The 72,089-nt window shown below is 33.9% G+C and overlaps 1 protein-coding gene and 1 pseudogene across 1 annotated transcript; both read left to right on the forward strand.

The window, feature by feature from the left end:
• The first annotated feature begins 34,397 nt into the window (after positions 1–34,397).
• On the forward strand, positions 34,398–37,136 carry LOC132618885 (disease resistance protein Roq1-like). Its single transcript, XM_060333882.1, has 2 exons — positions 34,398–34,894; positions 36,355–37,136. The coding sequence occupies exons 1-2, from the start codon at positions 34,464–34,466 to the stop codon at positions 37,130–37,132; spliced, it is 1,209 nt and encodes a 402-aa protein (XP_060189865.1). The 5' UTR covers positions 34,398–34,463; the 3' UTR covers positions 37,133–37,136.
• A 172-nt stretch (positions 37,137–37,308) lies between these two features.
• On the forward strand, positions 37,309–45,180 carry LOC132618884 (disease resistance protein Roq1-like; annotated as a pseudogene).
• Positions 45,181–72,089: the final 26,909 nt, after the last annotated feature.

Genomic DNA, 72,089 nt, shown 5'->3' on the forward strand with positions numbered 1-72,089 from the left:
AATGTCACGACAACCCCAAAATCTAGTCAAAGTGTACAAGAGCGCTAAACATAGTCTGGAATAAAAGTCTGAAAAAATACCCGAAGGCTACATGCTGTCTGTCGAGTAAAAAAACAAAATTAAATAAGAGGGTCCTTCAGGGGCCACAGATGACCAAGTAGCTCACCCTGAATGACCAAAAGATGTCACTCTGATGTATCAGCCACGGGACGTAAAACTGGAGCCTGGATCATACTCTGCACTCAACAAAAAGTGCAGCAAGAGTAGTATCAGTACAACACTAGTACCGGTAAGCATCATAGGCCAACAATGATTAGATGACGCATGAAGAAGTGGAAACTAACAAGTAGCACATAGAGCAAACAGGTATGGTCACGTATCGTATACGAGTAAAGTGTAAAGGAATCATGAAATCAACCAAGACAGATATATAGTTCACCAAATGATCAGTCAAATGTATGAGTGGATAAATGCAATGCAATGCAACAGTCAGCTTTCTCACTCCACTCTCGTACACACATGCTAAGGGCAATGCCTCAAAGTCATGACCCATGGGGACCCGCGAAGTCCATGTACCACTCATGCTCTCCGGTAGAAATCTCGGAGGCTATCAATCACTCTCAATCTCCGGCAAAGACCTCCGAGTCTCTCTATTACTCTCAATCTCCGGCAAAGACCTCGGAGTCTCTCTATCACTCACCTCACCATCAGGACAACATAAGAATAATATGCAAAGCATGTCATGCATGATATCAGTCTCAACAATATTGCCAATATACAATCAACAAGTACAAGTCATGTTACTGTTCACGGTTCAATTATCAATATAACACTTCCCTTCCATGTGATGAGTGAGCTAGTAAATGACAGAGATACAAATAGGTGATAATCACATAAAACAACACATATGACGACAAGTCCACATAACAGCTGACAGAACCAACCTCGTTGGATTTCACCTCCACTTCATGCCCGAAGTCCTATCATGCTATCCCCGTCACTTTCTACAACTACATACGATTCTCTAATCATAGTCTAACTAAAGTAAACCGTAACCTACCTCAATGCCGAACAGGTGCCACGAACTCTCACACCAAAGCTTTTCCCTTCCGAAGTGCTTCCAAATGGACAGTGTCTATCAAATATATAACTTACGTTAATTACGAGTCTGAATCCTAACTTAGGATTTAGTTCTCATTTTCCACAACTCAAATACCATGAATTTGAAGATTTTCACATTATCCAATACACCTAACATTCAATTATAATATCCAATATATTAAAAATTGTAGTCTCAATATGAAACCATATGATAATCTCGAAACCTGAAGGAAATTACGAAACCAGAAGCTTACAACCAACATTTACGTCTGAATCCAGTAACATTACAAAAACCTTATGACTTCATTTGCATTTTATGCTTCCATCATAATTGATTAATTATTAACTCATTATTATCCATCATCATCCGTAATCATTACCCAATGATTAAACCATCATTACATTGGCATTCACCTCAAATAATTTAGTCACCATTACTATGATTGAACCACTAACTTTGTATCCTAGTCTCATACGGTTAAACACCAACAGAAGTGGAAAATAAATTACGAATTAAGTGCATTTCCACCAAATACTAATACAATGGATAATGTCAAGGGACATGTTTCCTAGAAATTAATGAATCACAAAAATTAGCAAGCTCTTACCTGTGTCAAGCTAGTTGCCCCCCTTTTTGCCGAAAACGCACGGTAAACTTTTTCTATTGTTATGATTTAAAAGTGCAAACCCTAGTAACTTTAATCCATTTTATATGGCCATGTAACATGGGGTATTAAATAAATTATGGGCTTGGCCCATTAATCACCAACTAAAATAATTGTCCAAAGTAACCTTTTTACTCGACCAATATGTATAAGGTAAAAATTAACCCATTTAGTAAATTACATTACTCACCAACTTATACCTTATATAAGTGCAAATAAAATTCCTATGAATAAGCTATTCACACACATTAAATAAATATATTCCAAAAATTACCCATCAATTATATAACCGTGCCCCTATCCCCACAAGTTAAGAATACCATTTAAAGTTACGGAAAGGATATTTTAACGAAAAAGAGTCCAAAAGTACTAAACGACCAAACGGGTCGTTACAAAAGCCAAGCGAATCACTGTTTTTTTTTTCCCTTAACAAGCAATTTTTTTCACCCCTTTCTAGGACCTCCCACGTTTTTGCTTCCTTAGTGCCTCGAACCCACAATCTTAGGTTAGGGTGCTTACCACTTGAGCCACCCCCTCTTGTCATCAAGTGAATCACTGGTATTTAGATGGAGAATATAGTAAGAGATAGACATTGAAAAGGACCACCTCTTCTTATGGAACACTTTGATGTAGCGAAGAAAGTTGAAATGTTTGACAAAAGTACATTGCTATGTGAAGGTTCGTGAGAAACCAAAAGAAGTTAAAGCTTATACCATTCCATTTTAAAATTTTAAAACGTTTTGCACAACAACTGCCTACCATAATGAATGGAAGATGAAACAATTGTCTCCACTTACCCGTTTTTCATTGGAGCTTTAATTATTCATTAGTAGAAGGAAACTTTGTGAAGGGTAAAATGGTCCATTAATATTTAATGGGCATTTTCGTAATCCAACTTTGGACTTAAGAATCTTCCCACTATTAATATAACTAGTCTCTATAAACGTGCAGTTGCACGTTATTCCTAGACAATTTAATGGAATATAATTAGTCTCTATAAACGTGCAGTTGCACGTTATTCTCAAACAATCTAATGGAATGCTTGAATATAATTAATCGCCATACATATTTCTCACAAGTTCCTACTCGCTGCCTTCTGTAATCAGTAATTGATTCTAAATTCGTGCATAATTGTAGTAAAAGAAATAGGATTAAAAAAAATAGTAAATAGTTAAGGATAGAAAGGAGATCAATTTACTTAAATTAATATGATAAATTGGTATGTTAATAAACTTAAAAGTTATAAGATTGGGCCTTATTACGTGAGTTAAGTTCTCGATGCAATAGAATTACTAAAGAATATTCCTAACGTTCTAGTTGTAATAGGATTAAGCTTTTTATTTATCAAAATAGAAAATAGAAATAAGATAGAATTAGACTGAAAGGATATAAAATTTGTTCAATATTTGAAGGATATTTTGGTCAACCAACATGTACATTCATCCTTTAAAAATATTATAGATAGATAGATATGATTTAATTATTCATTTGTAGAAGGAAATTTTGTGAAGGGTAAAATGGTCCGTTAATATTTAATGAGCATTTTCGTAATCCAACTTTGGACTTAAGAATCTTCCCACTTTTAATATAACTAGCCTCTATGTACGTGCATTACACGAATATTCCTTGACGATTATCGTGAAAAGAGATGAATTTTATATATATATATATATATATATATCATGCCATTTGTTATCGTTTATAATTCTTACAACCCAAATCTAAAGTAAATAAAAAGAATTTGTTGGTAGACTTCTTCATTGTAGGAAATCAATTCGTGCCCTGTATTGATGTATGAAAGTCATTATGTACAAAGTAGGTATCTAACTGTCAGCATAATACTAGGCTAAATTATAGGACCTAATTACTATACATAAGGAAGAGATCACGCCTAATATACATTTGCTAATTATGAAAAGATTATCCTAATATTTACGTTGACTATTTCATAGTCTATCACACCCCCGCAGTTGAAGCGGGAGGTTGTCGTACGCTTAGACTGTCCCTGAAATCATCAAAGAGTACGCGCGGAAGATCTTTAGTGAAAATGTCTGCAATCTGGTAACGGGACGGGACGTGAATAACACGAACTTCTCCACGGGCAACTTTCTCATGTACGAAATGTATGTCCATCTCAATATGTTTAGTGCGTTGGTGCTGAACTGGGTTACCTGATAGGTATATGGCACTAGCATTATCACAATAAACCAATGTAGCTATCTGGATGGGACAATAAAGCTCCAAAAAAAGGTTGCGAAGCCAACGGGACTCAGAGACGACATTAGCGACGCCACGGTATTCGGCCTCGGCACTTCACTTAGACATAGTAGGTTGCCGTTTGGATGACCATGAGAGTAGATGCGAGTGTCTGGACACCCACCCCAATCTGCATCTGTATAAGAAACAAGAGAGGCAATGGAGGATTTGTACAGATGGAGACCAAACTCAATAGTACCTTGAATGTATCGTACTATGCGTTTAAGAGCATTCATATGTCCAACCTTCGGATCATGCATGTGAAGGCATACTTGTTGAACTGCATATAAGATGTCTGTTCTTGTGAACGTAAGGTACTGCAACGCGCCGGCCAACTTACGATATTTTGTGGGATCATCGCAAGAAGGCCCAGTCGTGGCGCCATGTTTGGCTTTGGTGTCGACCGGTGTCTGACTCGGCTTACAGGTAGTCATGCCCGCACGCTCTATAATATCTGCTGCATAATTTTTCTGAGAGAGAAATATGCCGTGTGAAGTCCGGGTAACAGCAATACCCAGAAAATAGCTTAAAGGGCCCAAATCCTTCATAGCAAATTCGGCACTAAGCAGAGACATGATGGATTTTCTGAGAGCATCTGAGGAAGCTGTGAGAATAATATCATCAACATATAGCATAATGTAAGCAATGTCAGAACCTCGACAATAAATAAAGAGAGAGTGATCAGATCGGCTATGTGAAAAACCAATAGTGGAGACATAATCTGCAAAGCGTTGGAACCATGCACAGGGAGCTTGCTTAAGCCCATATAACGATTTCTTCAAGAGACAGACATGATGGGGATGCTTTGGATCCTTAAACCCAATAGGCTGATGCATATAAACAGTCTCATTAAGATTACCATGTAGAAAAGCATTCTTGACGTCCAACTGATGAATGGGCCAAGAGTGTGCAAGTGCAATGCTCAAGACAGCATGAATAGTAGCCGGTTTGACAACCGGACTGAAAGTCTCGTCGCAATCAACTCCAACCTGTTGAGACCTGCCATCACAGACAAGACGGGTTTTGTGCCTCTCAAAAGAACCATCAGATTTCTTTTTATGACGAAAGATCCACATAGAACGAATAAGATTCACATTAATGGGACGTGGAACTAACTCCCACGTCTTATTTTTAATTAGAGCATTATATTCATCAACCATGGCAGCTTTCCAATTGTGGTCATTTAAAGCACTTACAGGATTTCGCGGGATAGGCGAGATGGAGGTAGTGGTGGAAGTGTTTAAGTTGAACGGTTGTTTGGGCTTATAAATCCCATGTTGGCTTCAAGTGACCATGCGGGTGGGCTGCTGGGCAGTGGTCACGGGTGGAGCAGTGGGGGGGAGGGGCTGCTGGGTAGTGACCATGCGGGTGGGCTGCTGGGCAGTGGTCACGGGGAGAGCAGTGGGGGGGAGGGGCTGCTGGGCAGTGGTCACGGGTGCAGCAGTGGAGGGGAGGGGCTGCTGGGCAGTGGTCACGGGTGCGGCAGTGGGGGGATCGGGCTGGACCGTGGGAACGACGGGTGGAGTGGGCTGCGACAGAAAATGCAAGGTGTATGGAGAAATCCCATAGTCCAAAAAATCATAAGAAGTTGGGGTTGGTGAGTGCAATTTTGAGAAGGGAAATTGAGTTTCCTCAAAGATGACATGCCTTGATATGATGATTTTGTTGGTTGATAAGTCATAACATTTATATCCCCTATGATTCAACGGATAGCCCAAAAATACACACGGGGTGGATCTTGCTTGCAACTTATTAGTAGTTGTAGATGGGAAAAGAGGATAGCATAGGCACCCAAAAATTCGAAGATGAGAATAGGAGGGGGTTCGTTGGTAGAGAACGTGCGTTGGTGATTTATACCCAAGGACCTTGGCGGGAAGTACATTAAGGAGGTATGTGGCCATTTGGAGAGCATGATGCCAAAAAGAGGGGGGCATGAAGGAGTGGACAAGAAGAGTGCGCACTATGTTGTTAATGGATTTAATTTTTCTTTCCGCTTTGCCGTTTTGAGGAGAGGTATAGGGGCAAGAAAATCTGAAATTTAAACCATTGGAGGCGCAAAAAGATTGAAAATGCCCATTGGTGAACTCCCGCCCATTATCACATTGAATGTTTTTTATGTCTCTTTCGAATTGAGTCCGTATTAATGCCTTAAAAGATAGAAAAGTAGAATAAACTTGGGTCTTGTTAGAGATTGGAAAAGTCCAAAGAAAATTACTATAATCATCAAGAAAGAAAACATAATAGCGGTGCCCATTAGAACTCAAAACAGGAGATGTCCACAAATCACTATGAATGATATCAAATGGCATAGTAGTAAATGACAATGAATCATAAAATGGCAATTTAACGTGTTTCCCCAAAGGACAAAAAGTACAAAAAGAAGTTCGGGCCCTATTAGATTTAATTAAGACATTACTACGAAGAGAACTAAGGATAGCATTTCCCGGATGCCCGAATCGGGAATGCCACAAGCTAGGTGATGCGGCAATGAAGGTTGATGGTGGAGTGGTTCGTTTTGTGGCATTGATAGGATACAATTCCCCGGTGCTCTCACATCTCATTAGGCGGCTCCCCATCGGTAAATCCTTCACAGAAAACCCAAGAGGATCAAACTCAACAGAAACATTATTGTCCTTAGTGAATTTACGTACAGAAATAAGGTTTTTGATGAGTTTTGGAGCATGCAAGACATTTTGGAGACGTAATTGGGGATTAGGTGGGGGTAGGGATGTATGACCATAGCCTCGAATTGGAATAGTGCTACCATTACCAACAACGATTCCAGAATTATTGCTCAAATTAAAATAAGACGTGAGAGTACCTGTGTTGGCAGTCATGTGGGAAGTCGCTCCGGTGTCCATGTACCAATTATCATCTGGTTGATGCATGGACAGAGTGTGCATGGCGGCCTCCACGTCTGTTAGAGTGTACCCAGAGTAGGATGGACCATGCATGGAATAGGCCTGCTGAGGTGAGCGTGGACCTGCACCGAGAACGCCACTGCCGGGCCTTGGCGTCGTGGGACGCTACTGCCACGGCCTTGTTAGATACGGGCAGGGGGCAGTGCCCATTGCTATGGCAGCCAGGCAGGCCAGTAGTAGCCCCCTGCTGGTAGCTGGGCCTTCGGCCACTGGCCGTGGCTGGTCTGTCCACCGCCGCCGCGGCCGGATTTCCCGCGGTTGTTGTTGTTGTTGTTATTTCCCTTTCCCTTGTTCCTGTTGGAATTCCTGCCACAATTATTATCACGACGGTTGGTTGAATTATTGGTGCCTCCAGGTGGTGGGGAGGGAGCATCATTATCTACAAGGAGAGCTGCGAGACTAGAATCGCGGGCACGTTCCTTGGCAGCGGCGTCTTCGAGCTTGAGTCTGGAGTACACTTCAGAGAAAGAGGGCAGCACATCCTTCTGCTGGATGGTTGTGACAAAGTGTGCATATGTCTCCGGTAAGCCCGCAAGGAGGCTCAAGACCATACGTTGGTCGGACACCGGCGACCCCACATTGGCAAGCTGATCTGCGAGTGACTTTAGCCTATTATAATAGGCCATAACCGAGCCAAAGTCGGCCATTTTTGTGGTGGTGAATTCAGTTTCAAGGTACGATGCCCTTGAGTGCTTGTTATCTTAAAAAAGCTGAGCAACTCGGTTCCAAGCCTTCTCCGCAATATCATCGCCACGAGAATAGAGGTAAGAATATCATGGGATACGGTGGCGTATATCCATTGGAGGACCACCGCATCAAGCCGTTTCCAGAGCGGAAGATTAGCCGCCTTCGTTGCGTTGTACGCGGTGAGTTCGGTGGTATCAGTTGGTGGTATAATGTGCTCAAGTACGAAGTGGACGCGGGCTAGAACTTTGAAGAGTGTCGCCCATTCGTGATAATGGCCGGTTTCCATGTCAAGGGTGATTGGTATTAAAGATTTCACATTCGTGACAGTTAAAGCAGAATGGAAATTTTTGTCAGCCATTGAAGAGAGAAGAGGGAGGAAGAAGAGGACGGCTAGGGTTAGGAGGGAAGGTGACAGCTAGGTTTAGGAGGTGAGGAAGGAAACCTAATCTGATACCATGTAGGAAATCAATTCGTGCCCTGTATTGATGTATGAAAGTCATTATATACAAAGTAGGTATCTAACTGTCAGCGTAATACTAGGCTAAATTATAGGACCTAATTACTATACATAAGGAAGAGATCACGCCTAATATACATTTGCTAATTATGAAAAGATTATCCTAATATTTACGTTGACTATTTCATAGTCTATCATTCATGTTTAGTCCCATGGTTTCCCGGTTGATTAGTTTTCCCATATATTCTTTAATGAATTGTATCCAATATCAACTTTGTAGGTCGTTGAATGTGTAGTTTAAATCAAAAAAGAATAAATTCTTGGGTGATCTACAATTATATTTTTAAATTATACAAATATCTAAAGATATAAAAGTCTATCAACATTTAGAGGAAATTTCATCTTTAAATATTTAGTATTTTAAGATTTTTGCTTTTACCATAATATAGACATTACTATTATAAAAGATAAGAGTAATGTTACCAAATCGGGAATTGAATTCGAAAACTTATAGATTTGAGACCCTAATAAAAAATGCTTGCAAATTATTCTGGTTTGGTTCCTTTAAACAAAGCAAAAATGCAAACTAACCAATTAATAAATAAAATTAATTTAATTATGCAGGGCCTCATCTTAATCTTATGTGTGTAAGTTCAACTTTATACTGCAAAACAATGGAGCAAAATATATAAGTACCCAATTGCCCTAACAAAAAAATTGATAGTTATATTGAATATATCACAAGGATCATCGTGCCAACAAATTACCTTTGATTCACTCATTGAGATGCCCAAAAGACCATATCATGATAAACCAAATCAATTACATCAATCACTGCAAAATGTTTATTTCCTTTGACATATTGTGTGAAAGTGATTTGCAGCCATTTGTTTTGGCAGACAGCTTCTTTGAAGAATTGGCATGGGGCAATTAATGCCAAGAGAAAAATTGCACACTTCATCCCTATAAATAGGGAGCTCTCTTTCAGTTTAAAGATACATCATTCTCATAGAATTATATCTGAGTATAGAGAGCTTAGTGAGGCATACCATAGACTGTGTAAGAAAATAGTATGTGAAGAAAAATAAAGTGTGAGCGATATTATAGTGAGGTGAAAAAAAATCAAAAGAGTGTTATCTCTTTTGAGTGTGCAGTGGTCTTTGGAGTATTTATACTCATGACTACATAGTGTAAAATTCCTTGCTATAATGATGTCAGTTGCTCCTCTTGGCCGTGATTTTTCCCTTATTCAGAAGGGTTTCCGCGTAAAATCTTGGTGTCATTATTGCTTCATTTTACTCTTGTTGATTTAATCATAACTTAGTGTTCCACGTTTATCACTAATAACGTGAATATTATTTTTGCGGGTTCATTTTATTCTCAACAAATGGTATCAGAGCCAAGGTTCCGTCTAGGTATGCTATGTGGTTGCAGCAGAGTCTAAACTTTCACATCAGAAAAGAATTACTTTGGTCTCCTAATAAATAGTATTTGTATTTATGATAAACGATGGAAGCCAACACTAGTAGAATGGTTCCTTTGAGTGGCGTAAATTATGCCATTTGGAAGGACAAAATGGAAGATTTGCTCTATGTCAAGAATTTTCATCAACCTGTCTTTGCCACTAAAAAGCCTGATAATAAATCAGATGAAGAGTAGAATTTGTTACACATGCAGGTTTGCGGCATTATTAGACAGTGGGTTGACGATAATGTGTTGAACCATATTTCTGGGGAGACACATGCTCGGACCCTATGGAAGCATCTTGAAAGTTTGTATACTCGGAAAACTGGAAACAACAAGATGTTTTTGATAAAGCAGATGTCGGGTTTAAAATACCATGATGGTTCCACAATGACCGATCATCTGAATATTTTTCAGGAGATCATGAACCAGTTATTTTTTATGGGCATTAATTTTGATGAAGAAATTCAAGGCTTGTTTCTACTTGGTTCCCTACCAAATTCTTGGGAATTTATTAGAACTTCATTATCAAATTCTGCTCCGGATGGTGTGATCTCTATGGATCTTGCCAAGAGCAGTCTTTTAAATGAAGAAATGAGAAGAAATCTCAAGGTTCCTCCTCATCAGATGTCTTGGTGACTGACTCTAGGGGGAGAGGCAAAAATCGTTTTCAAAATAAAAAACATAATAGAAGCAAATCCAAAAGCAGACTTAAAGATATTGAGAGCTATCATTGCGGGAAAAAAGGGCACACAAAGAAGTTCTGCCGGATTTTGAAAAAGGAGAATAGAGACAAGGAGGAAAAGAAAGAAGATGGCAAAGTGTGGCCACCATCACTACAGAAGATCTTGTTACTGTCCTTAATGTGAATCTGATAAATATTGCTTGTGATGAGTCAATCTGGGTTGTGAACAGTGGTGCCGCATCTTATGTGACATCAACGAAGGAATTTTTTTCATCCTATACTACGGGTGAATTTGGAACTTTGAGTATGGGTAATAAGACTGTATCTAGAGTGGCTGGTGTTGAAACGATTTGTCTGAAAACTAGTATTGGAACTAAACTAGTTTTAAACAATGTAAAGCATGCACTCGATGTTCGTTTGCACTTGATCTCTGTTGGTCTTTTGGATGATAAGGGATAGGTCAGTACCAATGGTGCTGGAAAGTTGAAGCTTACTAAAGGTTCCATGATTGTGGCTCATGGCGAAAGCGTCGTGGTACATACTGGACTACGGCCTCTACCTGTGTTGATATGGCGAATACAGTTGAGAGCAATAGCTCTTCAACATTATGACATAAGAGGCTTAGCCACATTAGCGAGAAAGGACTAAATGTTCTAGCCAAAAATAAATTGTTGTCGAATTTCAAAAGTGCTAAATTAGAAAAGTGTGAGCACTACTTGGCTGGAAAACAAAATATATTTTCTTTCAAGTTTCATCCTCCTTCAAGAAAGACAGAGTTGTTTGAGTTGGTGCATTCAGATTTGTGTGGTCCAATGAAGACAAGGACTTTGGGTGGTGAACTTTACTTTTCTACTTTTATTGATGATTACTCAAGAAAACTTTGGGTCTACTCTTGAAGACTAAAGACCAAGTGTTGGGTGTTTTTAAGCAGTTTCAGGCTTCAGTTGAAAGAGAAATAGGAAAGAAGTTGAAGTGTATTCGCACAGATAACGGTGGTGAATATTGCGGACCGTTTGTCGAATACTGCAAGCAACAGGGTAATCATACACCAGAAGACTCCTCGTAAGATTCCCCAGCTTAATGGTTTAGCAGAAAGGATGAATAGGACCTTGATGGAAAGAGTCAGATGTTTGCTTTCTGAAGCAAAGTTGCCGAATTCCTTTTGGGGTGAGGCTTTGCTGACCGTCGCACATGTTATTAATCTATCTTCTGCGGTTGCTTTGCAAAGTGATGTCCCAAACAGATTTTGGTATAGCAAGGATGTTTCCTATGACCACTTGAAAATGTTTGGTTGCAAAGCTTTTGTACATGTGCATAAAGATGAGAGGTCAAAATTAGCTACTAAGACGAGGCAGTGCATCTTTATTGGTTATGGCCTTGATGAGTTTGGTTACAAGTTATATGATCCATTTGATAAGAAGCTCGTGAGAAGTCGTGATGTTATCTTGGTGGAGGATCAAACCATTGAAGATATTAACAAAGCACAGAAGCTAAAATCATTATGTTCTAAAGGTTTAATTAATCTTGATCAAGTCCCTCATACAAATGTTGATAATGTTGGTAGGTTCGATGACGATGGTGATGCCCAGAATCATGTTCCAAATCAGCATGTTGATGATGATAACGATGCTGCTATTGATGAGGTGGATGCTCCTACTCATAAAGTTGTGGACGAGTTAGATATTCCACTCAGGAGGTCTACTAGACAACATGTTCCTTCTTTCCGTTATTCACCTAATGAGTATGTATTACTCACTGAAGGGGGAGAACCTGAATGTTATGAGGAGGCCATGGAAGATCAGCACAAGGAATGGATTGAAGCCATGCAAGATGAGATGAAATCTCTACATGAGAATCACACTTATGAGTTGGTGAAATTGCCTAAGGGCATGAGAGCTTTGAAAAACAAGTGGGTGTTCAAAGTTAAAGCAGAAGATCACAGCTTGAAGCCCAAGTACAAAGCTAGATTGGTTGTTAAGGGATTTGGTCAAAGGAAGGGTATTGACTTTGAGGAAATATTTTCTCCCGTTGTGAAAATACCCTCCATTCGTACAGTAATACCCTCCATTCGTACAGTCTTTGGTTTGACTACTAGTCTTGATTGAGAGATTGAGCAGATGGATATGAAGACTGCTTTTCTTCATGGTGACTTAGAAGAAGAGATTTATATGGAGCAACCTGAGGGCTTCAAGGCAAACGGTAAAGAAAATTATGTGTGCAAACTTAAGAAGAGTCTCTATGGATTGAAGCAAGCTTCCAGACAGTGGTACAAAAAGATTGAATCTGTTATGAGGAAGTAAGGCTATAAGAAGACTTTTTCAGATCACTGTGTGTTTGCACAAATATTTTATGATAATGACTTTATCATCCTCTTGCTCTATGTGGATCATATGTTGATTGTGGGCAGGAATGCTTCCAAGGTTGATAAGTTGAAGAAACAGTTGAGTAAGTCTTTTGCAATGAAAGACTTGGGTCATGCTAAGCAGATTTTGGGCATGAGGATTACTCGTTCGAGAGACGAAAGGAAGCTTTACTTTTCACAGGAGAAGTACATTAAACTGGTACTGAAGCGCTTCAATATGAAGAGTGCTAAGTTGGTCAGCACACCTCTTCATGGTCATCTAAAATTGAGCAAGAATATATGCCCTACAAACAATGGAGGAGAAGGAGAGAATGGTCAAAATTCCTTATTCCTCGTCGTCGGAAGCTTGATGTATGCAATGGTATGTGCTAGACTAGATATTGTTCATGCAGTCGGTATTGTTAGAGGATTTCTCGAAAATCCAGGAAAAGAGCATTGGGAAGCTGTAAAGTTGATACTCAGGTAACTAAGATGAAGCTCAGATGAATGCTTGTGTTTTGGAGGATCAAATCCAATCTTGAAGGGCTATACAGATTCTGATATGGCAGGTGACCTTACTAACAGAAAATCCACTATTGGATATTTGTGTACTTTTTCAAGGGGAGCTATATCATGGCAGTCGAAGTTGCAGAAGTGTGTTGCACTGTCTACAACTGAAGCAGAGTATATTGCGACTATTGAAGCTGGCAAAGAGATGATATGGCTCAAGAGATTCCTTCAAGAACTTGGATTGCGGAAAATGAAGTATGTTGTCTATTGTGACAGTCAAAGTGCAATAGACTTAAGCAAGAACTCCATGTAACATGCGAGAACAAAGCACATCGACGTCAAATATCATTGGATTCGTGATCAAGTTGAGAACGAATTGTTCCAGGTCAAAAAGATTCACACGAGTGAAAATCATACAGATATGTTGACCAAGGTGGTACCGAGAGACAAGTTTGAATTGTGCTAATACTTGTCGGCATACATTCAAACTAGAAGCCCGGTGTACCCTCCTTCAGGTGAATGGGTCTAGAGGGAGAGATTTGTGAGGTCTAGCCCCATACCTATAATTTAAGGGAAATGTTTATTTCCTTTGACATATTGTGTGAAAGTGATCTACAACCATTGGTTTTGGCAGACACCTTCTTTGAAGAATTGGCACGGGCCAATTAATGCCAAGAGAAAAACTGCACACTCCATCCCTATAAATAGGGAGCTCTCTTTCAGTTTAAAGATACACCATTCTCAGAGAATTATATCTGAGTATAGAGAGCATAGTGAGGCATACCATAGACTGTGTAAGAAAATAGTTTGTGAAGAAAAATAGAGTGTAAGTGATATTGTAGGGAGGTGAGAAAATCAAAAGAGTGTTATTTATTTTAAGTGTGTAGTGGTCTTTGGAGTATTTATACTCGTGACTACACAGTGTAAAATTCCTTGATATAGTGATATCAGTTAAGCCTGTGCACGAATCGGTTCGGTTCGATTTTGGCCATCATCGAGTTGAAATTTTGAATTTCAAATTTCTAAAATTCTCAACCAAACTCGATCCATTCTAGGTTCAATTCAATTCGTTTTTTATTTATTTCGGTTCGGTTACACAAATCGATTTGTTCGGTTTGTTCGAAATTTAAACAAGCAACTATTCTCATTTCAGTTTTAGAGTAAACATAACCAAAAATAATGAGATCCTAAATTTGCAGCGTAATAACCAAGACATTAACCAAGAAAAATCATAAACTTGCAAGCATAATATCATATAAATAGCAAAACAAGAGCTTAACCTGTGCAAGTATACAAATCCGCCAACACCACATTACATATATCAAATTAATAATCCAGCATCTTGCAACTTGCAAGCAGACAAGCATAATAATTTAGTTTGCATCCTAAAAAAAAAAAAAACACTCTAATTTGTACAGGCTAAGATCAAAGAACAGACAAAGCCATGGGTGGAGGCAATGGCCAAAAGGCAAAGATGGCTCGTCAGAAGAATGCTGAAAAGATGAAAGACCAAAAGGGAAGTCAGCCTAAGGCCAATAAGAAGGCCATGAATATCCAGTGTCAGGTGTGCGTGCACACATTCATTTGCGCCACTTTTGAAGTTAAATAAATATTACTTCACTATTAAGTATTAAGCGTATATATAATTAGACCATTAGAGTATTAGTCATATAGTCATCAGTGGCATATAAATTCGGTTTGTTCGGGTCGGTTCAGTTAATAATTGAAACCAACCGTATCCGAACTGTTAAACCGTAATATTTTACAATTGCATTTGTAAATCGAAATCGAATTGTATTATCCAAATTGAATTATCCAAAATAATCGGTTCAGAAATTCGGGTTGAACCGATTTGTCAATAGGCCTAATAACAATTGCTCCTCTTGACCGTGGTTTTTCTCTTATTCAGAAGGGTTTCCACGTAAAATCTTGGTGTCATTATTGCTTCATTTTACTCTTATTGATTTAATCATAACTTAGTGTTCCACGTTTATCACTAATACCGTGAATATTATTTTTGCGGGTCTATTTTATTCCCAACAATTACCACAAAAGACATCGATTCGCTCACAATCAAATGTACGTTTCTGCTTCATCCGGGAATGAGTTAATAATAGGAGCTTAAGTTCAACCCAACAAATTATTTAATTAAAATAGAAAACCATCGGGCATAGATAATCACAAAAATATTTCGAAATCAAAGCAATATTCAATTTCAAAATAGAAAAATAAAGACTCGTTGCCAACAAAAAGTAGCTTTAGTGACTTTGCCGAGTTTTATATTTTTTTATTTATAGCAATACCATTACTTATGTCTAATACTCCCTAGAAATATATGATAGAGAAACTGAAAAAGTGACCTTCTATACAGTATTTGGCCTATCCTTTTTTTACGTGGATTAATGCAATAAATTTGAACCTCACACAAACTAAAATTCTAAAAGCCGAACGATCTTAGATAGGGGTGTCAAATGGGCTGGTTGAGCTGAAATTAGCCCGATTAAAATGAGCTAAAGTGATAAATGGGTTGAGCCTAATTCATAAAATTTTGGACGGATTGGACAGACAATCACCTTTTGGCCAAATTTGACACCCTTAATCTTAGACAACATCTCTAGGTTTACATGTGGGCACTTTAAATTAGATGGCGTCTTGCAAGTCGGTGGAATCTTTTTACATATTGATACATTAATTGCAAGCCAAGTATTCCGCACACCTTGGAGAGAATTTGATAAAAGGCAAGAAACACATTTTATAATCACTTTTAAGGCCTGTTTGGAAGCCACCTGGTAATTGGAATTGGTGTAATTACTGGGGTAGTAATTACACAACATAGTAATTACTTAGTAGTGTAATTACAACGGTTTGTATGTTTGTCATAACGTAATTACAGTGTAATTATAAGCACGCTGTTTGGTTGTACTAGAGTGATTACACAGTTAGTTTAATTTAAAAATGAAATTTAATTATAAAAAATTTAAAATTAATATTTATAAACTATTTGCCTTTATAAATGATATTAAATTTGTTATTTAATAACACATTGTTTTTTGAAAATATATTAATTAATAATCATATATTTGTAACTAATATTGTAAAAAATAATTGATATATATTTTTCAAATTAATAATATTTTATTTTAATTAATTATAAAACTTAAAAGAAGACTTTTTTTGTGAGAACGTCATGGATTGGATGTTTGATAAAAAAATAATATTTATAAATATAATGCCATAACATTATTCAAATGTCAGACACAAAAAATCCATCAAATGTAAGTGAAAAATAAACAACATGCAATGTGAAAGCAAATGACTTAAAATTGAAAATATAACTTAAATTGAAAATCCAAAAAAAAAAAGTTTAACATAATACTCTTATGTCAAATTCCAACATTACATAAGTAAGTTTCAACGTAACTTAAGTAAATAATTCAAAAGAAAGGAAAAGTAATAGTCTATAACCTCATTCACAACGAAATTCTACTTTAATAAGGTCACTCGTTATATGCCAAGTTTGTTAATGACTCATTCTTTCCAATATTAAGAGGTGTAATTTCAAATATTAGAATAATAACATGGTTAAGCTAAATGAATAAAATAAAATAAAAAGATAAAAAAATCAAAAAGTAAAATGAAAAAGAAATTAAAATATTATAAATAAAAATGAAATTAAAAATCAAAAGAAATTAAAATAATAGAAATAAAAAATTATATAAAATAAAAAGAAATTAAAATAAACAAAACAGAAACAAATTAAAAAGTAGTCATGTAATTACACCCTGTCAGTTACACCCAATTCTCACCTAAATATGTAATTATTTGATCAAATAAATAGGTCAAACTGTGTAATTACATTCAATTTCAATTATTTGGGTGGCTTCCCAAATAGGCCCTCACCGGACCTCATCTTCTTCAATGATTCTTAATCTTTATCCAACTCTAATGCATATCCTTCCAAAACTGTATTTCACGATTGTGATTAGAATTCCGGTCTAGCAAATTAATATTAGTACAATAATTAATCCAGCGTTGTATTATTTTGTTTGAGTTGGTTTCAAACTCCTATATTTTAGATAACAAATCGTGCGTTATTACAATTATATACGGGCTAAACTTAAATTTTTAAGGACATAAAAGTCGTTCAATATTTAAAGAATATTTTGATCATTCAACATTTAGCAAAAATTACTCATGCTTTTAATATACATAGATAGATAGAGAAGTGCATGTAAATTGTATTATTTTTATAATAAGCTTAGTACTTGAATACAAAAGCAAATAAGAAATTCATTTGTTATCTATAAATATTAGTGGAAACAACTGTTTTATCAAATATGAATGTATTCTAATTTATTAATATCAATTAATTATTAGTTAATTAGAAATCAAACCTTAAATACTGGATAAATTCTTCAAGATTATGCTTTTATCCAACATTTACTATACTCGTTGTCTTGAAATAAATATTTTACTTTAGTTTAATATTCTTATTCTATCTTTTAACAGCAAACATATGATGTAATCTAGAAATATTTAAAGCCTATTAAAATATAATCTATCTTTTAAAACCAAGTGTATGAGGTAACCTAGAAATACTTACGTCTTAAAATATAGTCTAATAATCACCTAATCATTTTATATATTAGAAGCAAAATTTAGCACGGGCAAAGCAATTTTCAGTCACAAAAGTACTCCTAGTCAAATAAGGTCACCAACTGGATATCTTCTTATTTGAATGTATATTAAAGACACTCTAGTTAATTAGATTTGGAACATAAATTCAGAAGTAGTATTTCTTTTAAACTCTATCTTTAATTGTGATATTTTTTTTTAATTACCAAAATAACCAATAGACATATGATGGAATTAGATTAAAAGGGTATCTAAGTCGTTTAATACTTAAAGGATATTTTGGTCAACTAACATTTATATTCATGCTTTTAAAATAGTATAGATAGGTAGATAGATATAGATATAGATACAGATAGATAGATAGATAGATAGATAGATAGATAGATAGATAGATAGATAGATATGATATATTCTTTAAATATTTATAGATATAGATAGATAGATAGATAGATATGATATATCCTTTAAATATTTATAGATATAGATAGATAGATATGATATATCCTTTAAATATTTTGAATTGTTAATTATTATGAGTTATTAGTACTTCTTATGTAGTTTCAAAACATATAAATTTTATTTTTAAAGACTTAACGATTATGTCAGAATTCATGGTCAAAGTTAAAAAATTTGACTATTGATAACGTTCAAGTCCACTCCTCAAAGAAAAAGTGTACACGGTCGTATGCAATATAATTTACCCAACTATGAGTCGGGGTCGATCCCACAGCGAACAATATACTAGGCGATTTAAACAAGTAAGGAATTATCACCAACTATGCTAAGCCAAACACTTTTTCAATATTTGATTTTTCCTTATCACCAACTATGCTAAGCCAAACACTTTTTCAATATTTGATTTTTGTTTTAACAATTAACAAAGATAAAATTAACTAGAAAGCAGGTAAAATGATCAATGGCCACAAGTATAAATACAAAGGAAATTACGCTCAAGTAGCGATCCAATATATTTCATGATTTTACAACTAAGAGCGAGCTTATGTTAATAGATAATAGTTTCTAAAATCTCATTGAAAGTCTTCCAACCAAACCAATGAATTTCGCTCTAATCTTTTCCCAGCCTTAGAGTGTGATATCAAGCACAACTAATTGAATCTCAAGTAACTTTCCTATTCCTAGCTCAAGTTATTAGATGAGGTTTAAAACCCAAATTCCTGCTAATTAATCTTTCCCAACCTCAATTTTCCTCTTCCGAGCTCAAATCAAAGTAAACGGGCGGGTCTTAGGGTTAGCTAATCCCTTAAGAAACATTAAATAACAAGATTAACTAAAACAATATTAACTCAAAGCAACACAAGAGTTTCATCCAACACTTTAATCATAAAATATTTTCATAAACAAGATTCAAGTGAAAAAATTAAATACTAGACACTTAGATATTCATTACAAAGTAAGGAATCAAAGAAATGAAGTAAAGGTTCACGAAAGTGCTCAACCAAATCTTCAAATCTTCAACCCCTAAGTGTGGTGTAGGAACCCTAGTCTCCGAAACTTGTGTTGAATGGCCAAAGATTATATATTTTCCTTCAAGTGTTGCTTTTATAGTTGCTCCATTTTTCCAAGTCCACAAATGACAAAATATATCCAAAGTTTTCAGTTTTTACACTTTTGTGCAAAACTGTCCAGTTTTTGCCATTTCTTTAATTTTGCCTCTTTTTGACTTGTTTTTCACTTGGTTTCTTCCGAAGCTCTTCTCAATCATATGAATCTACTTATCACAAAACTCTAGGAGAGTATTTATAAGAGGGAAACATAAAGTGCAAAAGTGGCTTTTAATGCCGCTCTGCGGATCAAGTATGCGGTCGCAACTGAGTATGCGACCGCATACTCTGAATTCTCTCCGCAACTTTGATCTTCTTGCCAGTCGACATGCGGCCGCAAAATGAGTTTGCGGAGACGCATAATCTTCGCATCCTTGCGCATTTAGCTCCACTCACTGGTCATTCTGAGACTGAGTATGCGACCGCATACCAGAGTTTGCAGTGCCGCATACTGAACGCATATTCAGCTCTTTTCCTTCTTTTTACGACATTTTGTCCTTTTTGTGCCCTGGACTTAATGCACCTAAAATAATAGCAATACACACCAAGAATAGCATCATATTATATATTGTTAAGAACACAAAAACCAAAGCAAAGAGATTAAAATAAGTGGTAAAATCACCACTTATCGACTGTTGAATCTAAGTGTGCCACATACATATATAGCTAGAATGGCATGCCCCTGCTGCGTACAGGGCCCAACATGAGAAAATTTTCAATTAGACAATTTGATTTTAGTATTTCCAACAAGCTGGCGACTCTTAAAGTAACAATAGTATGCTTAAGCATCATAACTGAATGTCCCGAATGTATAACAACACAAACAACGTGATGCAGCTCTACAAAAGTAACGTATACGATTATTCTAGTTTTTATTTTACGTAAGATTGAGAGCTATAAAACTAAGTAGATTCTTAAAAGGTTGACGCAGCCCATCTTCAATTATTTCATGCCATAATTCATTCTTGACTGTCAAATCAATATACCACTAGAAATCCTTTAGGATAAAAAGAGTTGGAAAATGCGTAGACAATAAATGAAAAATGCAAAGTAGTGTAGGATGCGGTAATCTAAGCCTTGCTTCTTCTATACTACTCCTATTAGCTCGTGCTTTTTCACAATGGAAAAACTTAATTAGTATGTTGTCTTCTCATACTATTAGAATTAAATTATCAAATAACACGTATCTTTTCTTTCTTTTTAAGTTCCTCATTATCAAATACTTCAGTTAATTGACTACCTGAATTTTCACCTTGTTGGTGAGAATTCGAATTCCCACATTGTAATCCCCTCCTCATTTCCCTCTCCCCTACCCCCTATATAATTAAAAAAAAAAAATATTCAAACTCTTTGACAACACATATGCACATGCATTGCAATCCCCTTATATTTATTCTTGCTATATATATATATATATATATCATCTTCATCAATATTCTTTCACTTGCTTAATAAATACATGCACATGAATTTCTGTTCCATGCTTATATATAAAGTACATGAATATGTAGTCATATTTTTTTAAATCTATTTAATGCACATAATATCTATTTCAAAATTAATGCAATATGTTGTAAAATCGAAATAAATTTCTTTTTCTCTTTTTACATTAATCGCTCCAGTTCAAAAATAACGTCTACTTAGCCATAAGCACACCTTTGAGAAACACTAATTCCTAGACAAAATCGGTAATCTAACTAAATTATTTCTAATTAAATAGGTATTGAGATTTGACACTTAATAAGGGCAAATTTGAAAAACTAAGATTAATTCTTTCTTGATTTGGTAAGTGGACACTCTTTTTTAACAAAAAAATAAAGGCTAAATGGGCACCCTTTTTGAATCGAAGGGAATATTAATTTTCTTGTAAGATACTTTCATATAGTTTATTCTTTCAAGTATGGACTTTAAAGTTCATTTTATCATCATTAACTTATTATATTCTAAAGTATACATTTTAAAGAGGATTAATTATAGAATTTGCACTTGACATAGTAGGTATGATTGTTGAGTCTCTGATTATGTGAGAATGAAATAGTAAATTAGAATTATTGTGATCAAGTTTTAATTCGCAAAATTCTTTCCACCTAACTAAATATTTTAATCTGATTTCCTTGTTTTATTCTAAATTTGAAATCAACTTTATTTTGAAGAATAATGATCATTAATCAAAGATTTTACTTTTAATTAAATAATTCTCTTCTTTAGATAACTGTAATTTAAAAAGTAATTGACATATACAATTACATGTAAAATTTAGTGATCAGGTACATGTAGACTATTTGCTAAAAATTGTATCACATAATTAGATTTCTTTTTAAAAAGATAAAAAAAAAAAAAAAAAAAAAAAAAGAGGCTTAAAATTCCTAAAAGAAGAGAAGGTCCCGGGATAAGGAAAAAATGGAAGAAAATAAGTGCCATCCTTAGCAAGGAAAGTTGGTCCCACACTAAGAGGGATAAAACAGAAATTAAAAGAAATGTAAAGCAAAGAGTACAACATTGTTAACCATGAGGAAATGCTTAATTCCACTCTTGCCAATATATATATATATATATATATATATATATATATATATATATATATATATATATATATATATATATATGAATTAAAAGAAATGTAAAGCAAAGAGTACAACATTGCTAAGCATGAGGAAATGCTTAATTCCACTTTTGTTACATGCGAAGTTACGTTGTAAAGGGATTGAAAAGAGTTACCGCTTTCTGAGGTAACCCATCTAATAAATACTCTCTCCGTTTCAATTTATATGAACTTATTTGACTGGACACGACATTTAAGAAAGAGGGAAGGTTTTTGAAACTTGTGATTCAAAATAAGCTTTGAAAATTTGTGTGGCTGTAAATGATTCATAAAGTGAATTTGTTTCCAAATTAGGAAAGAGGTCATTCATTTTGGCACGGACTAAAAAGAAAATAGGTTCAAATAAATTGAAACAGAGAGAGTAGAAATTTTGAGCGGTTAAAATAAACCAATATGTCCCTTCATTCTCCAATAAAGCTACCTCAGTTTTCTAATCAATCTGATTTTTTCAGCTTATGTACATCTCGACTAATTCTAAAAAGTGTCTACCATCTTCAACAGTATATCTAATAACTTATATACACGGAATAGCATCACCTAATATTTTTGTTTTTGCTTATATTTAAACTTGGTTCTTAAAGTTAACAAAGTCTTTTTTTTTTTTTTGGTTTTTTAAAATATATTTTAGAGAAATATTAGAAACCAAACATGTATACATGCTACGGATCGTTTGATACATGTGACGGGATAAATAAGAATATTCATAAATCGAATTATATCATGAAATTATTTTATTTCAATTTCTCTATGAAATAGTTAATCCAATCATTTTAATACAAAAATAGTGGATAAAATAAATGCGGGACTAATTAATAGTCTGTTTGGCAAAACTTCTTAAATCAACTAATTTTAAAAAGTGTTTTTTCTAAAAGTGTTTTTCAAAAAAGTACTTTTAGAAAAAATAATTTGTGTTTGACCAATTAAATTAAGAAATACTTTTGAACAGCAATTAATATTTGACCAAGCTTTTAAAAAATGCTTCTAAGTGTATTTTTCTCAAAAGTAGTTTTCAAAAAAGTATTTTTAGACAAAAACTATTTTTTTTAGCTTCTGAAAAACTATTTCTGCTACTCCCAAAAGCAATTATTTTTTCGCAAAAGCTTGATCAAATACCTCATTTTTTTTAAAATTAAGCGCTTATTAGAAAAATAAGTTCTTTCGAGACAAAAATAAGCTTGACCAATACTCATAGTCAAACTTTAGATAAAATAATTGCTCATTTTATCCGGAATTATTATCCTTATTATTCACCAATCAAACAACCAATAAAGTTGTAAAAGAGATTATAAAGAGTTACCACTTTAAAAGGTAACCAATCTGTAAATAGAAATTTTAAGCGGTTAAAAATTAACCAAATTATTCTTTCATTCTCCAAAATAAAATTATCTCATTAGCTCTAGTCATTTTCCTACCAGAACTCTTCCATTTTACGGTAATACTCCCCTCGGAAAATTCCTCATTTCTATTTCTCTTTTTTGTTTCTTTTTCCAAAAAAAGAAGAAGTATTGATTTGAAATCAAATTTAATTTGATCAACTTATTTCTCTCATTTTGTTTCTCTTTTTTCTACTTTATAAAATTTTCGCTAAAACAAAAAAAGGAAAATTTTATGTGGCTAGATTTGTAAACAATACTGTACATTTGTGATTTTTTTAAATAATAGTACATTTGCAAGTTTATGATCAGTTCAAAATATATTTTTTTCAAAATATAGAGGAATTTGTTGTGAAATTCTGTTTTTTATTCTATTTTATAGTTCATAAATTTTCGCCAAAAAAAAAAGGTCTTTGCGGCTAGGTTTGTAAGCAATACTGTACATCTCAAGTATTTTTTTTTTTATAATAGCATATTTGCAAGTTTATGATCTGTTGTAAAATTCTGTTTATTTTTTTTAATCTTTTTTCTGAGTTAATAAATTTTTGTAAAAAAAAAAAATGGAAAAATTCTGTGGCTAGATTTGTAAACAATACTGTACATTTGCGATAATTTTTATAATAGTACATTTTCAAGTTTAAGATCAGTTCAAAATATGATTTTTTGAATCAAAGCTGAATTTGTGAAATTTTGCTTTTTATCTGTTTATAGTTCATCCACTTTTTTTTTAAGAGAATTAGCAACAAAGAATATATGAAGAATGAAAGAAGCAAGTGGAAGCCACACGTCACATAAATTAAAAAAAGTGAGCACGTGTCATCCAAAATAGCAATAGAAGGGCTGCAATTGAAGTGACTTGCAAGGGTACAATATCTGAAATACCGAAAGTAACCTTGTTCGTCCCATCCAACTGCTTTTGCTTCTATAACTAGCACTGGCAATACATGTCTATTCATTTTAATTAGCCAGTCTTTAAGGTTTGTATTTTAAAAATAACTTTTACAAATATTGTAATTGTTATTATATATAGCAACATATGCAAAATATATTTTATGTACCATCACTTTAGTTATAATTAAAAAATGTAGTTGATAGAATTAAATCTTTGAGATGGAAAGAGTCAGACTTTTTTTTCATTATCATGACAATAAAAGTTGTTTATCGATGTAAAAGAAAATTAGTAAGAATATGAAGGAAAATTAATATTTTGATTCTAAATTTTTTCTTTTAAATTCTTTAATGTATTTTATATGTATATCAATAGGTTGATATCCATTTCAATTAAGTAATTGTTCAGATCTAAACATAAGAACCATTGTTGTATATATTGAATTTTTTAAAAGCAAAACAAATAAAATATTTTCATTAAATTAATTAAAAAATATATTATAATTTTTTATGTTAACAATTATATATAAAACAAATTGTTACACAGAAATCAAAACTAGGAAGATATATCTTATATCATTAATCACCAAATTTTAGTTCTGAAATGAAAATCTAAAGAAAACAATAACAGAGACTACAAAGGAGAGTAAATAATAAAGTATTGACAATGAAGAAAAACAGGGATAAAAGTCACTCCCTCCCTTCACTTTTACTTATCGATGTTAACATATTAAGAAAAAAAATTCTTCTTTTTATTTTACCCTTCACATTAATTATTCATTTTCAAATCATATTTTGAGGCTATTGAGACTATACACCAATAAATATGTATATTATGATAAAATATAGTATACTTTATTTATTAATTGTCAAAGAACGTGAAAAGTCAAAAGTGAACAAGTTATGTGTAGGAGAATTAAAATAACTTTTGGTACAAATTTGCATTGCTATTGTTCGTCATCTCCTCATGTTTAAAGTATTGGCAAATAAGAAAAACGGAGATAAAAGTCACTCCCTCTGTTTATTTTTACTTGTCCACGTTAACATATCAAGAGAAAGAAACTAATGTGGTAATTATTAATTAGTATGAAACTTCAATTATGTTGATTGTGTATAAAGATAACGACTACGCATATATTACAGACATACATATTTGTATACATGTTATCCTTTTTGTTGTATTCCTTTATTTATCATGGCGACCATCAAGCTAGGCAACGCAAGAAGAGTGAGAAGAATCATGCAGAAAGGGCTGACCATTAATTTCCATGAAATTAATGAGTGTTCTTATTATTAATTTTACCCTTTAATTACTCATTTTCAAATTATTTTCGAAGGCTATTGAGACTTACAACAATAAATACGAATATTATGGTAAAATATATATTTTCTCTATCCCATATTACTTGTCACTTTCCCTTTTGCACGTCCGTTAAGAAATCATAAGTAAAAGATATATTTTACTATCTTACTCCTAACTATCTCTAATAAATACATTATAATCAAAATTGACTGTTTTCAAAAACATTTATTACTAAGGGTAAGATGGGAAAGATTTAATTAATTTTATCTTATAATTTTATATTGGTATTGTAAATGAACAAGTAATTTGGATATATATTTTTAGTAATGTGGCCAAATAATATAGGATGGAGAGGATAATATGTAAAACATTTAATTAATTTTATTTTGGTTCTGTAAATGAACAAGTAATTTGGACATATATTTTTAGTAATATTGAGTACTTCATTTATGAACAAGTAAAAGTGCACGGACGAAATAAATATATGTCGGACAATTAAAATTGAAATCCATATTTGTATACATGAGCAGAGAATAAATATTTAGTAAAAAAAATAGTTTAGTAATGTGGTCAAGTAATATGGAATGGAGGGAGTACTTCATTTATTAATTCTTAAAGAACTTGAAAAGTCAAAAGTCAACAAGTATAAGTGCACAGAGGAAATAAATGTGTCCGAGAATTAAATTTGAAGTGCATACGTGTATACATGAGAAGAGATAAATATTCAGTACTATCACATATGACCACGTGGGATAAAAAAGTAGTTGGTTAAAATGTACAATTTATATAGCTTGTGGTACAAATTTCTATTGTGTGTTAATCCTCTCTTAAAATGTACAATTTATATAGCTTGTGGTACAAATTTCTATTGCTGTGTTAGTCCTCTCTTCACACTTAGATATATTAGAAATAGAAAAGAAAAAAAATATAGAACAGAAAAATAGACATATATTTTTAGTAATGTGGTCAAGTAATATGGACGGAAGGAGTACTTCATTTTTATTAATCCTTAAAGAACGTAAAAAGTCAAGTATAGTAATGTGGTCAAGTAATATGGGACGAAGAGAGTACTTCATTTATTAATTCTTAAAGAACGTGAAAAGTCAAGTAATGTGTCCAAGAAATATAGGGGGGAAGAAGTACTTCATTTATTAATTCTTAAATAACGTGAAAAGTCAAAAGTGAACAAGTAAGAGTGCACGGAGAAAATAAATATGTGTCGGATAATTAAAATTGAAGTGCATACATGTATGCATGGGAAGAAAATTTATCAAAAACCTGAAAAATCAAAAGTGAACAAGTAAAAATGCACGGAGGAAATAAATATGTGTTAGAGAATTAAATTTGAAGTGCACACATGTATATATGAGAAGCGAATAAATAATCAGTACTATGACATATATCCACGTGGGATTTATTGATTCTCAAAGAATGTGAAAAGTTAAAAGTGAACAAATTAAAGTGCATGGAGGAAATAAATTTGTGTAGGAGAATTAAAATTGAATTGCATATGTTTATACATGAGAAGAGAATAAATATTCAGCTAGAACACGAAAAGTCAAAAGTGAACAAGTAACAGTGCACAGAGGAAATAAATGTGTCGGAGAATTAAATTTGAAGTATATATGTTTATACATGAAAAGAGAATAAATATTAAGTAATATGACATATGTCTACGTGGAATATAAATTAGTTGGTTAAAGTGTACAATTTATATAACTTATGGTACAAGCATTCATTGCGTGTATAATTTTTAAAGCCTGTGGTACAACCATGGGAAGCTGTGTTCGTCCCTTTACCACATTTATATAATACTAGCCATATATGCCTGTGCGATGCAGTGACCGAACATGTTTATTCACTTTAATTAGCCAATCTTTAAGGTTTGTATTTTGGAAATAACTTTTAAAAATATTCTAATTGTTATCATATATAGCAATATATACAAAATGTATTTTATGTACCATCACTTTAGTTATAATTAGAAGATGGAGGGAAATTAATATTTTGATTCTAGATTTTTTCTTTTAAATTCTTTAATATCTTATATGTATACAGACAGGTAGATATCCATCCCAATTAATTAACTGTTCAGATTCAAACATAAGAACCATTGTTGTATATATTGAATTTTTTTAAAAGCAAAACTAATAAAATATTTTTATTAAATTATTTCAAAAATATATTATAATTTTTTATTAACAATTATAGATAAAAAGAATTGTTACACAGAAATCAAAATTAGAAAAATATATGTTATATAATAAATCACCAAATTTTAATTCCGAAATGAAAATATAAAGTAATACATTTTATTAATGTAAGGAAACAATAATCAGAGAATGCAAAGGAGAGTAAAATAAGTAAAGTATTGACAGAAAGACATTCCCTCTCTTCACTTTTACTTGTCCACGTTGACATATCAAGAGAAAGAAATTTTTCTTTTTCTTATTTTACTCTTTACATTAATTGCTCATTTTCAAATCATTTTCTAAGACTATTGAGATTATACACACACTAATAAATATGGATATTATGATAAAATATATACTTCATTTATTAATTCTTAAAGAACGTAAAAAGTCAAAAGTGAACAAGTAATATGGGACGGAGGGAGCACTTCATTTATTTACAATTTCAGTTGATTTTTGTACAACTTATTATTGATGTGTTCATCCATTTGGGCGTTTGTTGTTAAAAAAAAAAAATTATCTTATTTTGGTTATGTTCGTCTCTTTTTATATTTAGTAAGTTGACAATTCAAATATCCTATATGAATATTATGATAACATATATATTTAGTTTATTAATTCTTAAAGAACGTGAACAGTCAAAAGTGGACAAGTAATATGGGACGGAGGGAGCACTTCATTTATTTATAATTTCAATTGATATTTGTACAACTTATTGTTGCTGTGTTCGTCCGCTTGGGCGTTTGTTGTTAAAAAAATAATCTTATTTTGGTTACATCCGCCTCTTTTCATATTTAGTAAGTTGATAATTCAAATATCCTACATGTCAAGTTTATAATTACAAGATTCAAAGGATATTTTATTAGATTATACACATTTTTAATTTAGAACCATAAGATTTGAAAGTCTATCTTTATTTCTTAAACTCCATATAAGAACGTGAAAAGTCCTACATGTCAAGTTTATAATCACAAGATTCAAAGGATATTTTATTATATTATACAAATTTTTAATTTAGAACTATAAGATTTGAAAGTCTATCTTTATTTCTTAAACTCCATGCCTAGTCAAACGTAGACACTTAAATTGAGATAGAGAGAGTACATCCCAAATGAAGGAAATGTAAGGACAATTAAGACACTGCGGACCTGTGGGGACTTAAAAAGTAAACACACAAGAGTTAAAAGTGCACGGAGGAAATAAATATGTGTCGGAGAACTAAAATGAAAGTGCATATATGTATACATGAGAAGAGAATAAATATTCAGTAAGAACGGGAAAAATAAAAAGTGAACAACTAAAGTGCACGGAGGAAATAAATATGTGTCGGAGAATTAAAATTGAAGTGCATACATGTATACATGAGAAGAAAATAACTATTCAGTACTATGACATATATCCACGACGGATTTACTAATTCTTAAAGAACGTGAAAAGTCAAAAGTGAACAAGTAAAAGTGCACGGAGGAAATAAATTTGTGTAAGAGAATTAAACTTGAAGTGCATATGCCCATACATGAGAAGAGAATAAATATTCGGTAAAAACGTGAAAAATCAAAAGTGAACAAGTAAAAGTACACAGAGAAAATAAATGTGTCGGAGAATTCAAATTGAAATGCATACGTCTATACTTGAGAAATGAATAAATATTAAGTATTATGACATATTAGAAATGTCCACGTGAGATAGAAAAATAGTTAGGTAAAGTGTGCAAGTTATATAGCTTATGGTATAAGCATTCATTGCGGGTACAATATGTGAAGCTTTTGGTACAGCTGTTTAAAGCTGTGTTCGTCCCCCCTATGTCACTTATATATATTAAAAATGTAAGAGAATTAAAATTGAACTGCATATGCCTATACATGAGAAAAGAATAAATATTCGGCAAGAACATGAAAAGTAAAAACTGAACAAGTAAAAGTACGCGGAAGAGATAAATGTGTCAGAGAATTCAAATTGAAATGCATACGTCTATACTTGAGAAATGAATAAATATTAAGTACTATGACATATTAGAAATGTCCACGTGAGATAGAAAAATACTTGGGTAAAGTGTACAAGTTATATAGCTTATGGTATAAGCATCATTGCAGGTACAATCTGTGAAGCATTTGGTACAGCTGTTTAAAGCTTTGTTCGTCCCCCATGGCACTTATATATATTATAATTACTAGCAATATATGCCCTTGCGATGCAAGAGCCGAATATGTTTATTCGCTTTAATTAACCAGTTTTTAAGGTCTGCATTTTGTAAATAATTTTTAAGAATTTGTTATTGTCATGACAAAGAAAGTTGTTCATAGATGTGAAAAAGAAAATTAGTAGGAAGGTGAGGAAAAATTAATATTTTGATCCTAGATTTTTCTTCTTTTAAATTCTTTAATATCTCATATGTATACCGACAAGTTAATATTAATCTCAGTTAATTAACTATTCAGATCCAAACATAAGAACCATTGTGTTGTATATATTGGATTTTTTAAAAGCAAAACTAATAAAATATTTTTATTAAATTAATTAAAAAATATGTTAATAAAGGATAAATTAGTTACATTATAATTTTTTATATTAACAATTATAGATAAAAATAATTGTTACAGAGAAATCAAAATTAGAAAGATATATGCTATATCGTAAATCACCAAATTAATTCTTAAATAACGTGAAAAGTCAAAAGTAATTGTCCACGTTAACATATCAAGAGAAATAAATTTTTCTTCTTCTTATTTTACCCTTCATATTAATTACTGATTTTTAAATCATTTTCTAAGGCTACTGAGACTATATTACATTAATAAATATAGATATTATAATAAAATATATACTTCATTTATTAATTCTTAAAGAACGTGAAAAGTCAAAAGTGAACAAGTAAAAGTGGACGGAGGAAATAAATATGTCAGAGAATTGTTCGTTCTGTCTTCACATTTAAAGTATTGAGAAAGAAGGAAAACGGGAATAAAATTCGCTCCCTTTATTAGAGAGAAATAGGAGTATGATAGTAAAATACATCTTTTATTTATGATTTTTTAAGGACCATGTAAAACGGAAAGTGGGCAAGTAATATGGGACAGAGGGAGTATATACTTTACCATAATATTCATATTTATTGGTGTGTAATGTCAATAGCCTTGGAAAATGATTTAAAAATGAGTAATTAATGTGAAGGGTAAAATTAATAATAAGAAGAAAAATCAACGTGGACAGTAAAAGTATACGGACGGTGCATACATGTATATATGAGAAGACAATAAATATTTAGTACCATGACATATGTCCACATGAAATTAAAAAGTAGTTGGTTAAAGTGTACAATTTATTGTCCATGTGAAATTAAAAGTAGTTGGTTGAAGTGTACAATTTATATAGCTCTTGGTACAAATATTCATTACGTGTACAATTTGTAAAGCTTGTGGTGCAAGCATTTTATGTTGTGTTCGTCCACTCACCACACTTATATATAATAGAAATAAAGAAAAATATAGAATAGAAATATAGACATATTTTTAGTAATGTAGCCAAGTAATATGGGACGAAGGGAGTACTCCATTTATTAATTCTTAAAGAATGTGAAAAGTCAAGTATAGTAATGTGACCAAGTAGTATGGGACGAAGAGTGTACTTCATTTATTAATTAATTCGTAAAGAATGTATAAAGTCAAGTATAGTAATGTGACCAAGTAATATGGGACGAATGAAGTACTTCATTTATTAATCCTTAAAGAACGTGAAAAGTCAAGTAATTTGCTCAATTAAAATAAGAGAATAAATATTCAGTATTATAATATATATGTATATGTGGGATTTATTAATTCTTAAAGAACGTAAAAAGTCAAAAATGAACAAGTAAAAGTGCACGGAGAAAATAAATAAGTGCCTACGTGTATACATGAGAAGAGAATAAATATTAAGTGGTATGACATATGTCCACGTGATATAAAAAAGTAGTTGGTTAAAGAGTACAAAGTCCAGTAATATGGACGGAGGGAGTATTTCATTTATTAATTCTTAAAGAACGTGAAAAGTCAAGTATAGTAATGTAGTCAAGTAATGTGGGATGAAGGGAGTATTCCATTTATTAATTCTTAAAGAACGTGAAAAGTCAAGTAATATGGGACAGAGGGAATGCTTCATTTATTAATTTTTAAAGAACGTGAAAAGACAAAAGTGAACAAGTAAAAGTGTACGGAGAAAATAAATTTGTGTAAGAGAATTAAAATTGAAGTGCATACATCTATACATGAGAAGAGAATAAATATTCAGTAAGAACGTGAAAAGTCAAAAGTGAACAAGTAAAGGTGCACGGAGGAAATAAATATGTGTTGGAGAATTAAAATTGAAGTGCATATAGAATAGAAAAATAGACATATATTTTTAGTAATGTAAATAAGTAATATGGGACGAAGAGAGTACTCCATTTATTAATTAAGAATGTGAAAAGTCGAGTATAGTAATGTGGCTAAGGAATATTGGGTGAAGGAAGTACTTTATTTATTAATTAATTCTTAAAGAACAAGTATAGTAATGCAGCCAAGTAATATGAGACGAAGGGAGTACTTCATTTATTCTTAAAGAATGTGAAAAGTCAAGTAACTTGCCCAAGTAAAGAAGAGAATAAATATTCAGTACTATAAAATATGTCTACGTGAGATTTATTAATTCTTAAAGAATTTGAAAAGACAAAAGTGAACAAGTAAAACTGCACGGAGGAAATAAATAAGTGCATACGTGTATATATGAGAAGAGAATAAATATTAAGTACTATGACATATGTCCACGTGCGATAAAAAAATAGTTGGTTAGAGAGTATAAGTTATATAACTTTTAGTATAAACATTCATTGAGCGTACAATTTCTAAAGCCGTTGGTACAAGCATGAAAAGCTGTGTTAGTCCTCCTTCCATGCTTATATATAATAGAAAATTATTAGAAATATAAATATGAATAAAATAGAAATATAGTAATATAATATATTTTATAATATTAGAAATAACACTTTAGCTCGCTCCATTATAACTCCGCCAGAATGTCGTTCTTTCCTTCTTCCTTTTACTTTACTTTGATTCCCTTTTCATTTGTTTTATTCGTCTTTTCCAACTTTAGCTTTTCTTCCTTTTTGACCAATGATTTATTAATTTCCGAAAATAATGGAAAAGGTAGTGTACATTAACTAGGAATAGTGAAAAAGATAAGGTTTTACTCTTTATTAAGCACCACACAACCCAATTATGTCAGTTTTCTCACCATAGACAAAGCTGAGAATTTGACTGTTAGTCTTTACAATATTCTTTAACAATGTCTCGCGCTTCTTCTTCCAAAGGTTACAAGTATGATGTCTTTTTGAGTTTTAGAGGTAAAGATACACATAGAACTGTTGCGAGTAATCTTTATCAAATATGAATGTATTCTAATTTATTAATATCAATTAATTATTAGTTAATTAGAAATCAAACCTTAAATACTGGATAAATTCTTCAAGATTATACTTTTATCCAACATTTACTATACTTGCTGTCTTGAAATAAATATTTTACTTTAGTTTAATATTCTTATTCTATCTTTTAGCAGCAAACATATGATGTAGTCTAGACATATTTAAAGCCTATTAAAATATACTCTATCTTTTAACACCAAGCACATGAGGTAACCTAGAAATACTTACGTCTTAAAATATAGTCTAATAATCACCTAATCATTTTATATATTAGAAGTAAAATTTAGCACGGACAAAGCAATTTTCAATCACAAAAGTACTCCTAGTCAAATAAGGTCACCAATTGGATATCTTCTTATTTGAACGTATATTAAAGACACTCTAGTTAATTAGATTTGGAACATAAATTTAGAAATAGTAGTTCTTTTAAACTCTATCTTTAATTGTGATATTTTTTTAATTACCAAATTAGATTTGGAACATAAATTCCGAAGTAGTATTTTTTTTAAACTCTATCTTTAATTATGATATTTTTTTTAATTACCAAAATAACCAATAGACATATGATAGAATTAGATTAAAAGGGTATAAAATTCGTTTAATATTTAAAGAATATTTTGATCAATCAACATTTATATTCATGCTTTTAAAATAGTATAGATAGATAGCTATGATATATTTTTTAAATATTTATAGATATAAATAGATAGATATGATATATCCTTTAAATATTTTAAATTGTTAATTATTATGAGTTATTAATACTTATATAAATTTTATTTTTAAAAATTTAACGATTATAATTGACTGTCAAAGTTAAAAAATTTGACTATTGAATCTAAGTGTGCCACATATATATTAGAAAAATAACACTTTAGCTTGCTCAATTATGAGCCCGTTTGGATTGGCTTATAAGCTATTTTTAGTTTTTTTGAGTGTTTGACTGACTAGCTTAAAGTTATTTTGTGCTTAAGATAAGCTCAAAAAAATAATTTAATTCGTTTGACTTAATTTATCTAAAGCAGCTTATAAGCCAAAAAAGTAAATTGAGTTACCCAACTTATTTTTTTTAGCTTAGCTGCGCTTAAAATAAGCTCATCCAAACAGGCTTTAACTCCACCTGAATGTCTTTCTTGCCCTCTTCCTTTTACTTTACTTTGATTCCGTTTTCATTTATTTTTTTCGTCTTTTCCAACTTTAGCTTTTCCTCCTTTTTGACCAATGGCTTAATTTCTGCAAATAATGGAAAAGGTTGACATTGACTAGGAATAGTGAAAAAGATAAGGTTATGCTCTTTATTAAGCACCACACAACCCAATTGTGTCAGTTTTCTTACCATAGACAAAGCTGAGAATTTGGCTGTTAGTCTTTACAATATTCTTTAACAATGTCTCACGCTTCTCCTTCCAGAGTTTGCAAGTATGATGTCTTTTTGAGTTTTAGAGGTGAAGATACAAGTAGAATTTTTGTGAGTCATCTTGATACTGCTCTGCAAGATAGAGGAATCAATACTTTCAACAATGATATAGAGAAGGCTAGATTGGCGGTCGTGATATTTTCCAAAAACTATGCATCCTCAAGATGGTGCTTAGAGGAGCTTCCACACATCATAAAGTGCAAAAATGAATTGGACCAGATTGTGATTCCAGTCTTCTATGATGTCAGTCCATCAGATGTGTGCCATCAAAATGGCCATTTCGCTGAATCCTTTTCCCAGCACGAGAAAAATTACAAAGATGATTTGGAGAAGGTTCAAAGATGGAGGGATGCATTTGCGGAGGCAGGAAAAATATCAGGGTTTGATTTACAAAATTTCAAGTAAGCATTTTTTATTTTTCGAGTTTATCGTACGTAAATTGATAAGTAGAGCATAGTTTTGCTCTAAAAGGTCAAATTAGATAGTTTTCTCTGTGATTAACGGCAGGATTTCGGTTAAACCCGAGAGTAAAAGTAAACCATTTGGCAAATCACAAAGCCAATTTAGAAAGGGACCATTTGTTTGAATTTAAAAACGAAAATGTCTTCGGACTTAGTTAGTTGGCGGAAATAAGAAAATGGGCAGAGTCGACCCTTCCTTAGTTTAGTCTGGGGTGGCAAACCGGTGGGTCGAGTCGGATATGGGCCGGGTCAAAAATGGGTTGACAAAAAACGGATCAGTTACCCAGTCCGTCCATATTTAATACGGATAAAAAATGGGTTACCCGACGGCTAGTATGGATATCCATATTATCCAAAGCTACTTCAAAGATGTTGGCTTCATGTAGCTAATATGGAGAAGATTAAATTACCTTCTTGTCCCCAAATCCAATCCCTAGCACATAGTTGCGCCTCAGATGTATGGATGCAACAAAATAGCTTCGCTGAAGCGATGACCAATCACAGGGAATATACCAATTTGGAGGTGGTGGCGAGGTGGATTGATGATCTACGCAAAGCATCCAATATTACAGGATGGCATGTTAGTATAATGTCTAATGGGTGAGTAATAGCTCAAACGAACTGTTCATCCGAGATATGCTGAAAAATTGTCAATTTTTTTGAATGGTCATGCTGAAACCTGTCAGATGGATATGGTTTGAAAGCTTTGGACCAAATCACTAGATGGATGAATTTGCTAAGATGTTTATTTGGTAAGTATATGTGCAATGGGGCGAAAAAGGATCTGTTGCCATTTTTGTGAGTATTTTCTTCTGCCAATATCAGAGAAGTTTCATGCCTTACATAAACCTTTAAATGGACAGCCCCGTAGGTATTACATACTAGTATAATAGTTAAAGGTGTTAAAAAGGGACAAGGTAGACCTAAAGGCACATAGAAGGAAGTTGTCTCAAAAGATCCTAAAATTAATTTCTCTGGATCCATGTACATAGTACACTTAGTGAAAAAATTACAAAATACAGCAGGAGCAAAAAATCTAGAGTAGGTCAATTTCGACTAGTTGAGATTAAGTTTACTCGTGTAGTCGTGGTGGTATTCTTACATAAGGGTATGAGTCTTTGTAGTCTTTTATAGATAGCCATGACAGTGTAAAGTATAGAGAACCTCTATTGACAGAGAACCTCAAATTACTGAATTTTGGGATAAAAGGGTGGAACATGAGGGAAATATATATCGAGGACTCCTGTAACCGACCCCTATTAGTTTGGGATTGAGGTGTAGGAGTAGTAATTGTTGTTCCAATTTTCGGTTGGCTGGAATGTGATTGTTCCTTTTCACTTCCTCATCATTCATTATTTTTGAATGTTTTATTTTTCTAATTATATTTCTATTTAACACAGGGATGAGGCAACATGTATTAAACTGATTGTCAACACGATTATTCATGGTGTGGCCTTCACAAAACATCTAGTGGGAATTAAATCTCGCGTAAAGGAATTAACATCATTGTTGAATGTTGAATTAGGAGGTGTTTATTTTGTTGGGATATGGGGAATGAGTGGCTCAGGGAAGACAACTGTTGCAAGAGCAATTTTTGATGAGATTGCTGATCAATTTGAAGGATCTTGTTTTTTTGGAAATGTTAGGGAAATTTCAAAAAAGGATGGGGTGGAAGCCCCAGAACATTTGCAAAAGAAGCTTCTTTCACAAATCTTGAAGCAACAATCACCGAATATAGCAAGTGCTAATGAAGGGGCCAAAATGATAAGCAGTACTCTATGTTTTAAGAAGGTTTTGATTGTTCTTGATGACGTGGATAATGATAATCAATTGGAATACTTAGTTGGAAAGCGTGACTGGTTTGGTGATGGGAGTAGGATCATTACAACAAGTAGAAACATTGATTTACTACAAAATCACAATGAGTTATATCATGTCCCTGAACTGGCTTTCGATGAGGCTCTTGAACTCTTCAGTTGGCACGCCTTTCAGCAAAAGACTCCTGATCCGGAGTTTGAAAACCTTTCGATTTGTCTAGTAATTTATGCTAATGGTTTACCCTTAGCTCTTGAGGTTTTGGGCTCTTTTCTCTACCAAAGAGGCATGAATGAGTGGAGAAGTGCATTAAATAGACTCAAAGACATTGGAGAGGGGGGGGGGGGGGGGGGGGATTATTAAGCAACTTAGCTTAAGTCTAGATGGGTTGAGCTACAAAAACAAGGATATCTTTCTTCGTATTTCATGCTTCTTCAGAGGAAAACAGACAGATGATGTGATAACAATACTGAATAGCTGTGGTTTTAAATCAGAAATTGGAATTGACATCCTTGTTAGAAAATCACTTTTATATATTTCAGATGGAATGGTTGAGATGCATGATTTAATACAACAAATGGGTCAACAAGTGGTACATGATACCGATCAGGACCAGTCAAGGGAACACAGTAGATTATGGCATGACAAAGATATAGAAACCGTTTTTTCTGAAAATCTGGTATGTATGTCCTCTAATTATTGAGAATGCTGGAGCATTTCCATTTTCCCTTTTGCATTATCATTTGGGTTTCATAAAATGTAGACCCCTAGTTTCAAAGCATAGTCATTCTAGTATATTTCTAAATTGAAACTGCTATCCATAGTATAATTTCTTAATTGTTCTTATTAAAAAGGGAAAACAGTGGATAGCTTGTTATTAATTCAATTGCAAGTATATCCCCTTAACTTTGAATATGCACTTTTGTATCACTTCTCAAGCATCATGTGTGTCTTGTATGACTTATTTAGTGAACTTGTTAATCACATATCTGTTTTTATAGATCATTACTTGTGCCATTAGAAGATGATAATTGGAATAGCTTACTCCACATACAATTCGTAGATCTTTAACTTCAGTCACAATACATGTCTTTAGATTCTTATGCTCTTGATCCTTTTAATGTTGAATACGACAATAACAATGTCAATTTTTTTATTGCCTATCATGCAGTAAAGTCATAGTAAGTAGAGAAAAGTAGAGAAAGTTACTCATAGGTCCTGTTTGTTGTTTTTTTCTTCCAAAAATATACTCGGTCCTGTTTGTCTTCTTGATATACTTTCAATTCCTATTGAAATTGTCAGAGATCATAAAGTTTTATGTCCTCTATTTTGTGATCTATTGACTTGCTATTTGTTCTGATTATTCTATCACCCGCAATCAAAGAACATACCAATCTGAAAACATGTACTATTATTTTTGTGTTATCACAACTCAATTCTACAAACTTTAGTACTTTATCTTAGGATTATATCTTACAGATCTTTGGATGTGTTCAGTAATCTTCCTGTTTTAACGGAAGTACTAGTTATTAGTATATTTTGTTTTTTCAAGCATTTGTAAATAATGAATTGATTTTACTTTCTATATAGTATATACTCTTCGTGATGTCTGTTTATAGTGATGTTTGACTGATGGAATTTGGTACTATAACTATTTGAACAAAACATTTTCGTGGTAAAAGAGGTTGTTGCAAAGTTTTCTCCTTATAAAGGAAGGGTATATGAAAAAGATCCAAGAAGGAACCATACTTGAATTACCAAAATGTCCATTAAAAGTTGAAGGACGTTTTTACTCTTTAATCATGAAATTTCCTTCAATATTCATGTACAAAGATGTAAATGTGCATTCAAATAAAGATAATAAAAAAAGTTAAAAAGTTAAATTAGGAAAACACTTATCTTTCTTACTCCAAAACTTTGAAGAATTTGAAGAGTTGCAAGGAATTAAATGCAAACTATAGGACAGATTCATTTACATAGTGAAAAGTCTAACCTTCAGAAATAAATTATTTCTTCAATATTAATTACAAAATTGTAACTGTATTTCGTAATAATTATTGAGTCTATTAATATTCAACTTCAGAGTTGGTAATATCTTTTTGTATTCCCAGCTAATAATTTAGCAGAACATTTGCTATGGCTATGTCCATAAATTCTTAATTTCATACCTTGAAGGACAAGGTGTTGAGCCTCCAATCGAGTGCTAATAAGCTTATTTTCCCCATTTGTGCATAGTCATAGATCTGTACCGAGAACTCTAAGACATTCATGTTCAGCATGATGCATCCAAAGCTATAGAAGATCTCACTGGCATCTAGAATCATTTCTCCAAAAAGCACAACTTGAAGAAGCTAATTAAATTAAGCGGGATTGGATTTATAGCCCATGTGAAGACTTGTAGCACTAGAGGAAAACGAAATGCAACTCATCCGAATAAGCAATATATTGGCACAGGCCATAGACAGAGATGATGAAAGAGTATCATTGTGTTTGTGGAATAACTGTATTTTTTAGGTAGTTTGTCCATTATCCTTCCTCTTATGGATATAATCCTCCAGTATTTTGTCTTTGGTGTGTCACTTTTTTTTTTTTCCAGTTTGTCTTTGGTTCATATAGTTGAAAGAAGACCGAGTATGTACTCTACAAATAAATAGATAGTTTCAAAACTAAACGTCGGCTGTCAAGTCTATGTCTTTTCACTTGCTAGGTCCTTTTATCCTCCTCCATATGTTCGAGTATGTATTGTCTTTAAATTAAAGTGCTGTATATGTCACTAAAGTAGCATCAAGTTTGCAAGATTTTTTAGCTTCGAATTACGAGTTGTTACTTTTTTGTATGTTTTGAGTTTTATTATAAATTTTTACTTTTTTGTATGTTTTGAATTTTATTTTATAGCACAAAGAAAGTTCAAAAATATATGTACCATTTTAAATTATCATTTGCAATGCAAAATTTGTAGTATTACGTATTTTGGGATAAACGTGCAACGCACGTTCCCATAAACTAGTTATATAAAGAAATGGAAAAAGTTGACCCATGGACTCTTCCATGTTTCAGTCAATGAAAATCTGATTGTTTCCCACCATTGCTTCATCTCAGTCTTTTGCTTCACATCTTCTTTCTTTTCGTAGATTCCAAGCTCATACATTTCCAATGGTTTCCCACAAAGAATTGATCCAAAAATGGAAATATGATGCCTTCTTGAGTTTTAGAGGAGAAGATACCCGCAGTAACTTCGTTGCGCATCTTTACAAACGAATGGAAGACATAGGAATTTACACATTCAAAGATGATGTCAAACTTGAAAGAGGAAAGTTTATTTCACCAGGGCTCCTGAAAGCAATTGAGGAGTCAAAACTTGCGATTATTATCTTCTCTGAGAACTATGCTTCATCCACATGGTGCTTGGAGGAACTCACCAAAATTATGGAGTGTGTTGAAAAGAAGGGACAGGAAGCTATCCCAATATTCTACAATGTTGACCCATCAGATGTACGCATGCAAAGAAATAGCTTCGCTGTAGCGATGGCTCAACACGAGGCAGATCTCAAGGGTAGTGATATGGAGAAGGTGCAGAGGTGGAAGGACGTTCTACATAAAGCAGCCAATATAGCAGGATGGGATGTTCGTAAAACTGCCAATGGGTAAGTAATAGCTCAAATGATCCCTTGTCGAGTTTGAATCAAACAATGCGGGAACTGTTTATCATTATATGCTGAAAATTGTCAATATTTCAAATGTTTTTTGGAATAAACAGACTTCTCGAGATTATCATAAAAGCATGAGGTTAAAAAAATCACGAGGTCTTCTATTACTAATTTTCCAAGTAAAGAAATAAATGATCATTTCCGCATACTTCAATTCTAAATTTGGAGTATTCAACATCTACTGTTTACTTTAAAAAGGTTAAATTACCTCATGTAGAAACCATTCAGCTCGATATTGTATTAAAGCTTTTGGACTGGCCATATCACTCGGTCGATGAATCCTTAAGATGTTCATTTGGCAAGGTATGGATAATGGGGAGAAGATGTCTATTACAGGCAAAATACTTGTCAAGATCTATCTGTTGTTAATTTTGAGGGTGTTTTCTTCTGAGAATATTAGAGAAGTTTAGTGTCCTACAGATAACTTTAAATGCAGCGGTCAATAGGTATGACATTGTGATGGCTAAAGGTGTTAAAACTGACAAAGGAAGTTGTCTCAAAGGAGCTTAGAATCTTTTGGAATCTACGTAGACCTTGAGAAAACAAATACAATAGGAGCAAAAGATATTTATTAGGCAATTCCAACTGGTTAATGTTTATCAATGTCGGTACATTAACATTAGGGTAGGAGTCTTTTTAGTTTGTAGATATGTATAGCGATATAAAATGTAGGGAACCTTTGTGTTGTGAACAACAAATTATTGAATTTCGAAATGAAAAGGGTCCAAATGAGTTTAATGCATATCGAGTATTCCTATAACCAACCCCTACTAGCTTGTAGTTGAGGTGTAGTAGTAGTTGTTGTTGTTGTTCCTATTTTGCATTGGCTGGAATGTGGTTATTTCTTTTCACTTCCTCACGATTCATTATGTTTCAAATGTTTTATTCTTCCAAGTATATTTCTATGTGACACAGGGATGAGGCAAAATGAATTGAGCTGATTGTCAACAAGATTTTTTGTAGTGTGGAAGAGACAGTTTCAAGCTTTGCAAAGCATCTAGTGGGAATCAAATCTCGTGTAAAGGAAGTAAAATCATTGTTGAATGTTGAATTCGGCGGTGTTTACTATGTTGGGATATGGGGAATGGGTGGCGTAGGGAAGACAACTGTTGCAAGAGCAATTTTTGACGAGATTTCTTATCTATTTGAAGGGTCTTGTTTTCTTGCAAATGTTAGGGAAATTTCAAAGAAGTATGGCCCCGAAGGCCCAGAACATCTGCAAAAGAAGCTTCTTTCACAAATCTTGAAGCAACAATTACCGAATATATCAAGTGCTAATGAAGGAGTCAAAATGATGAGCAGAATGCTACGTTTTAAGAAAGTTTTGATCGTTCTTGATGACGTGGATAACAACGATCAGTTGGAATACTTAGTTGGAAAGCGTTACTGGTTTGGTGATGGCAGCAGGATCATTACAACTAGTAGAAATAATGAATTACTTCGCAAGCATGATAAGTTGTATCGTGTCCCTGAATTGGCTATCCATGAGGCTCTTGAACTTTTCAGTTGGCACGCCTTCCAGCAAGGGACTCCTGATAAGGAGTTTGCAAACCTCTCCATTTCTGTAGTAAACTATGCTAATGGTTTACCCTTAGCTCTTGAGGTGTTGGGCTCTTTTCTCTACAGACGAGGCATGAATGAGTGGAAAAGTGCATTAGATAGACTTGAAGATATTGGAGACGGGAAAATCGTTAAGCAACTCAGTTTAAGTCTAGATGGATTGAGCCCTGAAGATAAGGATATATTTCTTGATATTGCATGCTTCTTTAGAGGGAAAAAGAAAGATGATGTGATAACAATACTGAATAGCTTTGGCTTTAAATCAGAAATTGGAATAGATATCCTTATTAGAAAATCAGTTTTGTATATTTCAGAAGGAATGGTTGAGATGCATGATTTAATAGAACAAATGGGTCAACAAGTGGCGCGCAATATTGATCAGGACCAGCCATGGAAGCACAGCCGATTATGGCATGGCAAAGATATAGAAACAGTTTTTTCTGAAAATCTGGTAATATGTCCTCCAACGATTGAGAATGCTGAAGTTTTTCCATTTTCTTTTTGCATTATCATTTGGGCTTCACAAAATGTAGACTCCTTTGTACAGCATTGTCTAGTTCCACTACCTTTTTCAAGTGAAAGAAACAAAATGGATTATAGTTTTTAAATTTAAATGTATGGATAGAAGACTCGAGAATGAATTTAATCTTAGGTAATGACTGAAAGGTAGTAAAAATGAGAACTGCATACGGTCTTTAATCAATGCATGGAATAGTTTGATTGAACTGCTAACTGAGAGCCAGATGTAAAATCTACAGTAGAGAAAGTCTAGTATTATATTTAGTCCTTATTCAATTGATGGAACTATTTGAATTAACTCTGGATTGAAAGCTAGATGTAAATCCTATACTAGTAGTATTATTTTCCTAACCCCACTAAAACCTTTTTTGATGTGAATTCTGGTCAACATAGTTTTGTCTCTTCTTTTCAGTGGACAGACTCAGTTAAAGGTATAGCAGTACCAATTGGCTCAGACCAACATATATGCAAGTGGAGCAAAGCTTTCAGAAATATGCCTTGCCTTAGGTTACTCATTGTCAAAGGGGAGGAGGTCCGACATTATGAACCAGTTTCTAACACAATTGAATATCTGCCCAGTAGCTTGAAATGGCTTGATTGGTCTTACTACAGTTTTGAATCTTTACCAGCAAATTTTCAACCACGAAACCTTGTTGGGCTCAATATGACTTTTAGTTCTCTTATTGAATTTTGCAAAGAACCAAAGGTATGGGTTTATTTCTTCCGTAACAGTGTCTTAAGCATTGAATTTCCAGTGAAATCTGACATTTCTTTTCTTCCACTTTATTATAAACAGGTATTTAACAAGTTGACATTCCTCAACTTAAGTTTTTCAGAAAATTTACTCCGAACACCCTGTTTTTCCGAGACTCCAAACCTGAAGAGGATTATACTGAAAAGTTGTTTGAGCTTGGTTGAGGTTCATCCGTCCATTGGCAATCTCAAAAAGCTTATTTTTCTGAACATGGAGAACTGTAAAAATCTCAAGTTTTTGCTGAACAGTATTCAAATGGAATCTCTTGAAAGCCTCAACCTCTCTGGTTGTGAGAAATTAGGAAAATTTCCAGAAATTAGGGGGAACATGGAACTGCTGTCGGAGCTTCTTTTGGGAGGTACAGCAATATGGGAGCTACCCTCATCAATAGGGCGGCTCATTGGCATCAGCTTACTTGATTTGCGTTCATGCAAAAATCTTGTAAGACTCCCAGCCAGCATTACTAAGATGAAAAAGCTGAAAATTTTGATCCTTAAGGGCTGCTCAAAACTTGCAACCTTTCCTGAAAACCTGGGTGATCTAGAAGAGCTGGAGGAGCTCTATGCTGGTAATACCGCGATTTGGGAATTACCAAATTCTGTTGGAGAATTAAGCAGGCTTAAGGACCTATCATTAAGAAGAGGTCGGAAGGTACAGTGTCAATACTCTGGGAATTTGAAATTCCCGATTTCATTAAATGGTTTGTTGGGATTGAAAAGCTTAGATCTGAGTGGATGCAATATATCTGGCGAACAAGTTCGTCCTCTTAGAGACTTGACTTCTTTATTGGAACTAACTTAAGCAGAAGCAAACTTCTTTACCTGGTATAGCTGATTTTCCCCAACTCCGATATCTCAACATAACACACTGTCAGGAACTAAAGGAACTTCCCAAACTTCCTCCAAGTATAAAGGAACTGTATGCAGAAGATTTTTTGGGCATACAGAGTATTGTAGCTCTGTGGTCTTGCCCGTTGTTGTATTTGGTCTCACTCACCAACTATTCTTTTGAGCAACAGCCTTATACAGAAAAGAGCATTGATGGCTCAGTTTTGGATCAAATTCTCAGTTATTTTCTCTCAGACGCTAAGGTTAATGTGGTCGACCCCCCTAACTATGACCGGAAGGGGATTTCTATCGTCTTTCCTGGATGTGCAATTCCCACGTGGTTTGAACATCAAACTGTTAAGGAAAAGATCTTGTTTGAACTGCCTGAAGACTGGTTTGATTATAATTTTCAGGGCTTTGCTATATGCTGTGTCACTCGCATGGGAGCGGGTGTCCACAATCCTGGTTCGGGGTTATCAGGGAAGTATGACTCTACTTTCATAAATGCCAAATTGATGTGCAATAATAATCCGGAGAAGCTTAAAGTGCTGGAGAAAGAATGTAAAGTGGGCACTGCATCCAGAACTTATGGCTGGTGTGTTTGCTTTGCCTACATACCGTTGTATTTTCATCTACAGGCGTCTGGCCCAGATGCTAGAAACCTTAACCAGTATGGCCTATTTGAGGCATCTATCAACAAGCGCATTGCAAGACAGTGGGGAGTTCATCTGATTTATAAGACTGATAGACAATTTTTCAGAAGCAGAATAGATGAAGCATTGCTTGGACCGAACATTCGTAGATCCATTCGAAATTGAGTCTACTCAAACTTTCCATCAGTTGGCGATAGACTGAGCTTGAGGCATTGCTGCAACTAGCTCTCTATGCTGGTGTCTTCATGGGACTACCTAGAGTTTAAGGTAACTAGATAAGTGCCTATTATCTGTAATTGAAAATTCGAATACTCTTAGATTCAGATTATAAATGTGATTAGGAATTAGTTTAAACAGACTTAAAAAAAGTTATTACATCCAGAATTAATAATTTACTTGACATTAACTGAATTAAAATGTTAAATAAAAATTAATTTTGGAAAGAATTTAAGTATATGACAATTGCTATGAAAAAATAATAATCAGACTTAATACGCTAAATTAGAAATAAAGTTGAATGTGATTATGCTGTTCTAGTGGTTATATCTAATGCATATGCTCCTTTAGGATTATGAGTTCTTGTGATTTACTAGTAAAACCCGTGAAGTAACATACTTGATGTCATGATGGGAGAAATGATTTTGTAGCCTTTTAAGTTTTATGATCTTAGATCTTCATTTCTTACACATAAGAGATCTGAAAGACCTTTTTTTCTATTCAAATTATATGAGGGCAAGAAATTTCATTTCCTCATGACGTCTTTATAATATAAACTAGTGGATATGCTCGCGCGGTTATTAAAAAAAATAATTAAAATATAGCTAAATATTTATTTTATAAGTTTTGTATAAAAATATTTATCTTTACTATTGATCTATTTCATCTCTACACACCGGTACCCCAATCATAATACTATTTGTGGTTCCTTGATATAATTGTAGATTGATTCTTGTATCCTCCTTCCTCACTTAACTATTGACGTTGTGATCTTTTGTGCCATTTACCAAAATCGTATGATATCCGACATTTTCGACAAAATATTATCCCATTAAACAATTCATTTTCTTAGATTAGACGAACTTTAAAGTAAATATTTTATATTTCTTATAAAAATGCTGAATGAAAAATCCAACAGAACATATAATTTTCTTTTATGTATCATTGTAATATTTTTATAATCTTATGACATAGTGTAAGTTACAAGAATAATTAATATTAAAATATTCAACACAGTTTAGTTTTATATTCTTATAAGATTTTGTATCATTCTTGTTTTTCTCTTCTTTCGTACTCCTAATACTTTATAGAATTGGATTTCCAAAATAAAGTATAATATTAAAGAAACAATGAGATAAAATAAAACTTTTTAGAAAAAATAAATAAATGAGAAAACAGTACTTTTAGATTATTGAAGCAAATATTCGACGCATAATCTATTTTTCTATGTAAATAGTTATTTTTATATTACATCTTAATTTCAAGAATACTGAATAGACAGCTCCAAACAAATGACTATTCGTTCAAAAGACTTAGTGCTACTTCAAAGCAAATTGAATAAGCCCATTATAAAGAGGAAAAAGTAAAAGTTATTAATTTGTTTATTCTTGAAGGTCATTTGTTCAAAAAAAAAAAAAAAAAAGAATTCTTAATTAGGCTCCTTTTCTAATACATTCTAAGGGAATTCTAGGAGTACAAATAGTACTCTTATGTGATAATATATTAGATTTTGCAAAAAATTGATAATATGTACATCATACTTGCCGTTAGAATCCATGAAGACTTATATTCTTTTGATAAATACATTAAGATAAGCAAAAATATTCCCCAGAAGAATGACATCTCCAAGACGAACCTAATTACATATACCGCCTCCATTGAAATTGTAAATTAAAAGATTCAACTATGAATGCATCCAGAAATACATATATGTAATTTTTCGATTAAATTGTACTAGAAGTATCACAAATTAACAAGAAAGGATGTTTCATACATATCCAGGAATACATATACTTTCTAAGCACAAATTTATGAAAATAAAGTGATAAGATATATATCAGATACGCATCCATGAATTCTCGACCTTTATGGATGTCATTGAATACTCTAAAATAGTTCATGTGAACTACTGAACTGTAGTAACATCCTCAAAAAGATAAATGGTCAAAATGTGTTTAATGTAAATTTTCATGGAAATCAAAGACCTGAATATAACTTCCCTTTTTCAACACATGTTTTTTCTTTTTTTCTTACACCATAAAATGAGAAATCAATAGTTCAATGGTCATGAGGAAGATAAAAAAGAGGAAGCTCAAGAACCATTGATAGGTTACAACTTAAATTTAAAAAAGAAAAAAAGAAAAAAAAAGGATTTCTTTGAAGCAGAAATGATTCCTCTAAACATGTCCAGTCAATAACTTCTACATTCTGGGTATAACCTTTGTCTTCATATGCCCAAAATTTCATGTGTTATCTGCTGATCCTCTCTGTGTTTGAGCATGAGCAGAAAAAATATAATGTTGCCTCAAAAGAGTGATGTGTAATCCCTCCGTGATTTAGTATTCCCACTCTGCAAAGAATTAATTGCTCTCCGTTATTCTCCCCCTTTGTCATTCTATATGTGTGGAATGACTCTTCACTATCCTCATTTACGTCAATTATTTATTATCTTCATAGTCTTTATTGGTATTAATTTACAGTTACATGTAAACATTAAATTTTATTGCAACTACATAAATATATAATTTTTTTATCAAAAAAATTAGGTAAAAAGCCAAAAAAAATGAGAAAAAAGATAAATAGGAATGATGATCATAGAGAGGTGCCACATCACCTTGTTTATGCTTAGCTTTATATTATACTAGTGAATTTCACCGCGCTTCGCGCGGTAATAAAAGATATTAATTTCTTATATATATATATATATATATCTTTTTGTATTGTTGATAAGTAAAATAAATGTATAGACCTTGATTTCCTAAATTTATCTAAATTTTTCTTTTTATACAGAGGAAATAACAACTTTAAGTATAAACATCAAAAAGTAGAACTAACATGGGCATAATATTCGTATGTTTACTTGAGAAAAAAAAAGAAATTAAGAGAAAAAGGAAACAAAGCCTCAAGACTCTCCTTGAATGCATTTATGTGGAATAGAAACAAAGAAGATCAAAACTCAAAACACTACAACTCATAAGAAAATATTGACTCATAAGAAAAAATTGAGAAGATGACATATTCAAAATACTACAACTCAAAAGCACAAAGTAATTAAATTTAAGAAAAAGAATGATAATACCTCCTAATTGACATAATTAAAAGAAAAATATTTAAAAGCATAGTTATGTAGATTTAGAGAGATCGAGGCAATATAATTTTGGCTATAAGCTATATATTTTGTATTAAAAACAGAGAATAGTATACTTACAGTTAAGTAATTGTTAATTTAGATCGTGCACATTCAATTTCACCAAAAGTCCTAGAGTAATTTATTTTTCATTTCCTTGCTCTCAATCCTAAAATCTCTTATTTTTCCTCTTCACTTTCTTGACCTGCAAAATGGTTAAAAGAATATTATTCTCACAGTGTTTAAATTGTGATTTTCATTGCCTAACTAATTAGGTTCATAATTCAATTTTATCAAAATTTTACTTTTCTATCTTTCCCTCCCTGCTTCGAATCTGAAAGATTTGAAGAAAAAGAACACGTATAAGAATATGTAAGAATATAAAGAATATAATTGGATATCTCCTATGTTCCTCGCTTTAGTAAAAACTTGCACTTAATGAGTATAACTACTCTTATTACCACACATCCAAAGAAAAAGGGAAAGAAATAATAAAGAGAGAAGATTCTCTTACCGATCGCTGCCTATAACCAAATCAAATAACTATCAAAAGCTCAAAATAAGATTATGATAATGGTGAAGAGAGAGCAAAAGTACTTCAAAAGTGACGCTGCCTTCTCATTTCTCCATACACTCCAAAGTAGCAACGTCTACCTGGACTGTGTAATCCGTGCACCTTTCTTCTAGAATAGCCATTGCAAATCACATTTACCACAAATCTTGAGCCAAAATTGTGGTATAGCTTCTAAACCAATGGCAACTTATAAGGCCACTGCATATTTAAGAATTTAAGCATAGAGAATTGCATGTCCATAATTTTGTCTTTTCAAATTCTCAATACATTATATGGGTGAATTAATTATTTCATAATAAAAATTGCAATAAGTACATAATAATTGCTAGTATCTTCTAAGGATATCATTAATAGGGAAGGGCAACAGACCTTAAATAAGGAAAAATAATTTGATCTCCATACTGTTGCAATTTCATGTTCTTCATGCGGCATATTACTCACACTATATAAATTGACTGATTTCATAACCAAATTTGTAATAAATACTACATAATACTAATTGCTGACTTTTAAAAAGTCCTTAAACGGGGAAGGGGAAACGATTTTATTTTTTTAAGCAACGATTAATTGGCTTTATTGCCAAGGCTCATTAGTAGTAGTACTACCATGCTACGCGGGCTTGATGTATTTTATGTGACTTTATTAATCCATTAATTAGTAGATTATGTGCTGAAATAATAAAAAATGAGAAAAATGTCAAAAATAGGAGAAAAAAGATAAATGTCAATGGAGGCCATAGAGAGGTGCCACATATGATTGTCTATGCCTAGCTTTATATTATATATAGATATAGATATAGATATAGGTACTAACTTCCATGCTAGATTTAATAAGGGCTTTTTGTGTAAAAGCATAAATATACTTGTGAAAGTTATTAAATTGGATGATGCTAAATGGGCAGAATTTATGGGCAGAAAATGATAAAATGTCTACATTGTCCTTCTTTACTTTTGGCTCCAAATTCTACTATTTTCCCTCCAATGATTTCCCTCCAAAAAAGTAATAATTACATCTTAGCATGCTCATCTTTTTATCTTCTCAATTATTAAATATTTTAAAATTAAATTTATAACTACAAATATTTTAGGTATTGAATTATATGAATTGAATATTAAATTTAACTGAAAAACCTTGCTTGTAAGAGTTTCTAATGATATGTTTAAATTTTAATTTAATTTAATTTAATTAACTACTAATGTATTGAAATTGAACTACTATCGAATTGTTTTTTAATTTTTACTTTTTTTTACTAATTCAAATTATAATATTTAATTTATTACAATATGTAATATATATAATACATGTCATACATATTTTAACTAACTTCTCCGCATTTTACATACACATCATCTATACATTTTACCAGTAAACAATTAATTTATGACTCACATTTTTGCACACACGTTTCTACATATTTTAAAATTAAGCATTTGACTCTCTTGCATTATATATGATGCTATACATTAAATTTAAATACTTAACTCTTTTAATATACATCCTTATATTTTTGAAAACTGAATGATTAACCATCTCATATTTGAACTTTTGCTTTTCTTATGTTAAGAACTGTTTAACCGACTTGAATAAATACTAATTTAATTATATATATATATTCAAATTGAATTATTCTTAACCTTATATTACATATATGATTGATTTTAATTCCCTTTTTATCTTTTTCATCTTTAATAGTCCAATAAATTGATATATACAATTTTATTAGTATACTCTTTTATGTTACCAAACTTATTAGTGCATTATCCTTTTTATTGAATTGTGTGAGTTTTATTTTGAATGCATATTAAATTCATTAAAAATACAATCTCTGTGGGATTTTTATAAACTATTGAAATTCAAATGTGAAAAATCATTATACATAAAGAAGAAAATCACTCTACTTATATAAGAAAAGGTTAAGTTATAAAGAATTGGTTTAAATAAATCGATAATGTACAATAACACAGGACATTGGATGATTTACACAATTGTATATAAAAATATTAATGATTTGTTAAATATATTGTAACTACAGTATTGTACAACATATTAACTACTATACGACAACAAGTTCGTGTGTTAGCTGTATAAGTGAGTAAGCACGTGAACTTATCGTTATAATTCAACCAAAATAACGTAATTATACAATTATCAAATGTATTATCTTGTGTCATCATTCTATCACAAAAAAAGTTAGTATTATAGTCTTAATTCTTTAATTTTGTTTTTCTAATTTCTTTTGTTGACTTTGTTGACCATCACATGACTGCATTCGGTGGATCAACTAAGTTAATTTTTTTTTGTTAGCATTCAACAAAAATAATATAATTATACAGATATTAAAATATATTTTCTTATTTATACCATCTAAGGATAATATGTTTTATCACCAAATTATTTTCCACATATATAACTTTTGTTACAGTGTATAGGTTACAATTGTTAATTAATGAAATGTGAGAAAAAATATAAAACAATATTAGGTCCATATTTTTAGACAAATTTATTCGATTTAAAATTAAATATTTAAGATCTTAGTTACAACATTTTTTAACCCATTATATATCCTATGATGGTGTATGTTCAAATTGAAAAAAGAAATGTGACGCGGTCAAATTCGAACTCGTGAACTGGTTACCACTGAGCTGCAATAGCTTCATCTGTCGAGTGATGTTAATCAAATTGTATTTGTCCGCTTAAATAATTAGAGGGACAAACTAATAAGGTTAATTTTTTTTAAAGAAATGGTTTAATCAACCCATAATATACAACAACATAGGACATCGGAGATCAACACAAGTATATATGAAAAATTAATATTTTGATTAAATATATTGTAACTACATTCTTGCACGAGACATTAGGTACTATATGACAAGAAGTTCTTTTGTAGAAGTTAGCTATGTAAGTGAGTAAATATGAGTAAGTAGCGAATTTGTTGTTATAATTCAACCAAAAAGAATGTAATTATACATGTTATCAATTGAATTATCTTATGTCGTAGTTTTATTACCAAAAAAAATAATAATAGTATTATAGTATTAATTTTTAAATTTTCTCTAATTCCTATAGTTGACTTAGTTGACCATCAGATGGCTTCATTCGACGGATCAATCAAGTTAAATTTTTGGTTAGCATTCAACAAAAACAATGTAATTATATAAGTATTCAAATATGCTAATCTTAGTCTATAGTTCTACCACAAAACTATGTTCTACATATATAACTCTTGTTATGGTGTATAGGTAGTAAACCCATAACTTATTTCTACCATTTTTAAAGAAAGAACCAAAATTCGATACAACTGTTAATTAATGAAATGTGAGAAAATATTTTTAAAAAATTAGTTCCACAATTTTTAGAAGAATTTATCCAATTTTGAAACACATGTTTAAAATTTTAGTTACAAAAACTATTTTAACACGGTATATTATCCTTTAATGATGGATGTTCAGCCAAATCTTATTTCTTCTATGTTTTAGAAAAATAAAAAATATTAATTAATAAATTGTGAGAAAAATATAAATCAGATTAATTTCATAATTTTTAGATGAATTTACCTAGTTTTAAAACTTAAATATATTTAAAATTTTAGTTTCAGATTTAATTTAATTCATTATATTATCCTTTAATGATGTATATTTAACCAAGTCAAATTTGTTGTTAGCATTCAACAAAAACAATGTAACTTATAAGTAACAAAATATACTATCTTATGCTACAGTTTTATCACAAAATTATTTTCTACATATATAACTCTTGTTATAGTATAGGCATTAAACCAAATCTTATTTCTTCCATTTTTTAGAAAAATTATAATTTAATATAATTATTAATTAATGGAATGTGAGTAAATATAAGAAAGTTTAATTTCACAATTTTAAGACAAGTTTACCCGATTTGAGAAATTAAATATATTTTGACATGAATCATTAAAGGATAATATAACGGGTTAAATTAAACAGAGAAAGTATAGTTAAACGTGTAATCAAGATAGCTTTTCATTATTTTACTACATATACATTTTTTTTGGATAAAATACTAATAAGGTGTATATGCTTTAACACATTCTTTATTTTTACACCAAGTAAAAATTATTTTCTACATTTAGAAGTAAAAGTTAGCTTATCGTTACTTTTTCCTTTTAGAAGAAACTTATAAGATTGTCAATATATTTAGTTAAGAAAAAAACTTTTAATTGGTAGATATAAATAAGAAAAGAAAAATAAGTCGGTATTTAAAATCTTGAAAAGCTAAACTCATTACATGTGTGTAAGTAGAGAGAGAAACTTTTACCTTTTCTATGCATTGAAAACATAAATCTGTCATTACTTTAATAGAAAGAGTAAAATTCAAAATTTTCATCCTACATTCTCATCGAGAGCATAAGTGGCACAAAAGAAATATGAAATGTCCATAATACCCTGTTCTGCCCATTCTGTCCACAATTTTCTGCCCAAAAATCATTTTCCTAAATAACCTTCTAACGATGAACTAAGCATGATAAGACGTAAGAATAGTGTCCTTAATGGTTGTTTTTACTGCAGATCATTTACTGAAACAGTGGCTACTGCAACTAGCTATCCAGAACGTGCAATTCCCAACTAGTGGTTAAATTATCTTAGCAGAGAGGACACAGTATTGGCTAATTTGCCGAAGAATGGTATAATGACAACTTTGTTGAGTTTGTTGTATGGTGCAAAAGTTACACAGATACAGTATTGTTATCATTTACTCCTACAATCCATGGCATGTCATTTGTGTGTTGGAAATTGGAGAGCATGCAGTAACAGAGATGTGGGTCTTCTCTGTCATACAAGCTCGTCTATTTGTTCCACCTAAGACATTGATTAGCTGTAGGATGTAATAGTTGAGATTAGCAATGATGCAAGCCGAGCTTCATCAAAGCTTTCCACACAAAGCCAAGCTAAGAAGCTTGAGAACCTTCAAGGCTTATGCGTGAGGATGGAGAATTGGGAGCAATCTTTGGGGGCATGTGAGGGATTCAACCTACTTGAAGATAAAGAAGCTCAAGTAGCTGAAGGAGAGAAGCATGGGATCGAGTAAGAGAGGGTCAAGGGTGGAATAGAGAAGAAGATGGCTATTTATGCAAAGATGCTATTCATTAAATAGAAGCCATCATCCACAAGGAAGACCCTTATTTCATTAAGGGTATTTTTGTAATAACTTTAGTCTTTTAGTCTTTGCCTAGCTTAGTATAAAAGTAACCTTATGTCATTTTAGATTTAGCTTTTGATGAATGATGAATATTTGTGTTGTTTTCTCTAGAGAGAGATTTGAGAGAAGCTCGGTGAAGCTTTTTGTTGAACCTTGTCAGGAAAAGGGGGTTGCTTAGGATTGCTTGCAATTCTCTTGAGGTCTTCTTCATAAGTTTAAGTGCTTGTCTATGATATTCAATTGAAGTCCATAGTTTAATATACTTTGGGTTGCTTTTGATTCCTTCTCTTATGTCTACCTTCTGTCCTTTTACTTTATTGTTCTTAATTTCTTGTTTCCGCATATCGATATTGCATCAATTGGTATCAGAGTCTATATTAGGTTTGTTTCAACAAATGTAGTCTTGGGATTTGATTCTCCAAAAAAAAAAAAAAGGGAAAATTCCTAAACCCTCAAATGTTTTGTTGATTTTGTTGTTTCTAGTGTTAGATTTGAGTTTCCTAGTGTTTAGAGTCCGATTCAAAAGTTTCAAGTCATTTAGAGTCATCCACCATTGTTGGAGCTTGAAGCTTGAAGAACTTGAAAGTGAGTCTTGTAGAAGAAGGTGAAATTGGAGCTTGAAACCTATTGGGCTTTGTTCTCCTAGTTGAGGAGATCTAGATCTGAAATTTGGGAGATTTTGGAGTTGTTTTGAGGGTGGTTGGAAATTTGAATGTTGGTGTTCTTGAGAATCTTCAAATCTTCATAAGGTAGAATGAGCCAAAAAAGGGAGTTTGATCCAAATAATTTTTGGATAAAGATCAAAAAGTGTTTTCTACCCCCAAAGAGCGTATTCTAGGTTGTGTGGGCCAAAGAAGTCAACAAAAGTGAAAAAAAAGGAGGCCCACGTGTGCCACGTTATCAACCACGTGGTTAGCCATGCAAAGAGGGGAAATATTTAGAACCTACTGGTTTTGGCCACGTGAACCTACGTGGCCCACGTAGTTCCCTCCAAGCCACCCACGTACTTGCCTAAACTCCACTGTTTTCACCCATGCGCCCCTACGTGGGCCATGCAACCAGGATGTAGCCAAGACCCACTCACGCACCACCAAACCTTGGCCACACACTCATCCCACCCATATTTACCCGAAATTGAGCCCAAATCCCACCCACGCAAACCAAACTAGCCACCCACGTCCCTTCAAAAACCCCACCTACGCGGGTCCAACCACTTGTGGGCCCGTTTCGGCCCCTTTTTAGGGACATTTCATGCCATGAACAACACATATGTGAAGCCTGAACCCTAATTCCACCCGTATTTTCCCGAAATTGCATTGCAAGTTTGTTCATCAACCCGGTTTTCATTTCATTTTCGTTTCTAAGTGTCGTCAGGTACTTGTTCATCCTTTCTTTGGTCTTCCAAGCTAATTAACACTAGTAATTGACCTTACATAGTTGATGATTAGTTCTTGAGTCCTTATTTTCTTTCGCGCTAATTCTTTTCGTGCCTTTTTTTCATTTTCGTGCTAATATCTTAGCTGAAGTCTGCTAGTTTATATCGAGTCAGCTGTTCGTCATTTGACAAAGATCCACTCTAACCAAGAGTAGAATTGTGCATCTTTCAAACCACCGGATCTAAACAAGCATCAACATCTGCCGATCGAATTGAGTGGTAAAAGGCAAGAGAGTGTGAGTTCATTTGAGTGGTGCTAGCCAAACACAAAGAGTGTAAACATGAGAGTTGTGAGGTTTTCTTTACTACTAGCTTTATTTGCTTTTTTGTTGTTGAGTGTTTTAAGCATGTACTTCTCCATGGATTCCGATTCATGTGATAGCAAATTTGATTGTTATAATGATGACGAGTGTGTTTATGATGAGGAGGTCTATGTGGAGTTGTGGATTACGAGGGTTATATGGAAAATGACGATCATGAACAACTTAGAGGTGAGAGCTACTATTGCGAAGGTGAATATGAAGAGAGTGGTGGTCATGGATCTTGTGATGCAGATGGTGAGGTAGAAGAACCTTGTGACAATTTGTATGGTGAAGATGATGATTATGAAGGTTCTCATACTACACACCATAGTCTTACACGTATCTTATGGGTCTTATAAAGGAAATCCTTATACAAATAGGAATTGTGAAGAATATGTCTATGGAGATAGTGAACTTGCAAATGTTGATTATGGAAAGTCCTCTAGTAGACATTCACATGTATTATCTCATAACACTTCCTATCTGAAGCAAAATGGTATGCGTGGGAATATGGGTACAAGTTGGAGTCGTTCTATTAGAAAGAAGGGTGGGGGGGGGGGGGGGGTGTAACTTCTACTTCTAGAAATACCATGTCTCATGCTTTTTGCTCTAATTCAAAGGTATCATGCTCTCAATACGGAAGTAATTTTCGAGGTAGGATGGAAGCATCACTAAGTAGTGGAAGTAAAGGAAGTTCAATGATTCAAAGGGAGGTTGATCCAAAGAGTCGATTCATTGAAACCAAGGTGAACATTTATGGTTGTGCGGGAACTCTTGTGCTTGATAACGATTGTTACACATATTTCAACACCCCTCATGCGGTTGAATGGTTGAGGATACCTTGTGTGGTGAGAAGAGATCCTTATTATGATGAGGGAGGGTATTGGGTTGATAGGAGAGTGAAGGTTTTCATTTCACATAGTGAGTACTAAGAGGAATCTGAATATAGTAGTGAAAAACCCCAATGTGAAATGGTCTACCTTGTTGATGGAAGTCAGTGGAGAAGAAAATGAGAGGTGGGAATTCATGATGGATGAAATCTTTGCTAGCTACAACTATTTACAAGGAAAGAATATGGTATTGGTTCTTAGAACTTTTGAAATAAAGCTTGCCAACTATTGGGAGTTCAACATCAAGATAGAAAAGGAGTGGGGGTGCTCAGTGGGGGTGCTCAATTGATACTTGGGATGTATAGAAGATGCACTTGAGGCGCCATTAGGCCAGACCACATCAAGAGGTGTATAGGACCAAAACTACTTCCCAAAAGAAGAAGCCAAAGAAAGGAAAGCAAAATACTCCTTGTGAGGCCAAGAGGTCTAATGAACTTGAGAGACAAAAGATAGGGAGAAGTAAGGGAGTGAAACGTGGCAACTCAAGAGCGGAAAAATAAGAGGATGTGTGGAGTGATGTGAGGGAGTTGCCACAAAATAAATCTAATCTTTCCACTTTTTCTTCTTTTCTTCATGAAAACTCTTGTGTAGGTACTCAAGAAGATGAATTGTTGACGGAGTCTTCATGTGAAGAACTCCCATGCTTGGAAGAACAAGTTGAGCTTAATCAAGGCGAGAAGAACTTTCAAATGGCCTACAAGGTAAATGCCTAATCTTAACCCTTCAAGTGATGTAGCTACTTTTAGGGGCTACAAGATTTATGGGAATCCACTATGGGAGGTTGCCACTCGTTTTGTCTACTCTGCCCGGAGTAAGCGAATTCTACGTAGATTCGGTAGGGGCTTATAGTTTAATTGATTGAAACGTACCGCTCATGATAGTGATATATTGTAGTTTCAAACACTAATAAGCTTTCTGGGCCCCAGCCCCTGACTAATTCGGATTCGCTTAAGGCTTATTAAAGGGGAATGACTCTTTATTAGGATTTTTCCATACTCAGAGCTCAAAACCAAGACCTCTGGCTAAGGATAGAGAGATTATATCCATCTCACCAACACCCATTGTGGTATAAAAAGAATTGTGATTTGTAGAATTTGTCTAATTACACATAGTGGTACGCAGGGGCGGATCTACCAAGGGAGGAGGGAGTGCCACGCCACCCGCATACCTCAATCGAAATCTTGTATATATATGTGCGTATATGTAGAAAATAGGATAAATATATAAATCAGCACCCGGATTAACATATGGACATCAGGTGCCACTGGTAAAAATAGGATAAATATATAAATCAACACCCGGATTAACATATGGTCGTCAGGTGCCACTAGTAAAGGCCCGAAATTTCAACTCACAATGCCGTGGGATGGAACCTGGCATACTACAATTTCTGTAAAAACCAACTCTATTTTCTACATTTAAAAATTACTGGATATTTGCTCTCCTTTTTTCTTCTTTTCTCGTTCTATTTTGCTACTTCTTTTCATTCTTTTCTTTGTTTCTTCGTTTCTTTGTCTTTCTCTTTCTTTTTCTTTATTTGCTGCTGACTATTTTTTGTTTGAGAAAACTATTGACTTTTAAAATTTAATTAATTATTGCTTCCGTTTTTGTAGTTCATGGTGTTTTTGTTTTGAATATCTAAAAAATATGCATCTACAATGACTTCTAGATCTAGTTTGCTGATGTAGTATTTCTATTGAAGTTTTTTTTTTTTTTTTTGCTTTGTTCAAAATTGTCATAATTGTTAAATCATTTTGTTTAGTCGACTTGTCTTTATAAAACGAAAAATATGAACAACCCAAACCGAAGCTAAAAAATCAAGTCAAAACGCAAAATAGCATAGTAATCCGTTTGTCCATATATATCGAAAAACTAAATAACCGGAACCCAAAAACGAACGAATAACACGAATCGAAGCTCAAAATATATCAATTCGAAGTCTAAAATAATGCGGCACCCGCAACCTCAAAATCCTGAATCCGCCTCTGGTGGTACATAGTTTGTGCATCTAGAATACTACCTTCTTTAACTTGCACGCATTTATGCCTTGAAAAAGCATCTGACTTAAGTGAAAAGAAAGTAGCTGAGGGATTAATTTTTGGTAAATTTTCGTGTTCTTTTTGTCGCGGCATGTTACACCATTATTAAATTTTCAGTAAAGTTATGTGCAAATTATTCCGAAAATTGTTGTCTTAGGCAAAGTATTTTTAATTTTGATTTGAAAAGTGATAATACATATCATATTACGGAGAACCAATTAAATTCTAGTTACTTTTTGCTTGCTAAGGAGAAGTCCCTTTTTGGTAAAAAGAATTCGAAATATAAGTTGTTTTTCTGAAAAGATATTTTTTTAATGTTTGGATGGTGAGCGAAAAATATATATAGAAATTATTTTATAAAAAGAAAATAATAATATTAAAAAATTAGGTAGCATTTTAATATTCTTTTAGCATATATCAATTGATAATATGTTTAGGTATTGATTTAAATAGTTATATAGATATAATTTTGATAGGAAATAACTTTCGCACATGTGTCAAGAAATTACTTCTCCCTTTTGATTCTAACAATTAATCAACAAAAACTAAATTATATATTTTCCTGAAAAGATTGGCATAGTGTATTTTATATACCTACATACTTAAGTTGCAAATGATTAAACATTGTTTCTGTTATTTATACAACTATAAGATTGATAGAAACTAAGCTTCCACCAGGATAGATAAGGGACCATGTACTTTATATGTTCTCTGAAGTTAAGACAGAAAGTAAACAAGATGCGATGTTTACGTGAAAAAATCCTTACTCAAGGGATTAAAAACCACGACCTACCCTGATAGAATTTCCAACTTCATTAGCTGGGCAACGTCTTTTAGCTTACAAGCCTTTTGCAATCAATGAATTAACCTACTAATCCCTCCCTTACAATACCTCTATTGCAAGCTCTTACTTGACTAACTCTAGCCAAGCACCAAACTAATTCAACTACCTCTAGCTGAACTTCAACTCACCATAACTTACTATAGTTATGTGTCAACAAGAAAAACTTAATAAACCAAACACCTATGAACACCCTTCTTAAAAGAAGTGTAGGTTTACAATATTTAGACCAAAAGACAAAGACTTAAATAACCTAGGACTTAATACATCTTCAGTATTGCGATCAGGTCCTTGAAGTTATTTAGTCTTGATCTTGAAAACTTCTGAGAAAGCAGGGGCGACTACTCTTTTCAACAAATGAGAATAATGTGTATTGAGTTGCTAGGTCAAATAAATGCCAACATGTTGTTTATATAGGGGGCCGAGTGAAGAGCATGTGACATGGATAGAGACATATGGATGTCACGTAAACTCGCTCCTCACGCATAAGATATCTTGCTCAACAAATGGTTCTATAATTCCCGTCATAACATAATTAGCCACACCATTCCCACGGTAAGATCCAAAATTTCAATTACTCCATGACACCTATTACCATTCCTACTTAATGTTAGGATATGCACAGAGTTTGATCTTCTTCCACCCTCTGTTTATCAGGTTTCTGCTCTAGTAGACCTTTCTTCTATTTGCCTTACTTATGCCCTTCCTTCTCTGTTTCTAGCATGTCTATCTTTCTTGTCTTTTCTCCCTACTATACACACATCACACATACTGGGCATTCGTCATTTATAGTTCTTTTATTTTGTTGATCAACCTTATTTTGGTTTCGCTTCCCTTCATACCAGTAATAACAAACTTCTACCATGTAAACGTTCGAGTAAATTCCTGGATAAATAACCCGAACTATAATACAGAACACAACTGTTGTCACAAGGTTAATCAATTTCCAGGCAAGGAGCTTTTGTGAACACATCTCTTTTGATCTCTTTCTTCGAGGTATCACCAAAGTCGAAAGGGCTGGCTCATAGTGACATGGAAGTTTTCTCCCACTATAACCATCAAGTGAAATCTAACTTAACAATCTGAATCGGTGTTACATGCATAGGCCTATACATATATACATATTAAGTTTATTTCATATCTTCATCCTTTATAACCCTAGAAAGGCTAGTCAACTTCTTCTAACCTGCAAACTTCTTCTAGAATGCTTGTCTCTTTACTTCTTCCTAGCATATAACCTCGTTTCCTTTCTCACGTTTCTTATCCTATCTTGGTCAATTCATCATTCCTTTCAGCTTGATACATACTTGCTATATTCACCCCGCAATTAACTACTAACTTCATCATTAATCCTTCACTACTAGACCCCCCCTTTTTTTCCTCGGCATGATTTTACCTAGAATTTTCCACGGTTTCTCTTAAATTTTCCAAAAATTTCAGCAGAGTTTCCTCCGTAAACGTAACTATCACAAACCTGCACACAGCCCAGAAAACACATCTCATGCCTTAGAAGGCCACATATTGAAGCTCATATAATACACAACCCAACCACACAGGGCCGATTACTATAAAAGAATGCAAAGCCATGAAAATAAACCTTGTCTCATAAATTGTACCTAAATACTCCCTCTAGAATTTCATATTTTCCCCTCTAAACATTTCATCAATCAACTCCTTTTTCAGGGGTTACGTACTCATAAAACATACTCGTCTAACTATCACTATCTTTCCCTTTTGGGTTGCTGTAGCTTTTCTCTTCACAGACATCACTGAAAACATAGCACATCGTTAAGGAAAAGGAAATTCTTATATCACGGCTCTATCGCACGATCTGTCATGAGAAAGAAGGTCAATCATTCCTAAATGCCCCACAACCTCTTGTTTATAAGTGTGGCGTGCTTCACACCCATAAACGAGACTCTGCTGGACACGGCTCGTAGACACACCCTAGGATGGAATTGCTTTGATACCACTTTTGTCACGACCCGACTAGGGGGCCATGAAGGGTACCCGGAGCTGACTACCGAGCACCACTCATTAGGCTAATCCTTATACTCAACCTGAACATATATGATCTCCAAACAACACATGTCTATATACACAAGCCCTTACGGCTACCAAACTGAAATACAAAAGTATAACATAGTCATCATGGCACATCTACTACCCACACGTACGTATCTACGAGCCTCTACTAGAGTACTAAACATAAAGACGGGACAGGACCCCGTTGTGCCCAAATATATGCACAAAATAATAAATCAACATGGCACCTCCGAAGTAATGGAGTGCTTCTGTAAGCATGCTGAGTAGCTCCTAGGAATCTGGGCCGCCTCTCTGTCTACCTATGCACATGAACACAGCGTCCAAAAGAAAAAGGACGTCAGTACGAAATATGTACTGAGTATGCAAGGCATGAGTAGTAGCATAAGTAAAACGTGAAGGACAACATAAAATAAAAGACCAAATACCTTTTGAGATGTTCATCATGCTTACTTTACCTTTTCTCAAGAATCGTGGAATGCACTTACATATACATATCATATAACCGTATATGCTCATACACATTAACCATTATCCGTATTCCGCCATATAGTGGCTCGACAATATCCGTATTCGGCCACATAGTGGCTCGACAGTATCCTTAATCGGCCACATAGTGGCTGGACAGTATCCGTATTCGGCCATAAAGTGGCTCGACAAATTTAGATACATGTCATCCGTACCCGGCCATAACAAGGCTCGGTATATCTCATTATCATCATTGCCATCACTACAGAAATCTCTTATCAATATCATCTTAAAAGTCTTAGAAATCGCAAATTCTATCTTTCCTTAGGAGTAGGACATTTCAGACATTTTAACTGAATTCGTAATAAGGGAATTATGCTTCTATATTCCCTGGAAAGCACAATCATTTTCGCTATCATGGTCGTCATTACTGTCATGTCTCACTTTTGAAGGAAACGATAACATAAGACAAGGCCAACTATCGTGAATGTGACGGAGACTCACACGGTAAGCTCAATCATCCCATGAGGACATGTGGAACTTTAGTCCTTGGGTATCACTGGGAGGGGAATTACCATCCTAGTCGTTGTCATGAAGAACATTACTCAACATTGTCATGGTGGCCTTAAGAATCATGAAAGCCTAACATTTTAGGAGTAAGGACAATATGGAAAACAAGCGTGGGGTCACAACAAAGGAATTACCATTATAAAGAGCACTATTATTTATACCGCAAGATTCATGGAAGTTGTGGGTCCCTAGTGTTGCTGGGTTTAGGAGCGTTGTGAGTGTTGTATGTAGTCTGACCACTATGGAATCATCATCATCATCATTGAGCATATCTCATCTCTGGCTCACAGGAAAACTCTTAATAATCATGGAATACATAGGAGATATAATATGGGGGTCATGCCTTAGGGAGAAAAGGGACTAGCATCATCAGGTGGGTCCAACAGCAATGAATAACGTCAAAGAATCATATAAGGATCGTTAGTTTCGTAACAATATCATATCATGAGCCTTAGGATCTCTAGACTCGAACTCATCATTATTATATTCATCACATGTCTCTTTACTTTATCTCAAGAGAAGCTCTTTTTAACATAGGCACATAGTTTCTGGAATATAGGAAGATCATGGAAGGTAAAAAAAATCACGTCATAGGATTCATGCCTTAGAAAAGAAGGGACTAGCCTTACATACCTTTTCGTTTAGCTACTCTATCACTTGAACGTTCTCCTTCAATGCTCTCATTTCTACCTTCAAGAAGTTCGTATTAACATTAGATAATCGATAACTTAAGTATACTTGACTAAAGCTAGAGAAAATTTGGCAGCATTTACTTTGTTTATACAACTTTTTTCCATATTATACATCAACTCCCAAGCGTCTATAACAACATTCACAATATCATACTCAACAATCTTCATCAACCATACATTATTCAATTCTCCCAATTCCATTTCAATTCATCCATAACCATGGTCATAATACAACCTTACATGAATCCTTATCTAATGTTTCTCCCATGTTTTTCATATCATTTATAACATAATTATAATCACAACTTATCAAGAATCACGATTCATATCAACTACTATTCAAACATACCATTGTTTCCACATTTGAACTCTATATTCCACTTTCTTCCTCAATCCAAGCCTTTCAACCATTCAATATTATTAATAACATGTAATGATCATAAAACTCACCTTAGATTATGTAGGAACAATCTTTGTATGAAGATACTTCACTCGGATAAAACCCAACTTCAAGTCTAAAGAGACTCTTGGCTTCTAACAACCTTAATGGGCACCCATATACTTGATTTCCTTTGGTTATTGGTGTTTGATCTTTGATATACCTTGGATTTATGTTGATCTAGTGTGAAGAAGGTTCTAGAAGTGTGGAGAGGGTTTTTGGGAGTGTTTGGGGTCTGTTAGTGAAGAAAAATGGGAAAAAAACAAAGTGGGCCAAATATATGTAACTTGGAACTTTTTCCACCGACAACAACTTACGGTGGACATACGGTTCGTATGCCATATTTACGGTCCGTATGTTGGCCAAAATTTTGCACAACTCTCTGATGTTGTTTTATGCCTCTCAGACATGACAAATGGTCCGTATGTCACTTTTACGGTCCGTATGTTAGGCCGTATCTCTGCCCAGTCAACAAACTTTCACGAAAAATACTTTCTTCGATTAGCTTAGCCTCGGAACCTTTAGGGTACATGCTTAATGATTGTCAAAAGTCTTTCTTTAACCTGAAAGGGGTATCATAGCCTCTCTGGACTTACATTAGTTTGCTTACGACGTAATCGACGCGAAAATTTTCAAGGTGTAACATGGTCCCTGATTCATATGTCAGTCATCAAAACTCATAACTCATGAATTTCCCCCTTTTTGATGATGACAAACTCATAAGTGGAATTCCCTTGGAAGATAAGATTCCCTCGGCAGATGTGGCCCCAACAACATGTATCATAGATTATGTTTGTGTTCATACAGAGAACCAGGTGCCTTTACACCAACTGACATTAACATCTCTTCCCCCTTTTGGCATCATTGAAAAGATATAGAGATATGCACAAGCAATAATAAGTCTAGAAACATTGACCCAAGCCACTTGGGCAACGCAACATGAGTACCAACAGGAGCAGCAAAGCGCTAAATATAAACAGAGAATGTGCCAAGAATACGAAAGATGTAGTATAAAAATATAGTAATCAATGTAATACAAATATACTAGAACAAACATCAAAATGCCAATATCAAGGAGAGGGGAAAAATTGTGAGGGAAGAGAGAATCAGGGTTGGAAGAACTGGCGGGGTTGAAAGCTTTGAGCATCATGTCAAGTCTGGCATCCGTAGCTTTCTGATTAGCCAAGATTTTCTCCTGAAGCTCGGTAACTTTCTTCATGAGATTGGAGTTAACCTCTTGCAACTTCGCCACCTTTGGTGTTGTATCACCACTGGGACCAGGTATCTTAAGCTTGAGGCTGGTAATTTCCGCCTTCAACAATGTGTTTTTGACCTGTAGCCACTCTGACCTGTAGCCGTTCGATATCAGCCAAAAGTTTTTTATTTGCTTCAATCAGACCAGAGATGGTGGATGTGGTCCCTGCTCCTCCTTTCTTGCGAACACATTCACACTCTTCCAGCGTGGACATAGAGAACATTTTCTTCTTGGTCCCTTTGGAGGCTTTTCCAAGAGGCATATTGAAATGCTCAAACACTTTGGTGAGAAGAAAACCATAGGGTAAACCGTGCTTTCCATCTTTGATAGCCACAACCTTGATCATGTGCTGCAACATAATGGCAGGCAAACTAACCGAATGGCCACCATCCAGGATTTACATAAGGGCTAGGTCTGTTTGGGATGCAATACAATGTTTCTCAATGCGAGGAAGCATGACTTTGTTCACAAATTCAAAGAGCAATTGATACTGAGACGTCATTTGTTTCTTAGAGACTGTCTCTGTGGTCACATGTTTGCCCCTCTTAATAATGTGTAGCTTGAAGTCTGCGGTAGCCTTGTCTCCCTTCATCAGTCGATTTTGTAACACCCCGTATCTTGGAACTAAGGTTAGACTCATATCATTAGAGTTTTAGTGAAAAAACTGAAGATTTGAACGTTTTGCAAAAATGGTTGATAGGCCTACTTCGGGCAGTGATAACTCCTTGATTAGTTGGGAATTTGGGAAAGTACCCTTAATGAAAGTTGTAGTATGTAGAAATACATTTCTAATGATATAAGTACCAAGCCAATCAGAGATCGGAGCAAGGAGATATGACCGTCTCAATATGGCTAATAGTAAGGCACTTAAAATTCGATAGAATCGGCTAAATTTTCGATACGTCTGTCTTCCAGTCAAATTTGGTGAAAATCCGTTGGGAATTTGAGGAAACTTAAAACGTGAAAGTTGTAGCCCTTTGAAATAGAATTCCAACGGTATATTGTGGAGCCCAAGCAGAGATCTGTACAAGAGGTTATGTCTATATTACCGAACACTGTGTAGAACCGACACCCGTCGCTTCTCGGGGCGCGTGAGGGCGCGTGAAATACCGCCCTATGGCCTCGCTTCGCGGACCGATTGCGCAATTCTTAGTTTTTAGCTGCAGACTGTTGCTCGATGCACCCGAATCGCGGACCCATCGCGAAACAGGTCGATTTCGGGTCAAAAGTCGGGTTTACGCGTTTTTTTGTTATATTTGGGATTTGGGGTTTATTTACCCAACACCCCATTCGCGAAAACTCACCCCAAATTCAGAAAGAACAAGTCCTAAACTTCAAGAACTTCCAAGGTAAGTTTTATCATGATTCTAGGTTGAATTCAAGTCCCTAATCCCTTTTTAACTTGAGTAAACTCTTCTAATCCATAGAGTTAGGATTGGAACATTATTGTTGGATGTGGAAACCCTAGAACCCGAATTCATGAGGATTGGACTTAAAAAAGGTAATGTTTCTACTCTCTAATCATTCATAATAGTGAATTGATGAGTTCTTGGGAGAATAGTAAATGGGTTTAGTAAAGAGAATTACACGAACTATAGTAGGGTTTTGGATTGTTGACTTGAGATTGTCATAATCATATGGGTGATGGAGAATGATGTTAATTACACCTAATTGAGATTGTAGAATCACCTAGAAGTCATAGAATGGTAATTGGGTGAAGAAACACCATTAATGGAGATTGTGGAGCTTTATGCCCACTAAGTGTTTGAGAAAATGATTAGATGACCAAAGCATGAATATTATTGCTAATATAGAATCCCTTTGACTTGTATTGATATAGATCAAAGTTGAAAGGGTTGACGAACATTGTATTACGCTCAAAGGCTGGAATTAAGGTATGTGAGGCTAACTATCTACATTAGGGAATATTTATGATTCTCCCTACGCCTCATTCTTCATACTTGTCAGCAATTTGACTCAGAATATAGTTAGCCCTAGTTTCATGATATGATATATAACTGTTATCTTCTAGGGTTGTAGTTACAAAATTCGTTCATGGTTGTCACTTTGAACATCATGAACTCAGCACGTAATCTTTATAGACTTATGCATTATTATCATAAGAGTCTCAGTCAGTGTATAACCAGTTATTTGCAAGAGTCCCATAATCAGAAACAGTTATCATGCTATCAACTATAGCCAGTCTCAGTTTTATAAATTGTTAATGTTGAACACCTGTATCTGTACTTTTGGGCCCTAGGCCACAGTTTATGCATACGTATTGCTTTGGCCAGAGGCCACAGTTTTTGTGCACATTATTTAGGCCCTAGGCCACAGTTATATTTACAGTTTTACGGGTGATTCTTCATCCAGAACAGGGAGTACTTCAGCTTCTTGCTTTCCTGTTTAGTTCAGTTTCAGTTTCAGTTCCAGTATTTTATTGCTTTAGTTGCTTTACATGCCAGTACAATTCAAATGTACTGATGTCCCCTTTTGTTGCTTGGGGGCCTGCATCTCGCGATGCAGGCAATGATATACAGGTTGACGACTCAGCTATTTAGGAGTGCACGTATCAGCTACTGGTGAACCCTAAATTCCTTCGGGGCGTTGTCAGCTATCCAGTCATTCAGTTTATAGACAACTTTATTATTGAGTACTCTTAGAGGCTTCATAGACACAGTCCAGACAGTCAAATATATTTCGGATTGTCTAAGTATTTCCGCATTATGATTTCAGTCAGACCTTTAGTATATCAGCATGTGTTTAGTTGTTTCCACATTCAGTTATGTTTTGATATCACATGTTGATTCAGTCAGCCAGTTGGTTCGCTCGGTCACATGTAGTCAGGCACCGGGTGCCGTGTTACGTCCAGGCCCAGTTTCGGGGCGTGACAGATTTACTCCAGCAATTGGAACACCAAGGATTGTCCCCAGCAGTTCTTCAGTCAGTGTGAACTCCACCTGAACAACTTAGAAAACCAATGAGTAGTCATCAGTGTACTGAAGATTGACAAAGAAATCGGCTACTTCCTTCTCATAGGCTACCGCAGGACCGTCCATTAGGTGTTCCCACAATTGAGATTTGAGTACTTTCAGCAAATCCTCTAGCGCTGTGTGGCCTATAATTTCTGCATCAATTACCCTTCCTAATAACACTTTTTGGCCTCGTAGATTGTGTTGTCGTGCCTTTTCCAGTGCGTGCATAATTTCCATTGAGGAACCAGGTCCCTCGATATGGACTTTCCTCCTTTTTGAAGAACCTCCCTCCTTACTTAAACCGCCTTTTCTTTTCTGAGGGGATTGCGACACCATCCTCTCTACTGCCAGTGCTTTTCCCATTTCGCATTTTTAGTTTTGTCTGACCAATGGGGTTTCCTCCTTCTTCTCGCCATCAGACACAATAATTACTCTCTCTTCTTCATCCCTAAAATTATCCAGATCTTCAAAATGAACTTGCCTCCTCCTTTGACTAGTTGTCTTTGCTTTGTTAACCACTGAGGCAGAGTCTAACCTTGCCTTAGACTTTTGCCTTGTAGTGGGAGGCCTCTTTCTTTGCTTAGAGAAAGGCTTCCTATCAGCAATATGTTTTCTTCTACTTTTCCCATTTCTCATCTGCTTAGCATTCCTAGACCTTTGTCAATATACAGACTGCAATATGATCTCATCATCCGAATTTAGTTCATCCCCGTCAGAGTTAATCTTTTCTAGAATGGTTAGAGGAACCAGATTCCTCCTTTGGAGAGGCTTTCCATGCAGGAGAGGTTTCCTTCCATGGAACTATAATTATAGACACTTGTTGTGAGGCAGATGTTATTCCAGAGGAACCGGGTCCCATGTTCACTACAAGATGACCTAAACTGCTCTGTTCCCCCTGAGTTGAAGCACCCACTTCCTCAGTGCCCAAACCCTCGCTATTTCCAAGTGAAGTGGAGATAGTGTCTACACAATTCTTTGTTGCACACCCCATTGCCATACTCGTATCAACAACCCCAGAAATAGTCATATTTGCAAGAGAGGTTGGATTACTTGAATCTGAAGGAACTTCTCTTAAGGCTTCCTTTTCAATTGCAGGCTCTGTTGCCGTTCCTTAACTTGTCACCTCGATGCCTTCATCCTTTGCAGTAGCATTGACAGATATCTCAAGATTAGGAGTGGTCTCTTCTGAATTTGGTTTCTCAGAGGAAGAGGCTGTAGGCACAAACTTCTTTGGGAGTTGGTTTTTATGAGTGCGAGAGAAAACAACAGGTTTTGGAGAAGACGTTATAGGGTTTGGTTCTTTGGGAAGAGAAATAGGGGGAGAGGATGAAATCGTTTGTGGGTTGGGTAAAGTACTTTGTTTGGGAGAAGAAGGTTTGATTTCTGAGACACTAGAAGGTGGAACATCATTATTAGAAGTGGTTGAGAGCAGATGTGGACGATGAAGACTGAGAGTGGAGAGTAAAGTGAGAGAGAGAATAGAAATTTATGGTTGGGTTTTAAATGAAGTCGAAGGAACCGGTTCCTATTTTCAAACACACCGTTTCATTTAAGTCGGGTCAGTTCTGAAAAGGTGTGATGATTTGACGTTAGAATGTGAAAGGAAGCGGGGATAAGTAGTGACATGGCATTTTGATAGTTTAATACTAGCATATAAGTATTGAAAGTACTACTAACCTGATTTAAGAGGACCAGGTCCCTTAGATACATTGATTTGATAAAGCTTAGCAAAAATTCTGAAATATCCAAAAGCTTCAGTGCTTTGGCTGTCTAGAGAGAACTATGTGAGTATACCTGTAACAATATAAAAGTGAGTTAGATGTCTCCAAAAAACACTTAGAGCATTGTACCTTCTCTCTTGACATAGCCAATCGTTGAAGGAAAACCAGTGGAGCTTGATCAAGCCCAGCTCCAAACGATTTCGTTCAAAATGTTCTCTGCTCAGTGCCTGGTGAAAATATGTGCAATTTGATCTTTTGTGTTGCGAATTTCATGTAGATCAATCCCTTTTCAACGTTGTCTCTTAGAAAATGATGCCTCACATCAATGTGCTTGGTTCTCTTGTGGTGCACTAGATTTTTTGCCATATTCAGGGCACTTGTATTGTCACACATCAAGGGCACACATGCAGTAAAAACACCAAAGTCCTCAAGTTGTTGTTTGATCCACAACGATTGAGCACAACAAGAGGCAGCAGCCACATACTCAGCCTCAACAGTAGAGAGAGCCATATAATTCTGTTTCCTTGTACCCCATGAGATCAAGCTAGACCCCAGAAAATGTGCCATCCCAGAGGTGCTTTTTCTGTCCACCGGGTAACCAGCATAATCAGCATCAGCATACCCAATCAATTCAAAATTGTCTCTAGAGGGATAGAGGCGGACCAGGTCCTGTGTGCTTAAGATACCGTAAAATTCTTTTTGCAACTTTTAAGTGAGACTCTTTACTTGATTGGAACTTGGAACATAACCCTACACTGAATACAATGCCAGGCCTGCTAGCAGTTAGGTACAACAGTGACCCAATGATACCTCTATACATGGTTTCATTCACTGAGGAACCAGGTTCATCCATATCCAGCTTAGTAGCAGTTCCTATAGGGGTATCAATAGGCTTTGCATTTTCCATCTCAAACCTTTTAAGCAGCTCCTTGATGTACTTTTGTTGACTAATCATGGTGCCCTTTTGAGATTGCTTGACTTGCAAACCCAAGAAGAAATTTAGCTCACTCATCATGCTCATTTCAAATTCACTCCTCATGAGCTCAGGAAATTCTTCACATAAGGAATCAAGAGTAGCACCAAAAATGATGTCATCAACATATACTTGCACAATCAACATATTCTTCCCTCTCTTCTTTAGGAACACAGTGTTTTCAATTCTTTCTCCAGTAAACCCATTTTCTAAAAGGAATTTTGACAATCTTTCATACCATGCTCGAGAAGCCTGCTTTAAGCCATAGAGAGCTTTGTCAAGCTTGAAGACATGTTCAAGATGATCATGACTTTCAAAGCCAAAAGGTTGCTTGACAAAGACTTCTTCTTTGAAATATCCATTGAGAAATGCACTTTTGACATCCATTTGGAACAATTTAAACTCCATATGGGATGCAAAAGCAATCAGAATTCTGATTGCCTCCATCCTTGCCACTGGTGCAACGCTGGGCATAAAATACCGAAAACTGAATTACCGAACCGAACCAGCTATTTCGGTATTTCGGTATTCAGTATTTCAGTTATCGAAAATAAAATATAAAATTCGGTATTTCGGTTTCGGTATTCGGTATTCGGTATTTACAAATATACCGTTCGGTAATTTGATAAATATTGAATACCAAAATAAATACACTTAAAGCCTAAAGGCCAATTGTAATTAAATTACTAGTCCATCTCATTCCCAATAGGCTAGGCCTACCCGGCTACCCATCACTCATCTAAAAGGCTAAATTCACTTTAAAGTGATAAATTTTCATCAAACAAAATCCCTTCTTCTAAGTTCTAACAATAGCACCATCACTTCACTGAAAAATCCCTAATCGACCTAAGTCCTAACAGATTACACACACACAAAAGCTCTAACAAAATCCTTAATCCCTCCGGTTCCAAGTCTCCAACAACCCTAATTCTCACTTTTACAATTTTAAGGTACACCTCCATTGATTATTCTCTTGCAATTCATTAAGTGAGATTTCACTTTTACAAATTTGTGATAATGTTTTAATAAAAGCACGTTGTTTGTTGAATTGTACAATAGTATATAAACCATGTCACTGATTTTAAATTCTAAATCCACTAATTTAGGTAATCTTTACTAATTTAGGCAATCTTTTAATGTTTATATATATATTAGAAACTCTGCCGTTAATTTAAAATAGTTAATCCACTAATTTTTGTCGTATAACATTTGTAATCTCTTCTCTATTTAGATGGAAGATGAAGCAAATTGAACAGCCATGTTTAGTGTAATTTTGGTGCACTTCTAATTTCGTGGAAACTGGCTATAATGTAGGTTTTTTGTTTTGTTACATGTTTGTTGTTTGGATCAATCTTTATTTGTCTATGGGGTGGACCTCACTGCATCTCTTCTAATGAACAAAGATTTTTCAAATTTCATTCACTTATAAACTATCAAGCTTCAATGAACTTATTGTGGGACTGTCATGATGTTTATGATTTTTGGAGGTCTAATTTGATTTGCTTTCCTTCATACCTGATATTTTTTGTCTAGAAGTATGTTGAGAGAGAACTACTGATTCTAAT

This window comes from Lycium barbarum, chromosome 11, assembly GCF_019175385.1.
Source record: "Lycium barbarum isolate Lr01 chromosome 11, ASM1917538v2, whole genome shotgun sequence".
NCBI classification, from domain to species: Eukaryota; Viridiplantae; Streptophyta; class Magnoliopsida; order Solanales; family Solanaceae; genus Lycium; species Lycium barbarum.

Bases quoted from the DNA above. Each gene is read 5' to 3' on its own strand.
- LOC132618885 (XM_060333882.1), top strand. From the start codon at position 34,464: ATGTCTCACGCTTCTCCTTCCAGAGTTTGCAAGTATGATGTCTTTTTG. The intron at 34,895-36,354 runs GTAAGCATTTTT...TATTTAACACAG, and splicing joins TTTGATTTACAAAATTTCAA to GGATGAGGCAACATGTATTA.